Source organism: Ambystoma mexicanum, chromosome 2q, assembly GCF_040938575.1.
Source record: "Ambystoma mexicanum isolate Mex_15411 chromosome 2q, UKY_AmexF1_1, whole genome shotgun sequence".
Lineage (NCBI taxonomy): Eukaryota > Metazoa > Chordata > Amphibia > Caudata > Ambystomatidae > Ambystoma > Ambystoma mexicanum.
The window spans coordinates 508,551,726-508,623,814 of NC_090924.1; positions in this window are offsets into that span (position 1 = coordinate 508,551,726).

Below are 72,089 nucleotides of genomic sequence, written 5' to 3' on the forward strand. Positions count from 1 at the left end.
CATTTTGTGTGCAGACTTGAATTTCACGGGTTAAGCTTACTGAGCTGCAGATAAACATGTAGCTTTTGCTCTGAAATCAGAAAGGCCTCTCTGTGCAAATGGGGAGAGCGGATGTGTCTGCCCGCCGGCCTTATCGCCTGGTGCTGTCGTATTTTCGCTCGGTTTTTGAAGGCGCCGTGTTGGTTGGGGTTGCTTAAATGGCATCAGCTTCGGAAGAGGATTGTTTTCCTGTTGTGAAGGAAGGAGGTTGTCGCCCTGGAGGTAAGTACATGCACTCTTTGTGATTGTTCGTGCATGCGGGGTGGATGGCTGGCTGCCTTTAGTGGAGAGCCGGGCAGTTTCAGAAGTCCTGCAGCCCTGCGGACCGCACTTTATCCCTCGATTAACAACACAACGCCTACTTTCTATGAACTATTTTCTTGGCCCGGCAGAGCAAGAAGAACATTGGGGCCACAGGAGCTCGCGCGCAAACTCGTCTATGTAATCTCTATGAACACCCATGTGGTCTGATAAGACGTACGCAAAGACGATCTCCCAGTGCGAAGATATGAATAATGTATGTGACTCTCGGGTTAATAAGTGGAATCCACGGTGGGACAGCAAAACCGTGTTACCATTTGAACGGCCGATTTCTGTCTCTTTTGATTGCCAAAAAACAGAATAACTTTTAGAAGTGGTGATGTCAAAAAAGGGAAGGGACTCGGCTGCACACTTTTCCACCACCACTTTGTGGAACAATGAGGGAAAAATATACATAAAGCCAAAAATGAAGAGACAGTAGAGTTGGTGAGTGAATTGGGTGAAAAGAAGAAAGAATTGACGGCCATGTCAGCCGAGTGTTTGTGCGCCAGCCTGGCCAAACCTCCTCCACAAGTCAACACAAATATGTTTAATGATGCTAATGCGCCTGACTCAGGTCAACGTCTTCCATCACTTCCTAGCGCTGCTATTCCACATCCGGGGCAGGGTGGGTGAACCCTGTGAGTGAGCGATTGCGTGTCACTGGTGACACCTTCATCAAAGCGGGCACCACCACCACATGAGAAAATGCAAAAGCAGGAGGTAGGGGCGCCTGACAGCAGCTGGACCCCCAATGCTCCAGGATCCTTCGGGCTGGTGGATTTGCTGCTAGAAGAACAGACACAAAAAGGGCATTTTAATGTAAAACGCATTGCAGATTACGATTCAAGGGCAAAAAAGGAAGGAGAATCCATTTTAAACACAGCAACAGGAGCGAAGACTCACTTTCGCTTTGCTCGAGAATATCACCGTAGGCGCCCACAGGGATGGCACTTGATCAGGGCCGGACAGGGCACCAAAAGTGGCCCTGGAAAATGTTTCCAAAGTGGCCCATATTTCGTTGAACGAGCGAGCACAGCGCATGAGCCCAACCCTTCTATGAGGGAATTGGGAGTATTCCCGAAGAAAATGTTGAATACAATTAGTCTAAATGAGTGGTTTTAAATCATGTTTTAAACATGCACGGATTAAAAAGTGATGTTTTAAATAAGTTCATGATCTCTCACAGTAGATCTTCAATGATAGAGGGGCCTGGGATGTTACACATTTTGCAGATTACAAAAGTGAATTCATCCAGTTTAAAGGTGCCAGACAACATGCATCCCTAATCCATTTCATCCTATTCCTGTGCTGGGAAGGGCACACAGATAAAAGGCATTCTTAAACAAGCATTGGCAATGCTAATAGTTTTGGCTTTTGTGTAGGTATGGGAAAGGCATTTGCCAGGCACTGCCATAGTGGTATTAACTGGATTCTAGCAGCTGCAAAGTGGTGAGAGTAGCTGGGCATATAATAGCAATGCCTTTAAATGCTACACAAGTTTAAACAGTTGGCTTTGCCAATGCTTGATTTTAACATGACTTAATTGAAGGACAGGCGTAGGGCTTATAAATCGAGTGGCTGAAAGCAGACCTTGTTGACATTTCTATTACACCAGTAGCACTTTTATAGTTCCAATTAAGTCATTAACTCTCAGAAGATTGATCTGAGAAAACACTGGCAGGCACTTTGAACACAAAGTTTGATGGGAAGGCTTGAAAAAGCTAGCTCAAAGAGATCTCAGGAGGACGGGTTTTGGATGGAGATGGGCAGAAAGTGGATGCAAATGGCCATAGGGATTAGCATGGGCAGTCAATAGGTAAGTAAATAACCTGAGCTGAACACAAACAACCCTCACTCCTACTTACCTGCCCCTCTGAGCAGAATGCAAACAACCCTCACTCCTACTTACCTGCCCCTCTGAGCAGAACACAAACAACCCTCACTCCTAATGACCTACCCTTCTGAGCAGAACACAAACAACCATCACTCCTACTTACCTACCCTTCTGAGCAGAACACAAACTACCCTCACTCCTACTTACCTGCCCTTCTGAGCTGAACACAAACAACCCTCACTCCTACTTACCTACCCTTCTGAGCAGAACACAAACTACCCTCACTCCTACATACCTGCCCTTCTGAGCTGAACACAAACAACCCTCACTCCTACGTACCTGCCCTTCGGAGCTGAACACAAACAACCCTCCCTCCTACTTACCCACTCTTCTAGGTCCCTTGGCACAGTCAGCAGCAGGGGAGTATCCAGCCTTGCAAGAGTTGGGGGGAGGGGGCGAACCACGAAAAAAGTCCTGTTATGCCCCCAACCCCAAAATGCAGCGCACACGTTTCCATACGGTATCATTCAACTTTTTGGTAACAATAGTGGGAGGTGGCATTTTAACACATAACAAATAAAATAAAACTGCAAATCATTACAGATGCAGGAAACTCATCTATTAGTGGTCTGTCCAGGCGTGCTGGGGAAAAATACATGCAAACCTCCTAATTTGAATCATCCGTCTTTGATACTTGGAGTCACCATGGGAGTGACTTTAGAATAAGCTGCCGAAACTAATTCAAGTGGCAAATAACGTTGCGGTGCAAAATACCTAAATTGCAGTATTATATGTGCAGCAACTCTAGTGTCATTCAGCTTTTTTAGTAATACTATAATATATTAACATAAACTATGAAGTGAATCACTTATGGAGCTGCAGATAAGACGCAGTGCGATTAAATGATCTGCCCAGGATCACACACATTGGTTAAAAGGTGAAACCGGGATGTGGACAGTTTAAGCAACTGAGCACATCTTCCCAGCTTTAGATGATATAGATATTTATTGAGGTTTTGCTTTGTATTACATGTGCTTAAATACTACTTTATTTATAGCATAGCCTTGGAAGCGAAGCACATTACATAAGAAACTAGACTTTCATAGTAAACTAATTATGCACTATTTACATTGTCATAGAAATATGTTGAGCAATAAGAGTATGACTTTAATTGTATCCTCCCCATCCTGCATGCAAAGTCACAATAGCATCATGCAGATTAATAACCCCCCCCCCGCCCCTCACCCCTTGGGTTTTAAAGTCACAGTCATTAGTTCATGACGCCTGCAGCATTATTCACCCTCACACTTCTAATCCCTCCCTCCCATGCACATTTCTAAAGCGAGAAAAGTCCCTGCTAATGGCTCTGGTGGTGGTTAGCAGGTTCCCCTCTCCAACTCACCTCCACTTAGGACTATGTTCCCCCCACCCCCCCCAACCCACAGCCAGGTCGTCTCGAGGTCCTTATTAACATGTTTGTTGTTCATTTATGGGGAACAAACCCAGATCATGTTAGTTCTACGTGCACAAATACACACCTGTGTTGCAGTTGCTTTGCCGACCGTGCAATACTTCAAACATATATTGTATCACTTGCGCTGGTTTTGTGGTGGTATTTATAATTCAAGCAACACAAAAGCGCCTCCTCATAGAACACACAAACTCCCTGGTCATTAATGGCGAGCCCACGGAGGGATCAAATGTGCAGGCGTTCTAGGTCCGAACATGCGAAGTAGGCGCAGGTCACTCGGTTATAGCTCCCAGACGCCCGCCTCTGTGCGCCTTCTCGCAGATGAGTAGGGCTGTGCAGGTAGCAGAGCCCTGCACTTCCAGGGCCTCCTCATACTGGCCAGGGGTGCAGTAGGAAGGATGGCCCCCTGTGCGGGTCCCCCAGCCACACAATCTCGGCTGACACGGCTGTGGGAACGTTCTAAAAGCACCTTCCCTCAAAAGTAAGGCATGGCCCGAAACACCTGTAAAATGAGGCATACTCACTGGATCCGGGGACCCGCATCAGCGCTACAGGGCTTCAGGCAGCTGTGCTGGGGGTCGCCGTGACGTCAGAGAGGGACCCTGCACTTCCCCCCCTTCACCACCTTTCCCGTGGGCCCGAGCACTCACTCCAGCCTGTGCTCTCTCACTTTTTTGCCTCTCTCTCACCACCCCACCGACCCTTCACTCTGTGCCCACCCACACCCCACTCTGCATTCCCTCTCGCCCCTTTCTGTACCCACTCATGCAACCTCACTGCCTCTCCCCCTCACCTCTCGAGGGCTCCAGAATCCCTCCTTCCTCTTCCCTGTACCCGGGACAGGGGCTGGGGGAGGACTGCCAGCCATTTCGGGGCCTGAGCCCCCCCCCCCAATCCCGTCACCCTGGCTGGTGAGTGCAGTGACAGCATGGATGGATCATGTCATGAATTGATTATGTATCCTTCCCCCCAAGAAAATAGGCCCTATGTCTGCGAGGCCTACCGGGGAAAGTCCCGGTGTCCCGGTGGGCCAGTCCAGGCCTGCACTTGATCAATGAAACACACCACTCTGGGTATACGGGATGCCCAAAGAACAAAGACCACACGATATAGCCAACAGGGAGGATAATTTCTCTTCATATGAAGACTGCGTGTCAGAACGCTCACCGAATGTGACCAGCCTCCATCCTCTCTGGGAAATACAGCAAGCAACTGATGAGGTTAAAGCGAACCTTCGCAGCCCATGGGCAGCTTGGGATGCAATGATAAGAAAGGAAAAGAGCCCTCACCCAGGTAAAGATAGTGCAGGATTCGTAGACTATTTCCTGGCCACCTTACAAGGGCATAAGGCTAATTGGGCAAATACTAAAACATTATTTCAGAAGTTGTTACCAGCTCCAGAATATAGACATAATGGCAGAATGGGCATGGGGGGACAACTTAGCACAACACAGGGAAGGGGTAGATTTTACAGACCACATCTCAAACAGGGTTCCTAGATGCCGCCACAAGCCCAGGCTCAGCAGCCACCCTTCTGTTTGAACAGGGATGAGATGAGGAGGTCCCTGAGTCAGCACCCTTAATTCTGCAGATCGTGATGGACACCCGTGAACCGTGGGTTGAGGGGAAGTATATCATAGCGTTATTTGCCCCGGGGGCCAACAGTAAACTATGTTCAACCTTTTCCCCTTTCAATTCTCGCCTGATACAGTGTCTACTGTAGGGGTAGAACGTCATAAAATAGATCTGGCTGTTACAACACCTCATAGAATCATCGGGGCCATTAACGTGACAGCATCCATTTTTAATCAGTTCAACTGTTCCTGTTAATCTACTTGGCATGGATTCTAGGTGTTGTGTCACATTAAAGTGCACACAATCAAACTGTTTTCTATGTACACTGGCCACAATTCCATTAATGTTACAGGAGGTTCCTCCAGAATGTTTTTCTGTTGAGCTGGCAGAATTGCCCACTTCTCTTTGACCATTGGCGGATTCTGATGTGGGCAGAATTAAAGGGGCACAGCCTGTAAAGATAACATGTATACTTGATCGTGTGCCCCCAGTGCTTTACCTCTCCTTGGAACTCTCTGGTGTTAGCAGTGCCTATGGCGCACCCTACACAAGTGAGACTAGTTCATGACCGCCTTGCCATTAACAGCATTGTACAGCCATTGGCAGCAGTCACTTCAAATCCACACACAGTCATAACAGGACTTGTTACTTTTCTGTAATTGACTTTGAACTGGACTGTCCAGCCCCTTTGATGAGCAGCAATTACCCTTGAGATGGATGGGGATGCAGATCTTATTCATACATCAATAATGGAGCCGACTCAGGAAGCTGACAAACTGCAAACTGTTTTAATATCAATTATCTAATATAGGGAACATAACGAACATCAATGCAATCGTTCAATCTTCAAACTCAAAGTACTTTAAGAAAAAACTGTACTTTTATAAGCAAAATGTGTCAGCAATGACGTCTAAATCGCATGTGTACTAACGTCATCCTACGTGGCAAGCTACAAAAACTTATAAGCATGAGTGATTGGCTCTGAGTGAACATCTAAGTATGTGATCCATACTAGTCTAAAAAAGTGGAACTATGTGATTGGTTACTCAACATAAGGTGGGGCAACTAAGCCCTTCCTTCAAAATGACCACTGTGAACGTGACAAAATACACACCGTCCAAATGGTTTACACACAATAAGACCCCTAAATGCGCAGGTCCTCTTCAATTGGTTGGCACTCTATCCACCTTCAGTACTTTTACACCTATGTTAGCAGCCTGCGGGCTGGCCATCCAGATGCTGGTGAGGTTGCCTTAACTTTAGCTTACCACCAATTAGCATATCAATCCATCATCACCTCAGTGGTCTACTGTCAATTTGGCCTTTGAAATTCATCCTTGAAAGTGTTCTTAGCTCTATGAAAATTAGGGAGTGAGAAGCACAGTCTACCTCCTTGCGTAGGTGTGACCACCTTGTTCATCCAACTTCATGCTTCCATGTGACTAGAGACCATGGAATCTATCCTTTTTTCGTGTATTTAATATTATTTTCTACTAGATTTCCAACGTCTTCCTTGTTATGTTCATGCCTTTGAACAGGAGTTTTTCCTTTCACATGATTTTGCATCCAAAGTCAGTTCCCTCCAGTTTTGATAAAACCTTGGCTTCTTGGCTTGCTCAGCCTCGCCTTTTGCTGACATTCTGCTTGTAATTCAATTTCTGCTTTTTAACTGCGACACACTGAACTGAGGCCTTTTGCCAATGTCCAACCTGCAATAATACGTTTAGTGGAAACATTCATAATTCTCTGATTCCTATGTATGTATACATTGGCGCTTGCCACAGTCTGTTTACTATAAGCTTAGAGCTAGCTTCACGATTACTTTGCTTCTTGCGTTTCTTCTACATCTGTACACATTGTAAAATGACTTAATATCTTCATCTGTTTCTGTGGCATAGGTTTCTTCACCTTGAGCCCAAGATGTCACTTACCCTTGTTGCTTTCTTGATGCCTTATAGAACATCTGCATTCTCTGGTCACTGAATCTCGTTTATGTATTTCATCTTCAGCTCTTTGTAACATATACTGGCAATGGTTACTCTCACTACCATTCATCCTTGCCGTTTATTGGCTCTGCTTCTTCAGACATTTAATTCAAATGGCCATCCTATCTCTTTGTATGCAGATATGGTTTTCTCAATTGGTACCTTGGCTCCCAGATTCTCTTAGGTACTGGTACTCCTATGGGTCCTGCACAGAGTCCACGCTCTGCTCTTTGTTGATTCAACTGTTCCACATATGTCACATACTATGATTTCCAGCATACAGGTAAAAGGGGTGGGTTGATTGAGGTGGGGGTACTTGGCTCCTCCTCTATACTTGGCTCATGTGTATCACACAATTACAGTGCATGAGGATTCATATTACATTTGTCATTCTGGTTCAAAGAAATTCAATTGGTTTGGGCCATGTTAGCCCTGGGGTTCGTACATTTGCCAACCCTGTTTTCACAATTGTTACAGCAGTCACCTGATTCCCTTGCTTTGTCATCCCAGGCACTGTTGTTGATGATTTGCTTATTGGTTCACCCCCTAAAGAGATGTGTTGCATTGACACCCTAAAATTAATACATGCTTTGGCATCTAAAGTGCTCTAAGTAAAGAGATCTGAGGTTCACTTTGTGTTACCAGAGGTCACACACCTGGGGCAGGTAAGAAGGGCTGGCTACTGGTTTTAATGTATCCCCCTTGGTTCCAGCCACTCAGTCTATGCCTATCGATGATTTTCCTATGGCAATTGAAGAAAAGGCTGCCCCTCGTTTGCACCTGCATAAAATACCCCTTCCTACTGGGATGGTACTTTGTGTGGATGGTGGTGCTCTGGTTTTGACCTCTGGTCAACGTGTGTCTGCATTTTCTGTTGTCCAATGTGTTCCTCCAGACTCTGTTGTGGTACTTTTGTCCTCCGCCATCAAGCCTTGTGTGTCTGCACAATTCAGCCACTTGTGCCCTGACTGCTGCATTTAGAGCGATTCACTCTTTTCCGGCACTGGCAGCTGCAACATGGAATAAACTGCCTTTGGAACTGAGGATGATCCCAGACATGCACATTTTTAGGAAGCGTCTGAAAACAATGTTGTTTAACATGAATCATTTTTCTCCTTTATTGATCTGTTGCTTCCAGCAAATCTTTTTGCGCCCTGATGCCTGAGAGATCCGGCGCATTATAAAAACATACATAAATAAATAAATAAATATTTAAAGCCTCCAAAATGGTCACAGAATATACAGTTTTATCATATGCATGTTTTGCTTGTTTTGACTTCTATTCTCTGCGGGCAGATGAAGGTTTCATGACTACAGCAGGTACACCTACTGACAATGCCCCATAAACTATTGTCCTAGTGTTTACCCTCTGTTGCCCTTTAAGTTGGCCATGGTACTCTGCTGTGGACATCAGATTGATGCTTCAACTGTGACACACGAGAAGGTAATTGCAGACCAATCAGCAAAGGCTTTCACACATTAGGCAACATTGCAATCAGTTTTCTGAGGTGTTGTTCTTGTTGCCTTCCTTTGCTGGGGAGCTAGTAAAGGAGCCAGAGTGTGAAATGCAGAATAGGTGTTTGTCTGACACTGATGATTACATGCTCAACTCCTCTCCCTCTCGTTATAGTAAAAGTGCTAGTGGGTATTGGATACATGCCCTTTGCCCCTGACACACTGCAATGGTATCTGATCCAGTTAATTCACTCCCTGGGCCTTATAGAGCGGAGACCTATGAGTATACTCTTGAAGACCTTTTGATGGGCCCATGGAATAGGAGAGAAGTGTCATGTGTGTACTTTCTATAATCCTGGCAAACCCATAAAGATGGGTCTATGAGTGCCACTCGCCACTTTACTGGCCCTCTGACTGTGTATCAGATGGATTGTATCTGTATGCCCCCAGTGAACCAGATCAAGTGGGCATTGGTCATAACTAGCCTATGGTCAGGATGTCCAGATGTGTTGCCCGTTGCTAGAGATGATGCAATCACTGTAGTGTGCATCCTAGTGAAATACATTGTGCCAAGGCGGGTCCTTTGACAAGAAATAGTAGTGTCAGGGGTACCCACTTTGATAAGTACCTGCATAATTATGCAGGTGCTTACATATTGACCAGACATTGCACTGCCCCAGAGGGCCTTAGAGTTCAGGCAAATCAGAGAGACTGAATACGGACATCAGGGCAAAACTGGGCAAGGTGCGCGCAGAGGCTGGTCTAACTTGGATACAAGACCTCCCTCGTGTATTGCTACACATAAGAGCTACCCCTGGAAGATTGTCTTTTTAATAACATGAAAAAATCATACAGTCAGTACAATAACACAACAAATATCAATCGGGAGGATCAAAACAGAACTGACCGGAACAAAACAAAGGCCAGGAGGCTCATAGAGCAGTGAACGGAGGTGAAAGTGGCCAGATTCCACTCAACTATATCCCAAACAGTCTGCAAAATATAGCCGGCCCTGCTAGTCCCCCAAAGACATGCAACAGCGTTGAAATACAATGAGTAAGCAAGGAGCGTGCAGAGGATAAAGTGCACAAACATAAGGAGGGAGTACAGTCCAGACAGACATCCTGGTGTACATAAAAATAATCATTATGCTTTCGAGCTGATGCCTGGCACCCATGCCCATTCGCCCACCCATCTTACCTAACCCACCACCTGCTAGTGCCAAGCAGGGGGCCAGTACTACTGACCCTGAGAACTGGTCAAATATACTGTTCATATAGCTCCAAAGCTGCTGGGCTTTTTCCATTCCTCGCCGTTTGACATTGGCTTGCCTGTCATGTCCACACAAGCTTGAGACCAGTCCTTCCCACATGCTCACAAGTGACCCCTCTGGGGATTTCCAATTAACAAGATTGGCTTTTCTGGCAGCAAACAGCTTTGTATGTATCAGTCTTACCACATTATCATTTTTATTCTGATCCTACACCCGCAAAACATAGGCCTAGCCTCTTATAACAGTGTCACTCCCGGGATCCTACACATTTTCTTTAGAACCCTGCCCCAGGATCTCTGGACAATCGGGCAAGACCAGAACATATGTCCCAACCCTGCTCCAGCAATCAGTGGATGTCATTAGTTTCATTGCAGCCATCTTGATCAGCGTGTAATAATATCTTTTAAATATTTTATACTTTATTTCTCTATTTTCCAAACTGTAGGACGCCCCATTAATCAGTGAAAAGAATGTGTATATAGCTGAACATTCCAGCTGGATAGCCAGTTCTGACGCCCATTGTTCAGCCAATATCGCATTCCTTTCCACATTTTTTGGGATACGAAGCAGACAGAAGTTCTTTAATTTGGGAAATTCGAGCTTCTCACCATTTGAGATTGTTATGGGACGACCTTTACCATTACCTGCTGCTGGACCTCCTATGGCCTCATTTGTTTGCAAATGGTGAAACATTTACAGGACAAGTAAAGAATTTTTCTTAGACCATGTCAGTTTTGATCCTCAGGTGGAATAGGTGTTTCCTGACCCACCACCACAACCTCCGAATGACCTACAGCTGGGGTGTGATCTATGTGAAGAACTGGTCAAGCAAATATGACTGGGGACACAACAAGTGCTTTTGATGGTTCCATGTAATAATGTTGCCACAAAAATATCGCCATACAAAAATATCGCCAAAAAATGGTCGTTTTTTGTGGCGACATTATTGCATGGAACATTTTTTTTTGTTTTTCCCTATCGCCACAAATATGGTCACCCAAATAATATCGCCACGACATTTTCCCGGCGATATTATTTACGGCGACCATATATGTGGCGATTTTAATACCTGATACCCTTTTAATGACCAACACCACAGCAAAAGGGATTGGTGAAAAAATGTGGTTTCACTGCAGTAATCCAAAGAGGGTCACAGACCCAGAACCTTTGTGCATCACATGTGGCAACATCATAGGCCGCCCCAGACCTATCTCCTGAATCTGAACAGCCCAGGTACAATCTTCAAGACAAAAGAAAGGAGTAGGGAAGATGTACTATGAGCTCCCCACCTCTCATCGCTGCAAAGGTCGACATTCCCACCCTGACTGCAACTGACTTTGACTATACGAGGCTTGGGAACAGGACCCGTGGACTCCAGATGGGCACTTTCCCTCGCTATTGCCTGTTTGACGCTTTGCAACTCATAATAGAGGGTCTCTCTCATGATCATGTTGCGCACTTTCTCACCTGCCATACATGCACATCAGATTGTTTATAAGTATAAGGCTTATGGATTCCATGTTCTCTTGCCAGGTCTCGGAAGAAGACAGTTGGAATATGGTCCCAGGTAAGTGGCAGAGAAAGGGGATATTATTGAAATATAGGGTGAGTTGTGTTGGATTTTGACAGATAACCTCATTGGGTCAGGTGAATATCCTATTTTACGTGAGAATGCTGAGATAGTGAAACCACAGTGTGATTGCACCAACAGTATACCTATTGGGAGTAAAAGGGTGGGCGGAAAAGAGGCAATAATGCATGGCTCAAGCATGGGCATTGGCAACAGTTATCTGAGCATTACTGATGCACTGTGTGTCCTGGTAAGTGTATTTCTCTGGTCAATGTGGTAAATGGCTTTCAAAACATTACCCTTTAATCGGTCTGGTAAATGCATGATAGGAACTCTGCACCAAACTATTAGAATGTATACTCCTGTCCGTCGTCAGAAGAGGACAGCTCATCCTTTGGTGGAGAGGGGTACATGTTTTCATGGATTTTGTAAGGTTTGCTGGATAAGGCCAGAGAAATAGAAACTGATGTTTCCTGCATCAAGGCCCATGCAGCTCTGTTTCATGGGTGTCAATTGACAAAGCAGCTGACGTAGGTTATGTCTCAGAATGGTTTCACTCAATATTGGGGACGGTGTGGGAAAGATAGATAATGAAAATAGATTTGATCATAACAGCAGTGATTTTAATTGCAAAATCATGCTGCGTAAAAATGGCATCATACGTCTGAAGGGGTGATAGTCTTGTTTCTCATTCTATGCCCCTGGTGGATGCAGAGTTCATACAGTTACCTACAATTGATGTTATTATTTGTAGCAAAAACAAAAGGAGGCAGTGATGGGTCCTGGTTACCATTTACAGAACAAAAAGTACAGCCATTTTGTAAGCAGACTCGCATTTCACGGGTTAAACTTTCTGAGCTGCAGAGAAAACTGTGTGATGAACCCAGAAAGTCCCTGTTGTGCCTGGTGTTTGGATCTACTTGTCCTGCAAGCCCTTTGGAGTTGTGCTGAAAGAATGTATTATGTGCGAAGAATGCTTATGTTTACTTACTTCATTATCTATAACCTTGTTACCAGCTGGGACCGCTCTGCCTGTCGCTAGAATAGGAGCCGCGTTTTACAGGAAGGCCAGCAAACTGTTTAAATAAGCAAATGTGTGCAATGCGTGCAGCGGCCCAAGGATGGGGTATTGTAATGAGGTAAGCCACGTGGAGAGGGAAGATTTATGATGTACTGGCCAATTCCTTCGCAACTTTGTGTAACATATGGGCGTGCTCAGCGAATAACCATATAATGTAAATTTGACATACTTTGGGAATGTACACACATGCCAAACTCCATACTTATTCAACTGCAAGCTGCTTAAGAAAAGAGAAACTCCTGATCAAACGCATCCGGTGCAATGGGTCTACTGGCAGGTTTCTCCCTTCCCCTGCATGTATTGCTGGCATTGGGCCTATCAGGAACACCCAAGAATGGCGAAAGAAAGGTAGCACGAGGCAGATAGGCAAACCCTGATCCCGTAAAGATGGAGCCTGGGGTGGGTGGAGCTAAAAGCACATGGCAATTCGTCAAGAAGGTGCAGGTGAAGGCAGTGTACACGGAGGAGAAGGAGAAGAAGGTAGTGGATGAAAGCCCCATAGATACAGGCAATTGGAGGGATATCTAAAAGAAGTCCGAGGTTAGTGGTGTGGGTCATACAATTAGAGCTCTGGGAAAGGGAGGTGATGATAAATCTAGGAGACAGATCAGGGGAATATAGAAGGTGGCCTCCTGCCTGGCCAAAGCTCTGGGAGTTGGATTGCGATCCAAGATGTGGCATACGTCCAAAAAATGTGTACCATTTCAGACCTGGGACACTGGAAAGAGGACTCCTATCTGTACTCAATCTACCTAAGGAAGTCCACAAAGCAGCAACATGGGGAGAGAACGAGTGAGAGAGTGAGAGAGAACGAGCAAGCGAGAGATAGTGAGAGAGAACGAGCAAGCGAGAGAGATAGAGAGTGAGAGAGAACAAGCGAGAGTGAGAGAGCGAGAGAGAGCAAGAAAGAGTGATGAGGCATGCCCCAACAAATCCAAACGGAATTGTAAGAGACATTATAGTTGAGTTTTTAAGGTTGATTTCAGCCAACCAGCCCATCCACTTCCCTACTTATGGTCCAAAGTTTCAAGCCACTCGGAGGGGGGTAGTACCAGGATAGATAAGGAACTGAAAACATGTATTTTGTTGTTTGATAGTTGAGCAGATTCCAAGAGACGTGGGCACTTGATGCCACCCTAAATTAAAAGGAGTACATCAGAGCGGGGCCATGGTGCTCCTTAGAGAGCCAGTGTACTTTCTGTTTCATCCAATGCCCTGAGAAAAGAAATAAAGATCTGATGAAAATGTGCCAAGCATTTCCTGGATCCTTGAGTACTCTGTGACATTATTAAAAATATGCTTAGATGAGGTCATATTTTGGTTTAGGAGTCGAAGGGGGAGAAAGCCACACCCTTTTACTCAACTGTGTTAAACAGGGTGATTACTTATTTTGTCATTGAACGCTATGGTGGCAGGCCATGTTATACTAACTGCAACATATTTCGTGTCTAAAATATTAATGCCGCTTTCACCATCATTTGCCATTGGATTTGGAGCCCACCTAATGGAATGTGGTGGAACCCACCCTTATGTACTTATCAGTTGTGAAAAGAGGCTTACCCTATACTTCAAACTGAGGAAGACGTGGTTGAAGACATTTTGTTCAATATCCAGTAAGAATTGTCCTAGTCTAAACAGCTAGGTTTGTCATTTAATTGAAGAATCTGTAAATAGTTAGCTGGGCCTGTAGTGTGCATAATATGCATGCGCACACACACATACATGTGCAGTCAACAACTAGCTTTCATCAGACATGCTCATGGGTATGTCTAAAGCATCTGAACACACTCATGTAAGACCAGTAGCCAAATCTCTTCACAAATCTCCCTACATACAAATAACACATGCACAAACACCTACCACGTGTCACCATCAAACTGTTTACATCAGACTTTCACACACAACATGGAACACACACAAACATGTAGGCATGCCGAGTCAATATTTATATATTTTTGAGATGATCATACATCTCACTTTGTAGAGAGCAGCACGGTCCTCTAAATTATTCGCGTTTACCGGCAAGCGTTAGATGGTTACAGGAAGAACGTTCCTTATAACATAGCAAGTATTACAACATAGCATTCAGGTTAGCAAAGAATAGTTAACATTTAAAGCTAATGGGAACATGTAACAGTCCTGAGGGGCTATGAGGGGTTGCAACAGGGAAGTGGGCTGTAACGAGTGGTCATCAGGTGGGAAACTTGGCTGGGGGATTTCCGGGTGTATCTTACAGCTGTGAAAATGGTGCTCCTTGATTTCTTTTCTGAATTGCATGGGATCGGGGCGAGTATGATGTTGGTAGGCATGAGGGCATATGATTCCACAGGGTTGGGCCATAGAGTGAGAATGCTTGTTTCCTGGTTACTTCCGTTCTATGCACTTCTGGCCAGATACTCACTTCTTGCGATGGGCTGACAGAGTGAAATGGTGAGCTCTTCTGCCACATAAGAAGGAGTGTTCATGGTGTGCCTAGTGACAGCTTTGCATTTTACTTTCGGATATGTATAACTAACCACAGACACAGATAGTGGGGGCTGGGGTGTAATGGGTGTTGGGGAGTTGAATGTCCCATTATGCACCAATTGCCACTCATTTTGTCATTAAAGCATCAATGTCAGAAATACTGCGCATGACACAGTGCTTCCCTCCTGTCTACATCCCCAGCCTTGGCTCCTTAGTTACTTCCCAGAACCAGGAGGTCATTGTGAACAGAACAGGAGAATGAAGTACTGGAATATAACGTGCCTAAAAATTAAAAGTGAGGGCAAATGGTGGCCAAGCTAGCTACAGAGCATGGATAAAGTCCTACAACCATGGCACTACTTCCAAACTCTTTTGTAACTCCCTCCCTACCCAGAGAAGAGTGAGTGCAGAGCGCAAATCGCTGGCCTGGTAAAAGAACCCTTAGCAACTCAGAGAAGGTCCCTGCCTGTGAGGTTGACACCCCTTGTTTTTGGGGTCTATGTGATATATCCGCTTTTGTTGGTCGCCTACAAAAAGGCAATTTTTTTCTGGCCGATTTTCAGTGGCCTGCAAAAAGCAAAACTATCACATTGCTTTACTCCCAACCTCCACACTTGCTGGCAGGATGTCTTAATCATTGGGGTGGTTTCACCCCCGCAGCACCCTTCCTCAGCTGCCACCATCTCCCTCCCCACCCAAGCATAGCCCACCCCATAAACACGCAACACACACACACACACACACACACACACTCACACAGAAACACACACTCACACAGAAACACACACTCACACACACATGAACACTAACCTGTTCTCCCACAATGGCTCTTCCTGGTCCTGATGTGTCTGCCAGCTCCTGTGCGCATTTGTGTGCGGCAGGGGCATGACAGTTTCATTTAGACAGAGCGCTCAGTGCATCCACAGAGTGGTCTCCACTGCATACGTATTTTTGTCCTGAACGGATTGTTTACCCTACACAAAAAGCATCAATCCTGACATAACTAAATATTTACTGTTAATGCTTTGGAAAGTTGACCTGGAAGAAAAGCCAAGATTGTGACTCGTATTCAGATAATGGCTGAACTCAAAGTCATCCGCGGCCTGCCCACCACTTCAGTGCATCTGGGGAACATGTAGTTCCTTGTAGAGGGAGCCAATTAGCCACTTACTCTATGCACCTTCTCAGCTGAAACCATTCAAACAATCAGCAACCATGCAGGCACGCCCTTGAGAGTATACAAATAGGAATAGGTCTGAAGAAGAGGGAAATGAGGGAGTTAGGAGTGGGAGGCTCTAGGTAGACAACAGCATGTTGGAGAGTTTCAAGGAGGAGAGGAGCAGTAGGGAGGAGGGGAATATGGGGTTGGGGAGAAGAGGAGGAAATTAGATGAAGGGGGAAGACTGGAGAAGAGTAGAGGTGGAGTACATGAGGTTGAAGAGAGTAAGGGGAGCAGGGATGAAGAGAGGAACAGAAGGAAGACAAAAAGATTGGCTATTAGAACGAGTAAGGTGAGGAGGTAGCGGACAGAAGTTAGAAGGATAGGAAGATGGGAGAACCTCTGATAGAGGAGGAGTGAAGATGACAGAGACAAATAGGAGCAGTCAGAAGTTTGAAGGAGAGAACCAGAGTGGAGGTGGAGCTGAGGTAACTAATAATTAACCTTTTATAACACGCTCAATACAGGACCAGGATTCAAACCTGTTTTGCTCTGCACTGTTCTTGCTTCCAAGACAAACACGTTGTTCTTGAGCTATCATCCCGTGACTAAGAAGGAAGAAATACAAAGGAGGAGTGGAATAGGTTAAATAATTTTTTATATTTTAATTGAAATGCAAAGTCAGGAAAGGACCTCAATGGCACAATTGGTTTCAGCTTTCTATTTGCATGAAATGCAGGGCCTTGGGAAAAACGTTTTGGGAAGTAAACAAATAGGAAATTTCGTTTTGCATACTTTTCATTCACTTGAAAGGCAGCATTTTAGGGTTCCTTATTTTCGGATTATGGACACTGCCCTTCTGTACAGAAGACAGGGGTTTTAGAAAGGTTGAGTTACACAAGTACTTTATTGTCTACACCAGAACTAACACACTGGACATGAACTTTGTTAGTTTTGAACACTAACAACACTCATCCAGTGATTTTCTATATGGGAATTAATTGATTTAACTTCAATTCAACGTGCTAAGGATGTACATAGCTTCCACCCTCCCCACAATTTAATGGAAAGGATTAAGGCAGGCAGTTCCCAAAACAATTCAATTTAAATGAATAGGGTGATTTTCTATAATGGAATTAATTTGAGTTGTATTTAATAAAATGTGCCAAGGGTCTCCCCCCATTAAACCCCACTACCCGCTAAGTGAGAATAAGGTTAAGGCTGGCAGATCCCCCCACACTTTTGTTGGCATTTGGATTCAATTCATGCACTTGCATGGGAGACCTTGGATATGGGGCATCCAGGGAAACAACAGGGTGCCTCTGAGGATAGCTCAGATCTGGTCAAAGGCTTCGGTCAAGGGTAGTCCCAAGCATCCAGACTTCCTCTGGCTCCTCAAATGGCAGGCCCAGCTAGCTTCTAGATTTCCCAGTTTCTGTCTCCCATGCAATGTTTAAGGACTTGGTAGCTCTCCTGTCTTCATGCTAGCTCTTTGCAAAAGTCCAGCAACAGACAACCTCCCGCAATCGAGTAGGAAAGTCAGGGAAAAATCAAAAGTCCAAGGAAAGGTCCCAAGAGTCGAAAAGTCTAAGAAAGATCCCTCTCAGATTGAAAACTGATCTCTTATAGGGCTGGTGAGACGCCATTATTATCAAAATTCCCACGCTCCAGATTGGCCAGCACTCTCCCTCTCTCTCCTCCTAATATGCCCACTGCATGCTAACAGAACAAGGGTTTAGGGGGTGTGAACGATGCAGGCTGAGGGAGGAGAAAGATCCATCATCCCAAAATGACAAGTGGGTTTACCTTTTTTCAGTAACTTTAAAATCTAACAACATGGCAGATACCCTAATTTTTCAAATAACTGCAGGCACATATATATTTTTCAGTTCTATATTTTATGGTGAGTCTGAAAATACTAATCATATGTTAGCACACCCTTCATGAGAGGAGCCTCCATTTTAATATAATTACTCCTGAACCAAAATAGACACCAATCTGCCCCTTCCTGAGTGAGTCAAACCTTACTTCTATAACCTATCATCCCAACAACTTTCTATTTGCTCGGAATTATGGGAAGGCCGGAATCATAACTGGTTTCATAACTTAAATTGTATACATCACAATGAGATACCTATACCTTGTCCTTGATCATATTAACACCTTTTTTACCAACTATGCCAACGCTGGTGTTTGTGCGGAGTGGAGACTATCAGAAAGATAGTGACCCGTTTACCATGATCTAAAACAATGTGGAACAATGGATGACTTCCAACTGGATGTGTCTCAACGGAAAAAAAACAGAGCTCTTGGAATTTGGCTCTTCTTCAGCCAATGCGAAATTATCCACCTCCTATAGGTTATTCCAAATCAAAGATACTCACGTGCTGGTCCTGAATAAGGTCAAAACCCTTGGTATGATGCTCGAAGCATCAATGGGAGCCGATGCTCAAGCACAATACATTAAAAAAAACTGTGTCTACCATCTCAGACTACTAAAAATCATCCGGCCAAACATATCAGAGGACAATTGTGCCACTATTGCAAGAGCCATCATAATGTCCCGCCTCGACTATGGTAACACATTGGCCTTGGGTTCCACTAAACAGTGTTTGCACAGTCACCAAGTTGTCCAGAACAATGCAGTAAGGATTGTTAAGTACAAAACCAGATCTCAGCATACCAGTGACTCCAGAAGGGAGCTACACTGTCTGAAAATCGAAGACAAGGTACACTTTATGGCGCTAACAATTGTACACAGATGTATCTTTGGAAAAGCTCCGGCCTACCTAAAATCCAGGATTCAATCATATGTTCCCAGCAGAACGCTAAAATCCTCCTACCGTGGTGAAATCATAGTGGCCCCATACAAACTCAAATGCGGCCTAGGCAGATCCTTTCCCTTACTTGCAGCCGGCCTTTGGAACAAACTTCGAAACCACATAAGATTGGAAACCAACTACATGCGATTCCGCAAACTGGTGAAAACCTATATCTTCAAATAATAACCATCTGGAGGTCCCTTACCTAGCTCTTGTGTAAATCTCCCTGTTTGTCCCATCTTCATGTAGTCTCTGTCTCAGTATCTTGTTCTGGTATCTGCGCCCTGAGGCTTGCGAGGTACCGGTGCAATATAAATAATAAATAAAAAATAAAATAAATCAGACAAAATGTGTTTCTACCTGGTTCCAACAGGGTTCTGATCCCCTATAATATGAACCTAGGAGGAGCTCAGTGGAACACACGATGCGCTTTTTATTCAATAAAGTGTATTCAATGATAGTCAATGGCAAGGCACCACAAGAGTCCCTGAGTTTCACACCAGCCCCCGCCATAGCCCTCACCATTTCTTGGGTTTCATTTCTGTTCTGTAACCTGATTAGCACATCTGGCTGACCTATGTGATCATGCCCTCCCCTCCTGGGCTTCAAAGATTTTTGATTCATAGCTAATGCAGAGTTAATGAGGAGATCTCACCTTAAGGTCATGTCTGCTGTCTGGCTTATCTGCCACCTCCACAATTCCGATCTACTCCTCTGTGAGTTTTCTTAGCATTTAAACTGAAAACCAGAACTTCTTCTCCTAGAGGTCAGCCAAAGGTCTTGGAGTCAAAGTTTCAGAGGTTCAGACCTTCAAGTTCAATGGGGAAAAACAAGCTACATACAAAATTCTAAAAGAATAGCATTTTACATTGACACAATGTGCTTCATTACAAGTATGGCGGTAAGGCAACAACAGTGCTGGTAGCGTTACCGGCACCATTGCTACCGTACCGCCATACTACGAGTTCTGCTCGCGGGGCCTTTGCAGCCACCAGGTCTGACCTGGGCACACCCATGAGGACTGTAGGACCAGTACTGTTATTAACGGTACCAGTGCTACCACCTTCCCCATTCCCATTGAGCCCTACAGGGCTCAATGGGAATGGTGATGTACCAGCCCAGCACCTGCGAAAGGGCAATTACCGGGTCTGGCTGGGCTGGAATAGCCCAGTAATTGCCCATTTGCGGGTGCCGGACCGGGATGCGAGTTTGGAGGTAGCTTTGCTGGTTTTACCGGCAAGGCTACCTCCAACCTCATAATGAGTCCCAAAGTGTTTAACATGAACCATTTTGTATTACACCTAGGCCTGTTGTTCATAAATACAACCATTATTTTCTACTATATTAGAACAGATGTAGATTCATTATTAATCTTATGCACACAGGTAGGCCACAGTTAACATAGGAAACCAGTGTTCACTTTTACAAAAATGAAATAGGTCGTTCTCTTTACATGCTGTGATTTTATATGATGAAAATGAAGTCTCTCCATTCCTGATAACACAATCTGTCAATTGACTTTATTTCTTAAATTTCAGGCATCATTCCTCCTTTTTATATTCTAAATGCACAGTATTTCATATATATCTTTTCGTACAATGTGCACTACTGCAGTTTAAAATTTGTCAAAGGTGCCTTTTCCCAATTTACACAAAGTCCGCATCTGCAGCACCACCTGTTTCTTTTTGTTTGACTCCATTGGACACAGTTAGCAATATCACAGTTCTCAGGCACACTCTCATTCAACTCAGTGTCTTTGTATTTTACTAAAGTTGAAATCGGTCCATTTTTGTTTATTCACCAGGCCTTATATCAGAAAACAATATTTTGAACTGGCCTGCATTTTCTAATGGGTCTCAATATCAGCCAGCTTCACTCTCACATTAGTGGCCAAGCATGGCCTCTCTATCTCTGACATTTTGGGGCCGTATTACACCCCACAAACCCCCGTGGGTCTTTGACTCGGTTGACCCATAGAAAAGAGCAAGGGAGAGTGTGGTTTTTGTTTTCTTTTTGCTTTGGCTCATTCCATGAATTTAGTCCTTGGAGCATGTCTGCTCTTTTCCTGTCCTGGGGAGTGACGCTCTTGTCAGCACTCCACTCTTTTTGGATTTTGGGGGTTGGTGCTGAAACCCCTCCCTTTCTGGAACCTCCTACCCCCAGGCTGCGAGGAGAAGGAGTTATTGTATATACAAAGAGTAAAAGAGAGGTTAAGTATTTTATACCTCTTTCCCCAGTAAATAGGCACACAACTTGAACAACAAAACAACATCACATAACACATTGACCTTTATTTCCCTTACATGAACATTTCTACACATATTCCATTTCTTTTTTTCTTATTTGTATACATTCTTTATGAGTAGAAATTCCTTCACTCCCTGTAAATGCGTGATATTCTTGATCTGGATTTCCTTCCTTTCCTTTCATTCTTCAGATGGTTCCTGGACTCTACCCTCACCGGGCTCTTCAATTAGGCGTAAAATCTGTCTGGGGTGACAGCTCTTTAACTGATTGATATGGACCCATTTCTCTTCTCCTTTAGGGATGCAGATTTTACAGGTGACAGGTGAGATTGTATTGACAATTTCAAAGGCACAGCGCCAAGAGGGGAGGAACCTCCGCTCCTTGGTCTGGTTCTTTTAGAAATTGTACAGGTAGACCCTGTTTCCTACTTCATGCTCCTTTTTGGTAGTTTTTAAGTCATAGTAGGCTCATCCCTTCTTCTGACTTTTCTAAATTGCGCTGAGCATAAACAAAAGCCTGCTGAAGGTGGTTCCTTAAATGTTCAATGTACTCATGGGTAGAGGACGGGTAGATCAGGATCTGCTCTTGAGTTCTGTAGAATAGATGATGAGATAGCACAATTTTTTGTCTAGTCGTGAGCTCAAATGTAGATTTTTTTGTTGCTAAAGATGGTGTACACCTTATGGCCATCAGGACAAGCAGTAATCGGATGTGCCAAATAGGTCCAGAGTCCGCCACAAAATTCTTCAAGATGCCCACAATTGTTTTATTGTACCTCTCAACTGCCCCACTCGATGCTTGGTGCTAAGTAATGTGGAGTTTCCTTTTGAGCCCTGGAATCTCCCACATCTTTATCATCACTTCAAGGCCAAAACAAGAGAAGATATGGTTGATAATTAGTGCAGCAGCCATCTCCGCCTTATAATTTGGGGCCGAAAGACATTCTACCCACTTGGTAAACAAGCATATCACGGTCAATATGTACTTGTTTCCTCTAGAGGCAAGCATCACTGGGACGATGAAATTGACTTGCAAATAGGACCAATGCAGTGTCATTTTCCGTTTCTGGTGGGTAGCATTGTGTGTGAGAGAACGCGGCTGAAACTGAGCACCCACAAGACACCCCTTTTAAGTAGATGTCGGGATCCTGGCTCATGTGTGGCCAATATGCAGCGTCGCACAAGATTTCTAATGTTGTTTGAAACCCCCTATGATCGACAGCGGCATCATCACAGGCGTGACTTAACATCAGGCTTCAGAATGAGGTAGGTACCACCCACTGGTCACTTCCAGATAGGGATCACCGTGCCAACAAACCATCTTGGATTTTGGAAAACATCATCAACACCCGGAGATCCCCTCTTCCGATATAATCAGTTTCTGTCAGAGGAAACCTCACAGGGTCTTCAATATGTTGAATTAATTTCCCAATAATCGGGTCCTCTTTTGGTGTAGTAATCAAATCTGTATCTGGTGTTTCTTTACTCCACTGGGCAATTGAGAGGTCATTGTTGGCATGGGCTTTGGACCTGGTGACAGCAGTGACTTGGATTTCTGCCAACAGGGATTCAGTTCTATGAGATCCCTCTGTATGATATTTTTCCAACAAACAGTCATCTCATTAGAGGTTACCAGATCATCAATTGATTGAATTAATTTTCCATGCTTTTTGCGGTTTATAGTTTGCACACTCAATTTTTCCAGTTAATCAGGTGTTCCACAAACCCATTCCTGACATAATCAGAGTCAGTAATTATGACCAGTTCTTTGAGTTGACGGTGTGCTGCAGTGAGGATGGCTTGATGTACCGCCATCAACTCTGCCACCTGACTACTTTGGGGACCTATTTTGTACCCAGCAGAGGGGAGGGTTATGAGGCATAATTCACCAAGGAATTCCCAATGCCAGCCACCAGGTCTTCTTCCCCGTGATTGTCAAAACGGTAGGATCACCCATCCGCATAAACTGTGGGTATCTCTTGACATGTGTCTTCCACATAGACTTTGTTTGGGGAAGTAAAGTATGCTTCCATGTTGTCATTGGTCCTTAGACGTTCATCCTCGAGACAGTTTTCTTGAGCACAGCCATGCAAATCAGACAATCCTTGTGCTAGAGGACTATTCTTGTTTTGGCCATATCTGACCTCCACAGGAAAGCCTTGCATGGACAGAATCCAGGAAGTAATTTTGGAATAACTCATGTTCCCTATTCGGATTCAGTCACTTTGTAAGTAGGGTTGGTGAGGAGTCTCCACTATGATGTGCTCCCCCTGGATAAATGGGCGGTAATTCTTCAATACCCACACCATTGCCAGTAGTGCCTTTTCGCAATCATTGAATTTTTCCTTGACATAGGACAAAGTCTTGCTCGATTATGAGATTACTTTGTTGACATTGTTGTGCTTTTGGTATAATACTGTTGTTAAGCAAGTATCTGAGAACCCCGTCTCCAAGACGAACTCCTTGTTCTTTATGGGTTGAGCCAAACAATGGGCTTGGTAAAGGCTTCTCTTTAGTTGTTGTACTGCCTCTGATTGTTCTGGACCAAACTCCCACTTGACCCCGGCCTTTAATAAATGGACCTAGGGTCGAGTGACCTCTGTGTAGTCCTCAATGAACTTTCTACTTTAATTAGTGAGTCCATGAAGGCTTCTTAGTTCTTGCAGAGTAGTAGGGTCTTTCAGTTTCAATCATGTTTCCACCTTTTTCGCCTGGGGAATGAGAACCTCAGGGGTGATTTTGTGCCCTAAGAAGTTCACACGGGTCTTACCCCACAGTGCCTTCTGAAAGGACAGTTTTGCTCCAGCTTTTTGCAACTGTGTCAGAACATACCGTGTATCCGCTATATGTTCCTCCACAGTTGCGCTCTTGATTAAGACATCATCTACATGTTTCCCCTTTTGCCTGAATCAGGCATGGGCTTATGTAGGAAGATGTTAAATTAATTGCCAGTGTTTATGTATCCAAAGGTGATTCATGTCCACATGTATTGCTGCCCCCTGAAGTTAAAGGCAAGCTTCTACTGGTCTTCCCTATTCACGGGTACTGTCCGTTGGTCAGGTCAATGACGGTATACACCTTTGACCCTTGGATCTGGCCAAGTCTCTGATCAATATAGGAAAGGAGCCATCATGACATGTGGACTCATTTATTTAACTCCCTTGGGTCTGCTGAAAGTCTCCATTGGCCACTGGGATTGAGAATCCCCAATACCGGGTTGTTAAAGAAATTTTGGATTAGACAAATTATCCCATAGGATTCTAAGTGTTTAATAATCTCTCTAAGTGAATCCATAGGCACGAGAGGTAACCGGCATTGCTTCATAAATACTGGAGCAATCTCATGGTTTGCGGGTATGGTGGTTGTATGTATCTCTGTGCATCCACAATCATATCAATCCACAGCAAAGATATCCTGACAATCCAGAAACACCTGTTTCAGCTTCTAGGTCAATTAAGGGTGTCAGATGTAAATACAAACCTTGCTGTTGGAGCTGATAGTTCAAATTTATATAGGCGTGCTTGTTTTTGAGGTTCTGTCTTCTCTTAATATTTAGGGGAATTATCGCACCTATCCTGGGATGGTAACCTTCTCTCTCACTTGAACTTCAACCACATACAGCAGAAATTGAGCTGAGTGGAATGCTTTTGCAGTCTTGTTGAAACAAGGGGTTACCCCCCGTTGGGACCAGGCTTTGTTATTAATTAGGTCCAAATTAATTAAAAATCCATTGAGAATGTCACTGTCTAAGTAAAAGACGGAGGGGACATCTCTTCCAACACAACAAATATGTTTTATGCTTTTGTCGCCAATGGAAATGGAGATGTTTCAAATTTGGAGTTCCCAGTCCCATTTCCCACTCATCAATCACTTTAAAATTGGGAATGGTCTTATCTGTTGGGAATTACCTGAATAATGCTTCGCTGATATAGCTTCTTCTGTTATTCAAGCATTCTCTGGCGAGAACAGGCTCCTCCCCTTCATTTATTTGAAATGGGAAAAACAGCTGTTCACCCTGGATTATCTGGATGTCGGTCAAAAGTTGAGCTGGTTTTACATCATCTTTTGTCATGGGATTTGGGTTTTACTCTGATTGTGGATTGGTATAAAACTTCACATTATTTCCCTCCAGTGTGGAATGCCACATAAAACTGGGAGGTGTTTGATTTTCATGAATGGAGAAGGGTTCCCATCACCAGTCTGTTCTCCTACAGAGATTATGGTGATGTCTGGGACTTGATTGTTCCATAAAATGGAATTCTATTTCGTCGGACCGTTGTTCAATCATGTGGCATGTGCCATTCAAACTGTCCTAATTGGTGCTTTGCTTTAATTTGATTGTCCGGTTAGTCTTAGTCCAGAGGCCCTTCTTCATGCAGTCAATCAGCGATGACAACCTCCCAAGGAGGTCATTCCCCAAGAGCCAAGGTGTGACCTCTGGAGTCACGACTATCACTGGTTGTTTCAGCCTATGTCACCCAATTTCTATCTCAAGATCTGCAATCACTTCGATAGAAATATCATTCCCATTGACGATTTGGAGTTGTCTGGGAAGAGGTGTGAGGGGAATATGGTGACTCTCCCCCATTCCTGAATTTAGTTGGTCAAAGGCCAGGAGGATGACATGTGATCCAGTATCCACCAGTGTTGATAATGCACACTGACCCTGTACCTTGACAGTTGTGTACAATCTTCCTTCTCTCTCCTCAAGAGGGCAAAGAAAAAATGTGTATTCTGTGCCAGCTTGGCGGTTAACTTTTTTATATTGAACTCTGACAGTGTGATCTTGGACAGTTTTCTGTTCTGGAGTCTGGGAATCTGTAAACAATATTTTGCACCCAGAAACAGGTGGGATTGCGAAGTGCCACCCCCCTAGATGCTTTGATGTCTCCCTTTTCATGGCGACAGTTACCTGAACCAGTGTGGAGGGGATACCTCTGTGACTTCTGGGTCCTCTGGCTGACATGGTTCGGGTTTAAGAGCTTCTTGCTATGGGTTGGCTTCCATACTTAAGTCATCAAAATCAGGATCTTTTAGGACCCATTTTTCCTTGGGGGGGATCCCTCCATCTTTGAAAGAATATTTTCTTCCCTGAATCCTCCAGGGATTCTTCTCTGTCAACAGGGATGATGCCAACTTATTCCACAAAGTGGGTTGCTGTTGGTTTTCGATTTCTCCTACTTACCCACTGTTTTCTAGGGTCCATCTTTTTGGGGGTAGAAGATTCATGTTCAGGCTCAGAGGTTTCCAGGGGTTTTGTTCTGGTGAGAAAGGAACTTCCTCTAGGGCTTAAAATTTCCCTTGATCCAGGTTCTCTCTTCTGGAACCTGTTGGTTGTCAGAGGTTTCTTGCCATTGTTGCCTCCTCAGGGCATCTGACCCTGGTGTTAAGTTTTTCAGGCAGCATCTTCCAGTTGAGGGTTCTGCTGAGCCCTCAACTTGCAACCCAGGTCATGGGTTAAGTGGTGGACTTGTTGCTCCAGTTGTTACATTTTTCTGGTTGGTAGGGAGGTCTGGATTCATACCTTTGCTGCTCCCAGAAAGGGTAGCTGTTCCTTTTCCCACACTAGCTCGGGTATTGGGAGTTTCCCTGATTACCTTCTATCCTAGATCACCCTTCTCCCGGATTCGGGAATCTATTGTCTGTGAAAGCGGAGAGATAGAGGAGTATTCTGGAAATCAGGGTTTGAAGGGTATCCGGGAAAGAAGCTTAGGTTGGGGGTGGAGTATTTCTTCCCTCCTGATGGAGGTATTGAGGGAAGTTTCACAGGGGGGTACCCACCTGGTCGGGCAGCCCTTCCTGGTCCGGGGGAATGTAGACATACCCCAGGATGGATCTGTTACCCTTGTATTTCAGATTTATGTAGGTGGCAGCGTCAGATGGAGTGTTGGTCTGGTATCCTGCCTGGCTACCACCTGATTGGGTTGGATTCGTGGGACTCCTCTGAGTCCCTTTCTGCTTTTTGGTGGGAGGAGTATTTCCAGGTCAATGGGGGAGTATATTTTCACTTCTGCTACCTTTGCAGTTGCAGTTGTGTTTGATGGTTTGGGGTCGTTAGGGTTGTTTTTGTTTTCTGAGGGCCTTTGGACCTCATAAATCCGGGTGGCTTGATCTATCACCCAATCCGTGATCCTACACTCATGGAAATCCCTTACTAACTGGGTCATTATATATTATGGGTGCGTGTGAAAATATGTGTTGATGAACTCATGGCTATTGGTGTTCACCTGCCTGGAGGTCGGTGCAAATGTTAATTTCAGCTCCTGCACAAACTCTAGTTGCTTGGTATTCCCCATACTGCAGGTTATATGCCACCTTGCGGGCCTCCTGTTGGTTCCTATGGATTGAGAAGTGTTTCAGAATGGCTGCCTTTTAGAGGGACCGTTTTTGGTGATCTTGGTTCTCCAGCCCTGTAAAGAAGCTGGACTATTCAGGGGAGAATGTCCACTTACCGAATTCGATACAATTTTCATCATTTTGAATACCAAATGATGTCAATGAGTATTTTGCATTCTTATGGTAGGGAGTCATGAATCTTTTTATGGCCTTTATCTGCCGAATTGGGTCTTCCACCAGACCTTCCTTCTGTTTGGCAGCCTTCCTTTTTCGCTGCACCTGAGTCCACTCATTCTCTGACTCAGAGCTGCTACTGTTGGTGGTCCATTCCTGTCCTCTAGGTGCTCCCTACCTCTATGAGACCAGGAATACCTCCCAGAATTGTGGGGTCTGGACTCTTCTCTCCTGTGGTGCTGTGGGATCTCAGGGTCATTTCCCTTATATTCCCCTTTGTGCACCGGAGAGAACTCATCCTCCTCATCCCTCCTTTCAGGGATGGTGGGGAATTCCCTCCACCTCCCTGAATGTGTGGAAGTTTTTAAGATGCTCTTTTGAGGCCTAAACACTTGTTCTTCTCTTTCTGTAAAGTGGACCAGGTGGTCCCTTTGTAACTTAATTTTCTGCCAGTCCAATTCCCTGATCTTTTCATCAAAGGAGCTCTCCTAGTCATAAGTACATGCCAGTGTATTTTTAAATTGCCAGTGACCACTGCTCCGGCCACCTTCTCTTTTACTTGGTAACCCTGAACCCTCATTGATGTCAGATAAACTGGCCTTCTAGATCAGTTGCACTAAGCCTGGTTGAGTTCAGCTGCCTCATGTTTCCCTATTCTTGACAATTGGTATGCATGAAGTCAGCTGCAGTCTGTACATATGAGGTGGTGAGATTTCTTGATAGAGAGGTAAGCTCTCCACAATTGCAAGGCCTTTTTGTTTATCCTGACTGGTCGGTGTGCCTCAAAGCCTGTTTATATTTAGCTATTTCATTTTCCAATCCCTGACATTTGTTTTTCTCAGTCCCTATCTCCTGGTGATATGCAGAGGCCTGAGTTTTCGATTCTGACACCATTGCTTGAGTGGTTCTAGCACTTTAATTTGTACCATTAATCGGTCACTCAGTCCCTTGTTCTCATCACCAAGGGACTCAATTTCCTTCTGTGAGGCTAGCATTGTCTGAGCATATTCAGACTGTTTCTTTTTGAAGAGACTAATCTCCTCCCCTTGCATAATTCTGGCCTGTGTTGCCTTCTCTATGTCATTGTCTATTTGCCTCGCATGTTCCATTAATTGTGCATTTTGTAACGTACTGTCAGTCAGATCCTGAGAACATGACTCACTTTTCTCCCTGATGTACTTCCTGAAACAGGGCACTATTCTTTTGACTTAATTTGTTGTTTTCTTCTCTCAACTGCTCCCTCTGCTGTTTCAAGGTATTCAGATCTTGGTGCATCTGATTGAACTCACGCTGAGAATCCACCCCCATAATAATGAACTGGCTGTTTTCAGCTTTCATTTGTTTTACCTGTGATTGAATTGTAAAAATGTCCTCTAAGCAGGCTCTATTATGAACAACCTGTTAATTTAATTTGGGTTGGCTTGCGCTCAGATTGTCAACACCATCTTTATACTCCAATACAATTGAGTTTCTCGCCCTCCATTTTCTTTCTGCTGTGTTTTCAACTCATCGTTTGGCTTTTCAATAATATTTTCTAAGTTTTGACTCTGTTGCACTTTCGCTTTTAATTGTTTGCTTTGTGGCCATATTGATTTCTATGGTGCTCATTCTGAAATGTGTTCTGCACTTTATATAATCTATATACAAGGACAAAAATCTCAACCCTGTTCCTGCTTAGTTTCCACTCACTATGACAACTGAAAATCAACACTGCTTTATCTATAGAATGCCCTGAAACCAAGGGTACATGTCTGAATGGCACCTTCACAATGCAACACAACTTTCGATCCACTGCAAATGTAATTACATCCAAATGAATAGTCTGCTGCTACTGCACTGTCAAGAGTGAAGACTCTCAATCAAATTCCGGTCATGAGCCCCCAGGTTTGTTGCGATTTATTTGGCATAACTCTCACTCCAGGAATTCCTTTACCCCAAGCAAGGTGGCGAGCACCCAAAGCGCTTATACAGATTCAATGTTAGTGAGGCCTCCAACCTATTTCACACCACCACAGCAAATACCCTGTGTACCACCAATGAGCTAGGAACCAGGCTGGTGTAAAGTAAGAATATATATTTATTTAAGGTTTGACAAATAATATTAGCAACCAAAACATCAACCACCAATGCCATGGAGCAACACAATGTCACAATTTCAAATTGCTTTCACCAATTACTGACTTGTATTTCTAATGAACTTAAAGATACTACAACACACAGGTAGCATTTAGAGACTGTACATCAAACACAAAGAGAGGATTGCATAGACATTGAGAATTTTGAAATTTGAACAACCCGCAGGGATTGCTAGGGTTATCACAATGCTCTTCTCTCCCAGCGACCCCCACCCCCGGCATCAGTTATATATGACCCCTTCATTTGAAGGCAAGGTACAGGGAGTGGCAATACAGTAGCAAAATCATTTTGGATTTTTATTAAAAGGCAGGGTTTGACAAATAGACACAAAGGTAAAAAATTATTTTGAGTTTTTTTAATTGTATGGAAATGTCAGGAAAGGAACTCAATGGGACAATCGTTTGTGCTTTTTATTTGCAGGAAATGCAGGGCCTTGGGAACATTGTTTTGGGATTCAAGTAAATAAATGGGAAATTTTGTTTTGCACACTTTACATTCACTTGAATGGCAGCGTTTAAGGATTCCTTATTTTGGGATTATGGACACCCCCCTTCTGTACAGAAGACAGGGGTTTCAGAAAGGGCGAGTCACCCAAGTACTTTATTATCTATACCGGATCTAATACACTAGGCATGAACTTTGTTAGTTTTGAACTCTAGCAACACTCATCCCATCATTTTCTACCTGGGAATTAATTGATTTAACTTCAATTCAATGCATTAAGGATCTACACATCTTCCCCCCTCCTCACAATTTACTGCACATGATTAAGGCAGGCAGTGACCAACACAATTCAAATAAAATCGATAGAGTGATTTTCTATAGTGGAATTAATTTGAGTTGGATTAAATAAAATGTGCCAAGGGTCTCCTTCAGTTCCATCCACATACCCACTATGTGAGGTGGAGATTAAGTCTGCCCTCCCACACTTTTGTTGGCTTTTCTATTAATCTACTTACATGGGAGCCCTTGGTCATGGGGAATCCAGGGAAACAGCATGGCTCCTCTGAGGACAGCACAGATCTAGTCAAAGGCTTTTGTCAATGGTAGTCCTCAGCACCCAGACTTCCTCTGGCTCCTCACATGGCAGGCCCAGCTAACTTCTAGATTTTCCAGTCTCTGTCTCCTCTGCAATGCTTAAGGATGTGGTAGCTCTCATGTCTCCCTGATAGGTCTTTTCAAGAGTCCAGAAGCAGACTACATCCAGCAATGGAGTGGTAAAATCAGGGGACTAATCAAAAGTCCAAAGAAAGGTCCCAAGAGTCAACATTTCAAAGAAAGATCCCTCTCAGATTGAAAACTGATCTCTTATAGGGCTGGTGACACACCATTATTATCAAAATTCCCAAGGTACAGATTGGCCAGCTCTCTTCTAATAGGACAAGGAGTTAGGGTGTGTTAATGAGGGAGGAGAAAGATTCATCATCCCAAAATGTACTTTTTCAGTGACATTAAAATCTAACAAGATGCCCTCTACCCTAATTATTCAGGTAATTGCAGACACATATATATTTTTGAGTTCTATATTTTATGGCGAGTCAGAAAATACTAATCATATCTCGGCACACCCTGGGAGGAGCTACTGTTTTTAATGATTTACTGCTGAGCCAAAATAGTCACAAATCTGCCCCTTCCCGATTCAAAGTTTACTTCCATAACCTATCATCCCACCAACATTTGCTTCCCTCTGAATGATGGGAAGGTCAGAATCATAATTGTCTTCATAACTTATATTATATACATCAATGGGCTTCTGATCTCCTTTAATATGAACCCAGGATGAGCTTAAAGGAACACACAATGCGCTTGTGATTCAAGGATATTGATTCAATGTTTGTCAATGGCAAGGCACCCCAAGTGTCCCTGAGTTTCACACCAGCCCCCTCCCCTCCCATTTCTTAGGTTTTGTTTCCCTTCTGTGACCTGTTTAGGGCATGTGGAAGGCCTATCCGATCATGCCCTCCCCTCCTGGGCTTCAAAGCTTTTTTGTTTGAAGCTAATGCACAGATAATAGGGAGACCAGACATTAAGGTCACTTCTGGCTGGCTTATCTCCCACCTCCACAATTTCTATCTACTCCTCTGTGGGTTTGTTTTAGCATTTAAACTGAAAACCAGAACCTCTTCTCTTAGAGGTCCTCAGCCAAAGGTCTTGAGGTCAAAGTTTCAGAGGCCCAGACTTTTCAGTTCAATGCAGAAAAACAAGCTACATACATAATTCTAAAAAGACAGAATTTTACAATTGACACAATTTGTTTAACATGTAACATCTTGTATTACACCTAAGCTTGTTGTTCATAAATTCATAAATACAATAATTCTTTTATACTATACTAGAACAGAGGTAGAGTCATTATTAATTTTATGCACACAGGCCACAGTTAACATAGGAAACCAGAGTTCACTTTTACAAAAACGAAATAGGCCTTTCTCTTTACATGCTGTGATTTTATATGATGAAAATTAAGTCTCTTCATTCCTGATAACGCAATCTGTCACTTAACTTTATTTCTCAAATGTCAGCCACCATTCCTCCTGTTTACCTTCCAATGGCGCCATATTTCAAATGCATATTTTCTTTCCATGTGCACCTCTGCGGTTTTAAATCTGTCAAAGGTCCTTTTCCCAATTTACATAAAGGCAACATCTGCAACAGCACCTGTTTCTTTTTGTTTGACTCCATTGGACACATTTAGCAATATTACAGTTCTAAGACAAACTCTCCTTCAACTCATTGTTGCCCATTTTTGTTCTTTTACTAGGTCTTATATCGGAATTTTTTTTTGAACTGGCCTGCATTTTCCAATGGGTCTCAACATCAGCCAGCTTCTCTCTCATCATAGGGGCTGGCATGTACTCTGTATTTCTGACATGCTGGGGCCATATTTTACCCCACACAGGTGCGATGGTGTTGGTATTTCCTACAAGGGAAGTGTGACCTCATAACATCCTATGAAATACAAGCATCTTCCATAGACAACATCAAACTTAAAACCCCATTGTCTGTGGGAGACTTTTTTATTTCCTGCCAGGACATCAAGGCATAAGGGACAGAGTGGAGGACTGCGTACCGGAGTCACACAGCGCAGGCACATTTGTTTTGATTTGTTCTATTCCTGACCAGTAACCTCATGTATCCCAAAAGAGTTGTTTATTAAACCACTGTTTATTAAACAACTTTAAACCTTGCAACTTAACTTTGGGTTGTCTGTTCATCCCTTAGCCTGAACATATGGTTGCATGAGTGGTATCACAGACTTTGACCAATTGAAGTTCCACCCAAAACTCCCCTCCTGTGGTGGGGAGCAGATTGGAATTGGCTCTGTCATCTAAGGCGTCCACCAAGTATTGATTTACTTACTGGAAGGAAAGCAATGGGAGTGTGATTGGCAGGACTAGCCGAATGCAGTTTAAAAAGAAGAATGCATGTTCTACGTGTCAAGCAGTCACTATGGCCATGCAAGAGAGAGCTCAGTGTATGTTATATAGTTTTCGATTTCTTGGAAGCAGCTTAATATTGTGCAGTAATTTACAGCAAATGTGAGGCTTTGACTTTAAGATGCAGATAACAATTTCTGCTCAAAAGAAAGAGTTTAATTGCAACCCAGCATGAGATGCTGCTGGAGAGCTCAGTGTCACAGACTCACACTTAAATGGGACACCTTCTCCTCCTCCAAGGGCTGGCTTAAGAGAGGCTTCTTCTTACCCACACAGTCCTTGAGCTGGAGGCAGCCTGTCTCAATTGCTAAAGTCCTTTCCCCTGCTCCGTTTGTGGTGGCTTATTAAAAGGTAGAGGTGTATAAGTTAAGCTCCATGTCCTTGTGAGTCACAGTCTACGGCCCATTGAGGTATGATCACTATTTCATGCATTACTCTTCGGAGGGGGGGTGGTAGATGGGGCCCGACTCTCACGGCTGCTGAACTTTACTTAGTTGCTTGATCCGATTCGGGGTGAGTATCTATGCCACACTTGTTTCAAAATTCATCAACCACCACAAATGTGTAGGTCCAAAGAGTAAGAATGCATTGGAGATATTTACTCTCATATGTCCAGCTCCATTGCAGCCCTGTATTAGGAAAATGGTATTCTTGTTAATTATTGTATTTATTTATTTTTAATGCATCAGTGTCCCCCACTGACAGTGATATCACTATGGACAGCATACCGTGGCATAGTTATGGCAAGTGGCACTTTGCATCTTTCAGCACAGCGGACAGAGATCTGAAGGATCGGGAGATGATGGGTTCACCATGGATGATTAGGTTTATGAGAAGAGTGAAAGGACCGAGAAGTGTAGTGATGAGGATGGGGTGGAAAGCAGATCAGAGTTGATAGCATAGGGTCAGCTGGTCGACTGGAAAATTCTGAAAGAGAAGGGAGCCTATTCAAAAGTGTGTGAACAAAGCGAGGAACATTAACAAGATGAAGATTTGGGAGAGTCAGCAAATATATTGGATACAATGATAGGATTGGAGCAATAGAAGGAACAGAAAAGGTGCTTGAGTTCCCTAGAGATGAAGGTTAAAGTCACCAAGAAGAAAGAAGATAGGCGAGAGTGCAGCCCACCACAGAAAGATGTGAGTGGACCTGGGATGATATATGACCAAGCCAGAGGAAAGGGTTTGGTGATGCAAGATACATGACACTCGAATGAGAAGGAAAACAGAACAGGGGAAGAGGCAGATAACAGCGGGGGCAAGTTTAACCGTAGGCGAGTTGAGCGTGGAGTATGAATACATCTGCGATTAGAGGAATCAAGAGAGAAAGACTAGTTACATCACTAGACAAGAGCCAATTTCTGTTAGACATAGGAATTGTAGGTTTAGTCAAAAGAAAGCGTCATAAATGAGATGAGACGTAATGTACATGGACCAGCATCGAGTAAGCCGGTGGAAATAGTTAGTAAGCAGTAAGAGCAGGGGACAGAGAGGAGATATAATTCATTAGTACCTGGCAAGGGTCAGCCAGAATGCAACAAGCATTCTGATTGGCCCTCGCCGTGGAATTACCTGGCCGGGAATCCCTTGCACGCATGTACGTGCCTTTTGTTCCCTGCGGGGGGGCATGGTGGCCCCTTAACCAATGAGGAGGCTCGAAACTGGGCAATCCCTGCTCCGAGCCTCCCAAAGGCTGGAGGCTGCCTTTGTCCCCCACCGGGGACTCAGGTACGATTTTTTTCCCTCCACCCCCCTCCCCTGCCTCCCCTGCAAACTATTCCATCCCCACTCTCCCAACCCCACTTACCTTCTTTTTTCTTCTTTTCTCAGGAACGAACGTGCAGGGAACACTTCTGTTATGGTAATGCCCCTGGGTCTTCGTTAAGGCCTTCGCTACGCTCTGGCCTGTAACTATGGGCCCCGGGGGCATTACCTGGGGCGGTATTGGCCCGCTGTCTCAGGGCTTATTGCCACATTATGAGATTGGAAATATGAAGAATGCACTGACGTGTCAAGAGTGTAATAAGCGGGCATAAAAGCACACACTTGGCTTTATGGATTCCGCCTGCTTTAAGTAGGTGCTTATAGCAAGCGGACACCCCTGGAATCCATTGGAATCCATAGGATTGGAATCCATAGGAATCCATTGGTTTTACAGAAGCATGATCATGTCATGTTAACGTAAAACCCATGTGGCTTTTGCTGGAGCAGCGAGTATGGAAGGTGGACAATTTTACATGTACAAGGGCCTGCAAACAGAAAACTGCATATGGGGCACAAAGTGTTCTGTGAGAGAAGGCATGACCATGTTATTCCTGCTTCGTGTACACTCGTTGCAATCTAGAGACCTGGAAAAGTAGGTTTCATGTGAGATGAATTGTTAAATAAAATGTGCCATTGCGGGGACCAGTCTAATCGTAAAATGACATTTCAAGCAAACGTTTCACCTAGGCGCGATTTAGCTCATTTCTAACATGAAGTGTTAAAAAAAGGTGTTTACCAGTAACCCAGGCAACATTTCTTTAACACTTTTCTTTTCCACTATGTGTTGGGAAAGTGTAAATGGCTCCTACAAACAATGGTTGAGGGCGGCTTTTGCCAGGGCGTCCCAAGGAACCTACCTGCTGGTTTTCCCAGGTGTAAAAATCAGGTGGATTCCATTCAAATTCATTAGTTTAACACCAGCTAAATCAGGAAAAAAGGTGTAAAGACAGGCGTTACTAGGCAACGCCTCTCTTTATACCTATAGTTCTGATCTGGGGGACTTGCACAATGATCGACTCTAGGTTTAATGTAGATGATGCAATGCTTCGCACAGGACAGGCCCAGCTCTGGGATCCTGGGGGCTCAATTCTGAAAAACATTTTTGGTGCAAGTGACAAGAGGCCCTAGCATTTGCCCTTCATTTGTGCGAGACCGGTTATGCAAAATTCACGCAGTGCGTTTGACTGTGAGCATTTACTGGTCCTTTTTCATCCCTTTTCTACAATTGTGCAAATCAGGCGGGTGCTTCTACAGATTTCAAAAGCACCCCCATTCACAAATGGGATGCGCTCCAAAATGCCTAGTAAACAGGAGCCTGAAGGGTGCGGACCACTGCTGCCCAACATGCATTTCTACCCCAAATGGGGGTAGACATATGTTTCCTGTTTTCAATATTTCAGGCCCTTATTCGCCATGTCTAGACGTGCGCAGGGTGTTTTTTGTGAACAAGGTGCCAAAAATCGGGCCTCTAAAGAAAGAGCATTGTCGGTCCTGTCCTTGGATGCCTGATGCTTGCGAAAGCCTTATATCTGGAAGGCCGAGAAAGGAATAACGAGTAAGGAAACATCAAAGATTGCTTGCACGTCCTGGAAAAGCAATTATTCCCAAGGTCGGATTGGCGATGGGTAGGGAGCACCAACAATGTTCAAAAAAGGTGATTCCTGATGCCGTGGGAGCTCAATTTAACTCTCAATTATTGGCGCTGGCAAATACGATGGCACTTTAGCACCACATTGGGACAAACATTGGTACAGCAAGGAGACTGAAGAAACGTGGTGTGGTGAAACAGAATATTTGGTTGACATGGCAACTCACAATACAATTTGCATATATTGACTGAAATAGAGATCGTTATTCTTTCTGTCATTCCACCACCATTCATTTTACTTGTTCTTCACCCTAGTCTTTGGTCATAATCTTTGCCCTTAATCATTGTCCTTTTCCTTCATCCTTTTGCTTTGTCACAGCCCTTTTCTTTCATCATAGTCTGTATTGTTCATTCTGGTCCTTCTCCTTTTCTATAGTTCTTCATTATAGTGTTTTGCTTTACTCCTTCTACTTCATCATAGCCTTTCTTTTTAGTCCTTCTCCTTCATCATATTCCTTCATAGGAGTCCTTCACCTTCATCACTGTTCTTCATCCTACTCCTTTTACTTTGTAACCTCCCTTATCCTTTGCCAAAGTTTATCAAAGTTATTCTGCTTTATCATAATCCTTCGTCACAGCACTGTTCCTTTTAGTCTGGTCCTTCATAGTAGTCCCTTTTCTTAGTCCTTTACCAGAAGTCATCCCTTTTATCCTAGTCTTGGTCCTTCTCTTTCATCAAAGTCCTTAATTATAGTCATTTTCCTTCATCCTAGTCCTATGCACTAATCCTTCCCCTTCATAATAGTTTCTTTCCTTCATCACCGTGCTTGTCTTAATCATAGTCCTTCATAATAGTCCTTCTTCATCAAAGCCCTTCATTCTATTCCTTCTCCTTTATCATTTTCCTTCATTATAATCCTTCTCCTTTTTCAAAATCCATTATCAGAGCCCATCTCCTTTATCCTGGTTGTTCTCCTTCATCATAATTATGTTGCTTGATTACAGCCCACATCATATTTTTTCTCCTTTATCAAATCCTTAGTAATAGTCTTGGTCCTCTCTCCTAGTCATTTGCCCTATCTCTTCTATTTCATCATAGTCCTTCCCGTTCTTCATAGTTCCTTATCTAAGCCCTTCTCTTTCACCATAGTCCTTTGTCATAGTCATTCTCCTTCTCCTTCACTATAGTCCTTTTTCACAGCGCTGCTCCTCCTTCGTCACAGTCTTCATCATGGTCCTCTGTCATGGTCCTTCATCACAGTCTTTCCCCTTCATCGAAGGCCTGCTTCTTAACCATGTTACTTCATCCTAGTCCAACTGCATCATCATAGTGCTTCATCAACGTCTTCTGTCATAGTTTTTTTTTTTTAAATTCATGTTCCTCATCCTTCATCATAGTCCTCCATCCTAGTTCTTCTCCATTGTCATAGTCCTTCATCATAGGCATCTCCTTCATCATAGTCCTTTGTCACTGACTTTCTCCTTCATTCTATTCCTTCCCCTTCATCACAGCCCTTCATTGTATTTCTTCACAATAGTCCTTCAAGGTGGTCCTTCTGATTTCTTCTTGTCCTTCTCTATCATCATAGTTTCTTGTCACAGTCCTCCTTCTACATCAAAGTCCTCCATCCTAGTCCTTTCCTTGTATCATAGTTTCACATCATGGTCCTCTGTCAAAGTCTGTTGTCATAGCCCTTAGGCGGAGTAGTGGCAGAGTAGCAGTCTCAGGCAGTGACTGCAGCTACTCTTTCTTCCAGCAAACTCACTCTAGTCTGTCTTCAGTATTTTTTCTCAGTATGAGCAGTGTGAGCAGTCAAAAGCTCCATTCCACCGCGGAGCGGCCACAGAGTAGCGGCAGAGTAGCAGTCTCAGGCAGTCTATGGCAGCCATGGACGCTGAGGATGCTACCCCGCTAATTTCCGCGGCCCATGAAGAGGCCCACCAGAGGAGCTCGCGCTCACGTTCACGAGCGGAAAGCAACAAGAAACAGCTCGCAGAGACTCTAAACCTCAATGGTGCCGGCAACGCAGTGGACGACGCCTCAGACCGCGACATTGGAGAAGTGGGGGCTTTGCTCCACAGAGACCCTCCAGCAGTGACCCCTCCCAACAGCGGGGGTGCCCGCAAAAACTCTAACAAATCTCAGAGACAGGTATTAACCAAGGCCCGAAACACCTGCACTCCATCTCTCCCCCACCTGCTCACGCCGTTGACTGGTGAGATAACAGGTGAGGACTTGGCTGTTAGATCGTCTTCTCAGCGAGTCTGCACAAATAAAACGGCAACGCATTTTGGCTTACCTCGACTCGAGCAGGATCCTCCCGACTCGTCGACCTCATCTAGCGGTGAATCTCTCCAGCCAGGCTGCCCTCTCCGCGCCACGTCCTCCTCGTTGCCTGTCGGAGGACAGACGCCGTTGACTGACTCGGTGAGGGGTGGGTCCGGCCTGAGGGAGCAGGAGTTGGAGTCGATGGAGGAACACCCGGCAGCTGGCGTCGCAATCCTCCCCTCGGTGGGTCACAGCCTGAAAATAGGGCTTAAGGAGAAAGGGCCAAACAATCCCACAATGGGCACCCTGGAGGGTGATCCCCCGGACAACCAGCTCAACAAACAGCATGAAAGCGCCCACAGCGTGGGTCACTTGGCAGCCGTGCAGTCTGGCGGTTCCGCAACAGGAAAACTAGTTAGGGTGGATGTGGAAATGCACCCACAACCTACTCAAGAAAGTCAGCTGCTCCCACATATGGATCCACAAAAAAATAAAAAGTCATATACAAATATGGAGTGGGATCAATCTGGAAGAGAGGAGGGATCTGATATACAAAAACTCTCTTCACCCTCCCCCACAGCAAGAGACTTGGTCCCCAACAATGAAGAAGGGCCACGGCCAAAAAAATTGAAAACAATCCCTAAAAATAAAAAACTATGCCTATTAGCATCCAACGAACAAACTGATGAACAACCAGCCCAGCGAAACGAATTACCAAGAAAGAAAGACACTGTAGTATTGGTGAAACCAACACAATAAAGCAGCTGGGAAAACGGACGATTAGGCGCATAATAAAATTAAAAGAAAACACAAGACAAGGGGAAATAACACTCCGCCCACCCAAATTATGAAAGATTTTTTCGGGAAACGTCGCAAAAGAAAACACTAAACCATCTGTGAAATCAGCGACAGCGAGATGCTAGAAGTTTTGCACTGCTCAGAGGCTTCAATGGGGGCCACAAAAAAGGAACATATGGGCCAAATTGTCGCTGACCTTCTCTGTCAAAAGGACACACCTCAGCTAGAGGTTGTGCCCCCACTGGAAGAGACGGTTAGTTCCACATCTGGGCAACGAGACAACAACGAAGACCCTACAGTTGAAGGCTTGACTATACCCTCAGCGGATGCAAACAGCCAGATCAGTCTGGAAAATACGCCCCTCGACATGGCGAACAACCACGAGGAGCAACATGAAGAATCTGGCTCCTGTAAGGATCAAAAAGACCTAGGGAAAGATGAAACCATCCATAACACGCTAGCACGGCTGAAAGGCTCTAAAAAAGACCCTCAACCCACGATGGCATCTACTCCTTTTAAGGACAGAAGACACAGTGAGCTGCTAGAAGCCACTTCTGCTGAATCACTTAAGAAAAAGCTGGACATTATGACAATCATGTCAGCAATGACTGTGGCTCTAGCGCCCTTTGGGAAACTGTATGAGGCCATTAACGACACATTGAAAGACCACACTACTCTGTCGGCAATGATGCACTCTAAACTACTATACTTAGAGAGCTACATCGCTGCCTTAGAAAAAGACAAAGTCAGAGACCAAACCACTCCAGATCGCCAGGTGTGTACGAAGGAATCTGAATCCAACACTTCGGCCGCCGCTATAGCTGTAGCTTGTCAAACCTTGCCGATAGAGTCTACACTCGGCCAGCCATCCTCCAGAACAACAAACGGCTAAGATAAGCAGGAAAAAAAATCAAGCTCCTCCTCGCAATCTGCTGCTCTATCTTCAAAACAAAATAGTGGCGCAAAGGACCATAACAAGTCAAGTTCACAAACTGTTCATCCATCTTCCAAGCGAAGTAGTGCTACCATAAATCACAATTAGTCCTGTTCCACTCCACAAGACGTGGCCGAAACGCCAACACAAAACAACAAGTCCACGGGAAAAAATCATGCAAGAGGCAGCGGCAGCTGCGTGCTAGGGGGTAAAAAACTTCAAACTGCAAACCACTGCAAACCAACGAGTGCTAAAACAGCTAACAGCACAAAGCAATTAGTCTTCTGCCATCGAGTCGTAGATACAAATCCGACGCCTTGTGTAGGCAGAAAGGAGGAGAGGAACGGTACATCAAAGACTACTGCAAACTCAAATAGGACAATCTCTAAAGAAACGGAGGAAGGCCCGTCACCAATTTGCATCGACCTAGAGACATCAAATTCCTCAAATATATCGAAAACCACTGAGGACCTCCTGATGGAGGAAGCTCTTGAAAATCTGAGCCAACATGATGAAAAAAGAGTTGAAACAAACGTCGACGACAACCAACCAAGAGAAATCCAGAATGGACAAATGGCTGAATCCAAAACTGAGAGTGAGACAATAGAACCAGATGACCATTCAGCATTTCTCTCATTGGAAGACTGCCGCAAGAAGGTCTCACGAATTGCCAAATGGAGTACAGAACAGACGCGCCTGAAGGAAAACATCAAACCCTGAGTAGAAGATCACAGGCACCATTTAGATGAAACAACTCACTCCCCAAACAGCAGAGGTGGGAGGAAAACAAGCAGCCAAAAATAAACAAGGAAATATACAGGCCGAGGGCCGTCCAACGATATCTGGAGAGAAGAGGAAAGAGAATATAGTAGATCAAAAAAACTCAGTAAGGACACACGAGAAAACCGCAACTTAAAACCAAGAGATCAACCAGAGAAGCCCAAGATTCCTGCATTCAAACTCGAACAAATACACACTAGTCGAGAACAGTTCATCTTAAACAGAAGAACGGTGATGGAACTGTTATATAGTATTCCGAAACTTAGATCAATAGAACCAGCCAACCTCCAAATAGTAGAACCATTCCATAAAGGTCGCCAGGCAAATACTTATTTATACATCACCTCCCAGTCTGTTAAACATAAGATACGGGAGGCTCTGACACACTTGTTAAAGCTGGGATACGATCTAAAAGATATCGAAGCTGACGAGCACTAGCACTTGGAGGAACCTCTGAAAACAAGCAGAATGTATGCAAGTCCATGGAAATCGAGAGACAATCTCAAACATCTCAGATTCTCAGAGACCGACACCCAGACCAATCAAATTGGATGGTGCCAAAATGGGCCTGTTAACAAAAAGCCGATAGAGAGGCAAAGCAGACACGACACATCGAGATCTGAGGCGCCTTCTACTAGAAATGCAGAAAGAGCCCCCCCCTATCGGGAACGGCTATAAAGACGACCAAGAAGAGGGTGCAACGAAACACGAAAGGTTCCCCATCGGTCCTACATTTTCACTTAAAAGAACCTGCACGCAGAGCATAGCGAAAGATACAATAAAACCTACAGATAGGGAAAAATCTAACCCCTTACAAAACCTGTGGGCTTGGCTCCCGAAAGCACTGGCTCCCCAGAGAAAGTTGCAATCCGAGCATGTCCAGATTTCAACCAAAGATCTGGCAGGACCTATACTCGACGCCACTGTGAAGCTAGGTTCATGGAATACCCGAGGATTCGCTCACTTGACTGTGCCAAGCGACGTCGACTTGGCTCTCTATGATATCTTGTGTCTCCAGGAGACATGGCTAACCACCAAACCTGTCCTGGATGGGTACGAAATCGCTTTTGCGTCAGCTAAAAAAGGCCCAAAAGGTAGACCAGCTTCGGGATTACTAACAGCAATCCGAATTGGAAAGGGGTTCAAACTGACAAAAATCTTAACTACATCCCTACTTATGTTAACAGTCCAGGTGGTATGGACTTACTGGAACGAAGTACAGGGGAAAACAGTGACGACCTCAGCTATTATAATCAACGTCTATTGGAATCCAGGCGCTATCACATATCTAGATTTCTTGGACATGATGGAGAAGGAAATTGACAGAGCATATATTACACACTCTGAAACCTGTCTATACATTTGTGGTGACCTAAATGCAGTCTGCGCTATGAAGACCGGAAATCAAGCAAAAACCAAGGCGGAATTGCGGGGTGAAAAATGGCTGGCGCTGATGAACACGAAAGAACTTGTCAACCTAGATACTATTCTGCCGAGCACAAACTGTATTCCAACTTGTGAAGGCCAAACTTCATCTGCAACAATAGACTACATCTTTGCTTCACCAGCCGTGCTGACGACGATTACATCTTTCACTGTCATAAAAACCACGGCAAGTGATCATAATCTGGTGTGCATAGTATGGCCAGTCATTCCCATTGAAAAGGAGTCATTCAAAACAAACGTGGAAGTCAACTTGAAAGGCAATCGCCTGTTCCTGACTTTAAAAACGTGAATACTCTCACAAGCAAATACGTCCAGCTTGAAAATCAAGGAGTGACTGAGAACCTACCTGATTATGGTGCCCTCCTTAACATCTTCAAAAAACATAGCCAGATCCGTGCAACATCTATTGAAAAGTCGGCCCATAATTACGATCTTGTTCTAGTCGCTAGAAGACACATTCTCAGGAAACTCCAGAGAACATTCAAAAGGGACAGTTCCGAGACAAACAAACTAGCCTGGCTTCTTGAGAAGAAGAAATACAAGTCATGGCTAAAAGACTATTGTCTTTCAATGTATCAAAGAGACTTGGAGGAAATGCTGAGATTTGTGTGTGGTAAAAACTCCCGAAAATTTTGGACATTGATTAATTCAACAGAAAGAACTACAACAGACCAACTAATAAATGGTATTGGAGAAGACACTTGGATATCCCACTTCACAAAGCACTTCAACGATCCAACTGTTTCTTCGAGTGCCATACAGGACCACAGTGACCAGCCCTGGATTGAGCTTCACGATCAGGAAGATATAGTGGACATCGTGAAAAAATTGAAAAATTCGAGGGCCCCGGGACCGGACGGCCTGACAAACATGCACTTAAAACAGCACCCAGAAGCTTGGGCGAGGTTCATTAGTGAAGTCTTTCGAAGATCAACAGCTGCAAAGGCACTAGCGACATCTTGGACCACTGCGGTTATAGTGCCAATATACAAGAGAGGAAGGCGAGACGATCCTATGAACTTTCGACCAATCGCTCTTCTAAACGTGACAGGCAAAGTCTACGGATCCCTACTTCTTCGTCATTTCCAAAGCTGGGCGAGTGGGGCACCCTGTAACGACCCGTTCCAATCTGGCTTCAAAAGAAACGTAGGGACAAACACTAACATTCTAACACTAAGTGTCCTAAAAAGCAAGTCGCAAGCAGGTGGGCCCAGAACATACATGGCCTTCATTGATCTATGTCAAGCATTTTGACCAAATAGATAGGCAAAGCCTTTGGAACAAGTTGAGAAAGTGGAACTGTCCAGCGTCTTTACTACATCCACTCATTGCTCTCCACACGAATACTAAAGTGCAAGTGAGGCTTGACCATCGAGGAACCCTATCTGAAGAGATTATAACAAATCGTGGGTTGAAGCAAGGATGCCCTCTGGCCCCGGCGCTTTTTTTGAGCTTTATTGGAGACTATAAGGACACGGAGCACTTGGTTAGAGCTTTTCCGCCCCATCTGGGAAAAACAAAAATCTCTAGAATCCTGTATGCTGATGATGTAATCCTTGTGGATCAAACAGCAATAGGGCTACAGCTCCAGCTTAACAACTTTGCCAATTACATCTCTGAAAACCGTTTGGAAATCAACAAATCCAAAACAAAAGTTCTATTCTTTGGAAAGGGGAGAGGACAAAGTGACGATTACGCCTGGAACCTTGGAGGGGAGCAAATTGAGAAAGTGGCAGAGTTTAAATACTTAGGCATAATGATCGACAACACCAAACATGAAGACGCTGTCCAAAACCAGCTGTGGTCCAAAGTAAAGAGCTTAACTACACTTTTTTAAGAGCTCGACTAAACTTGTTGCACACAAACGAAATTATGAAGATACGTGGCTTGGCACTCTCTAACAACTGTAGATTCTGCAAAGATCCATCTGCAGCTGGAACAGTGAGGCACCTCCTCTTATCGTGCCCAGGAGTCGAATCGATTAGAAAACCTTACCTGAAGCAAATTCTGGCCACAGCTCACATCTTCGATGAAGAGGTCTGGTGGCAAAGACTAATTGGAGGCGGTCGAACCAGCTGGGTAACTGCCACAGTGAAAATTCTGGACCTGATTCTGGCAACCGTTGATAAAGAAAACACAACTTAAGGTTCTAGTGACAGGACAGACAAGAGAACACAAACACAAAACTCTTTTTAAAAACCTTCGGGGTAAATAAAAAAAAAAGTCCTTCAATGTACTCCATCTGCTTCATCAGCATCCATCTCCTCTTTCAAAGCCCTTTGCCATAGTTGCTCTTGCTAGTCTTTCACCTTTGTTTTTTCTCGGCTTCATCAGAGCGCTCTTCCTTTAACATTATCCGTATTCATCATGGTCCTTCCTAGTAGTTTTTCTCCTTCAGCACTGTCCTTCATCCTAGTCATTCGCCCTTCATTGTATTCCTTTGTCTTTGACCATCCACTTTGGCATAGTCCCTTATCATAGTCTGTCCTCCTAGTACTTCATCTGTATCAGGGTCCTTCATTCTAACACTTATCCTACATCAAAGTCCATTCAAGTCTTTCACTTTTTACACAATCCTTCAATATAGATCTTCTACTTTGTCATAGTCATTTTCCTCCATGATAGTCCTTCTTCATAATCCTTTCATTTTGTCATAGCCCTTTGTCATTGTCCTTCTCCTTCACATAGTCCTTCCTCATAATTGGTCACATTGGCCGCAATCCTTCTTCATAGTCTTTTCCCTTTGCCATTGTGCTTCTCCTTTGTCCAAATCCTATTCCTTAATCCAAGTCTCCCTTCTTCATAGAAGTCTACTTCATACCAGGCCATGGGCCTTCTCCTTCATCCTAGATCATCTACTTCACCCGAGTCCTTCTCCCTAATACTTGTCCTTCACCTTTTCCTTCATCCTAGTTCTCGTCCTTTATTAGTGCTAGTCCTTTGTCCTAGTGATTCTCATCCATCCTAGTCATTACCCTTAATTATAGGCCTTTTTATCTAAGACTACATATCTTTCTGCCTCCTTCATCAAAGTCCTTCATTACAATCCTTCTCCTTCACCATGATCCTTTTTTATATTCCTTTGTTCTTTGTCCTAATCCTTCTCGTCCATCCTAGTCCTTCATATTCAACCTATTCCTGTGTACTTCTCCTTCATTCTAGTTCGTCTAAATTGTGTTTGTCCTTCTGCTTAATCCTAGTAACCCTTGTTCACCCTTGTACATCACTTGTGTACTTATATTGTATCCTAGTCTGTACCCTTTATCCTACAAATGTTCTTTTGTCCTTCTCCTTCATTCTAATCCCTCTCTTTCATCCTAGTCCCTATCCTTTTTCCTAGATCTCCTTCATCCTAATCCTTCTCCTTCACCCCAGTCCCTTTAATTCATTGTAGACCTTCTCTCTTATCTTTCTTCTTCATCATTTTCCTCCTCACTCATTGTAGTCCTTCCCCTTCATCCTAGTCTTTTCCCTTCTCTTTTTCCTAGATGTAGTGCATTTTACTAGTCCTAGTCCTTTGTCCTTGTCGTTCTCATTTGTCCCAGCCCCCCTTCAGCCTAGTCGTTTGTTATGCTAAACAGCATACCCTTTCTCTTTGCATCCTAGTCCTTCTCCTTTGTCTGAATCCTTCTTTTATCCTAACACTTCACCTCAATCATAGTCCTTTTTCTTCATCCTTTATTCTAGTCATTCTTCCATCATCTTCGTCCTACAACCTAGTACTTGACCTTCTTTTGAGTCTTCGATCCTAGTATTTCTCTATGTTAGGCCTCCCATATACTAGTCTTCAGTCTTAGTTTTCCATCCCAGTAGCCCCCTGCATCCCACTCCTCTTTTAATCCTAGTAAGTCCTTCTCCCTTTTAATAATCCTGATTCATCCTAATATTTAGTCTTAGTTAATTTCTTTCATCCTAGTCCTTCATCGTAGCTATTCTCCCTAGTTCTTCTCCCATGTTTTCCATTGCCTAGTCCTTTATCATAGTCCTGCATTAGTGTCCTTCATCTCTACCATCTCCTTCATCCCAATCCTTCTCCTTCGTTATAGTCCTTCCTGTGCACCTAGTTCTAGTCCTTCATACTAGTCTCCCTCTCTCTCGTGTCCTTCCTCTAAATTGTCCCATCCTGTTGGTACTCGTTTAAGCTCTATGTTCCATTCTCTGGCTTTGCTGTTTGCTATTTCTTTCTCTCTCTCTTGTCCTGCCGCTCACTACAGAGGCTGGTGCTGTGGGTTGGGTGGTGGAAAAGCAGCAAGAGAAGGCAAATAAAGAATGTAAGTCTGCATGGTGAGTTTGCAAGGGGGCTGAAGGATGAAAGAATACAATGTGATGTCATCAATAAGACTTTTACTCTGCTGTGCTGAAACAATCAACCCCGAAGCGTGCACAGGGATCAGCTTGTGATATTTCTGCCTTTTGCAACTGAGGGTCTTGCTTAGTCGGAGGGTTTATGGCGTTAATGGAATTTAGGCTCTTATTAAGGCTGATGGTGACAAGCAAGGACTGAGTAGAGCACCTTCAATAGTCGCGCTTCTCAAGTGGGTCTAGAGGTGTGCGCATGTACCCCTTTGGGCTATGTCAGTTTTAGGCATGCGCATCTTCATGCTCAGCCCTTTTCAGCTCCTGCCCCCACCTCCTGGGTTTGAATGCTCTGCCCCCTTCTATGCAGTTGCTTCCATTGTTATGCGCGTTGAGGCAGGCTTTGACGACACACATGTTTCAATTGGCTCATTCGTAACTTTGCTATCATTAATCTGTACTCTATTGACTTTTTTATGGTTATCTATTGTGCATTGTAATAGATTGCTTTCATTTTGCCTGTACAGTGGCCCACTGCCTTCGTGCAAGTGTTTTATTGTGCTTCAGAAACTTTAAAATTAAAAACAATAAAAGTTGTCCGGAACGTAAATAGCTACTCCAAAGTTTCTCATCGATAAATGGGCATTTGGCCTTCGCACTACCGGATCTACTTTACATCAGTAATAGCTGGCGTGTCTACAGGAAAGGGAATGCTCTCAGCCCATGGGCATGGCCTGTGAATTGTTGGTGGCTTCAGACATAGCATGATATTCTCAGCTTGCTGCAGACATTAGTCACCAATCAGTACATGCCATCATGCACATGGTCTCCTATATCATGAATGGCTGTATTGCATTTCTGAGTGGTACCAACCGACCTTTTCTCCCTGTTATGGATGCATAGCTGGAGTGGGCGCCATTATGCTAGACACCATTTAAGGCCTTTGGTAATTGAGGCATGTAGGTGCTTTTAGTATCATTTAGGATGCCATGCTGGGTGTTACAGAGATCAAAAGCATGCATCAGCCTGGATAGCCCATTGTGTAAGCTGCAGCCTCTGACATTAGCTGCAGGTTGAAAATGTTAGAAATAATAAATCAGCCGGAAGTATGGTGAATGGCCAACCCTTCCGCTTGCTTGTTCTTTGAGCTTGGTGCGTTCTGTGGGGCCAACAAAAATTCCTAACCATAAACGTAAAATGCAATGAACAACCCCAAAAGTCAAAACGATTGCCATTGGTAATGCTTGCTATAGTAGGCAGGATATTCCGGGTCCAAATGGCTGACCTCTTGAAACCTCTGAAACACTTTGCACATTTTCTAATCAGCTATCCTTGATTTCTTCTTCAGACTTTGACAGCTGATGAATTAGTCTAATTTGGGGTTAGGGCACTATGGGGTAAGTCGTGAGATTTTGTGAAAGTGGAGTGAAGCTGAAGCTCTGGATATTTGCGACTTGGAGATGTATTCTTTCTTTATTTATCTATTTCTTCATTTTATTATTTGAATGTATAACGTGCTCACGTCTAAACAAAGTAATAAGTTAAACATACAGAGAAAAATATCAGGAATAGATAAAATTAAAAAATATGAAGTAACAATGCTAATGATTAGGGGAGAGAAGAGGAGTTTTGAAACAAGAGGAAACAATGCAAGTGTGGGGGCAACAAAAAGGCAATGGAAGAGCCCTTCCAAAGTTTAGGAGCAAGCAAGGAAAAGAAACAGAAATTGAACTGGGGGATGCGAGGGTGGGGTGGCTAAATAAAATAGCGAAGAAGGGCATGGACAGTGAGAAGAAAGCAAACCAGAACAATAAAGGGAAGATAAGGGAACGAAGATATCAACACAATTAAAAGCAATACAAAAAAGTGAACTGAAGATAGGCAGAAAAGGAGAGCCATTGAGAGAGGCTAAGGAAGGAGTGATAGAAAAGGGGTCTAAAGCTGTAAGTGAATAACAGAATAGAAAATTGAATGGGGGGAACTCCAGAAGGTCAAGAAGAGGTGAGGAACACTAGTCAAGCTAAGAGAAGATTAGCATTATAATAAGAGTTTAGTAGCCAAGAAAGAGAGAAAAGAAGACATCTTGCGGAAACTATAAAGTTGATAACAATAGGAACAAGCAGTAGAGCGAATTTGTAGAGAAAACACAAGAAGGGAATAACAAAATGATACATAGGTTATGAGAAAAGGACAGGATGGAAAGAAAGCCAGGAGGAAAATAAATAGGAAAAGGAGGACAGTAGTGAGTCGGTGACGCAGGGAAGAAAAGGAGCTCAGTCTTGGATAATCTGAGATGGAGAGAGTAAGCAAGCATCCAAGATTTGATATAAAATAGACAGTCACAATTAGAAGAATGAAGATGGTGAGAAAAATAGGAAAAATCAACAAATATCTCGGAATCATCCGAATAAAAAGTCCCATCTAGGCCAAAAGAATTAATAATAGAAGAAAGAGGAATAGTAAAAAAGAGGGGCCCAAAGACTTGGGGAAGGCATAGCTCAAGGGATGAGTGTATGAGCATACTAAAGCCTGGGATACAATGTAAGAACAGTGAAAAGAATAAGAAAACCCAGAGAGAGCAGGACCAGAAATTCCAAGAGATGAAAGAGCGGGACAGAAAATACAGTGATCCACCATATCAAATGCTGTAGACAAGTCCAATTAAACGTAGAACTCCACAACACATCACCAAATAATCTAGTAGGAACCCAGGCAGCAGAGGTAGAGACAAGGCTTATTTCCATACAGCTGCACATGGACAGAAAAACTGCGAAAGCATCCCCACCACAAAACTGTGGCCCTTGAGCACAGAAACCTTTGGGATTTGTACAGCGTTTTGCACAATGAGCCTTGTACAGAAAAGTCAGTATAATACATCAGGTACATTACCAATGAACCTCCTAATGGTACAAGCTTCGGCTTTTGAGGACATCTATAAAAGTCTGTTCAACCAACCCACATAATATATAACCACTGCCTCGGATGGTCCTTTTCTAATAGATGCAAGCATGCCTGATCCGGCACACTCCTGTTCTCAGGCTGTGTGTACTGCCTTCAATGATGACACTGACCTGGAATGTGGGTGTCGCCGCACCAAGGATAGAGCCTGATGCCATCATTCTCATGGCCTTGTGTGCTCCCAAGTGCAAGCAAAAAATGTGTTTCCTCACTGAGCTACTTCCCTAAACCTGGGGGTCTATGGGAGAGCTGGTACTGTAGGCAAAAGACTTAGAGCAAACACGTGGTCATGGGACCCTTTGCCGTTTATAGAAGGATGGTTACATGACATAAAACTAAACTTTTTTTGGAGGTGGTAAAGTGAAAGTATTAGATGAACAGCACAAGTTGTGATCCTTTAAAACATGAATTATGCACAGATATCTGATTGCATGCTGTAATGTGAAAAATGCAAGTTAATGATGGATGGCACCTCTCCATACTGTACTCCATACCATACTGTATTATATGCCACTGTCTGCATTTCGGGAATTGTCTGCTTTATTCAAAGCAACTTCATGCAGGTGTTTTATTTGTGTATGAAATGCAAATAATATAGTTTTTTAAAATGCTCCTGCTTAGGCACATTTTCCATATGCATAGTAGACTAAAACAATTTGCGGCACTGGTGATAAGTTTCCTATAATGTTGGCAGTGAGGTATTTTAACAGTGAGTTAATTGAGCGTCACGTGTTAACAGCTGCACAATAAACTGATCTGATAACCATGACCCAATAAAAAGTAGAGCTGTTCTGGAAATATACAATTGTGAGGGTACATTACTTTGCAGACCTCAGACTTCTGACTATTCTGAGAAACTCAACAGATGTACAGCAGAATTCCTCTTCATACAAAACTATTTACCCGGAGAAAAAGCTACTTTCCTGTGTGTAACTCATGCACCATCTGTTTTTTTTATAAAAGATAGATACAAAGATAGATCTTGCAAGCTGAATTAAATCCTAAGGATGATATGATATTTCTGTATCGCGCTCAAACACAATTGTTTTAGCGCACAACGAGGAAAGGGAGGGGAACAAGGGAGGATAAAACAACGATCATACTAGGCCCAGTGGCATGGAGAACGTGCAAGTGCATGGGAGAGGGAAGGGGGAAAGTGCAAGAGAGAGGGGAGAGGTGGAAGTGCTGAGCAAGGGATAAAAAACAACTGATAGTGCAGCCAACAAGGTGGCAAGTGTAAGTTTTAAAGTGCAGACAATGGGTGTCTGATAAGTGCAGGAAGGGGACTGTAGGGTTACAGATACAGACCCAAGTGCAAGGGTTGCCTGGAGGCAATACGGGTGTGTGGCTGGGTGGGCAGGGACCTGGGCCCGAAATCAGAGGGTAGCCAGGTGCACAGAGCCGAAGCAGACAGATCAGCAGGGGACAGGAAGAGCGAAGGCAGAAGCAAAGAGGAAGGTCTTGAGGTGCTTTTGGAACCAGAGATGATTCTCCTCAAGTTTCAGAGTGGCAAGGAAGCTTTTCCAGAGAGAAGCCCCAGCCAAGGAAAGAGATCTACCCCCAACACTTTGCTTGGAGTAGCGATTCATCCCTGAGGGAGTTGGAGGTGGAGGAGCGAAGGGCTCAAGGGAGAAGGTATTTACGGAGGCAGAGATGAAGGTATTTTAGACCCAGGCACCAGGAAGCCTTTTGCACAATGCAGAGGGTCTTGAATGTAATCCTTGCAGCCACTGAAGCCACTGGAGCCAATGAAGAGATTTCAGGGCTGGAGAGATACGATCCAAGGGCTTGAGGCCAAGGACAAGTCTTGCAGTCCTGTTCCTCATGAGTTGCAGAGGGCGGATAGTAGAAGCAGGCAGATTTAGAAAGAGGATGTTGCAGTAGTCTAGCCTAGAGAGAACCAGAGCTCTACAGATAGTAAGCTTCTGGGGGAAGGAGAGGAAAGGAAGAATACCACTGAAGAGGTGCAGTTGGTAGTTTGACTTCTTAGAGATGTCAGAGATGTGAGGAGAGAAGGAGATTGTGGAGTCGAAGATTACCCTGAGGTTCTTAGCCTCAAAGGTAGGAGCAGGAAGAGAGCCAAGGGAGCCTGGCCAGAGAGTGACAAGAAAGGAGGGTGCAGGTGTGCCGATGAGTAGAATCTCTGTTTTACTGGCGTTAAGGCAGAGATTTATGACGGCATACCACTCCTGGGTGGCAGACAGACAGTCAGCGATGAGAGAGGGAGAAGAGGTGGTGGAGGGAAGCCTGCAAATGAGCTGAGTGTCATGCATAGCACTGAAATCTGGAGCAGAGAGCGGCAATGTGGTGGGCAAGGGATGCCATGTATTGGATGAACAGCCTTGGGGAGGGGATGGACCCCTGGGTAACACCACAAGTAGCGAGTGAGATAGAGGAAAGGAAGGACCCAAGTTGGACCTGGGAGGGTCCATCCGAAAGGAAAGAGGTCAGCCAGGCCAGGGCCTGATCAGTGATTCCGAGGTTATCAAGGAGATGGTTGAGCAGGATGGCATGGTTGACCATGTCAAAGGCAGAAGAGAGATCAAGAAGGAAGAGGACAGAAGAGTTGTTAGATTCAAGGTTGGTGCGCAGGTCTTCACGGATGTTCACGAGAGCATTTTCTGTGCTTCTGGCAGCTCTGAAGGCAGACTGATGGTCATGGAGACAACCAACAGAGTCGGTGTGAAGATTAAGCTAGGAGATGGCCAGCTTTTTCAAGAGTTTGTCCAGAAATTGAGTGATAGAAATCGTGCTAATAGTTAACCGGGCAAGAGGAGTCGGCTGTGGGTTTTTTGAGACGAGGGTGCACAAGAGAGTGCTTCAGAGTGGAGGGGAAGGCTCCAGAGGTGAATGGGTGGTTACAGAAGTCAGCCAGAGCCAGAACAAGGGTGTCAATGTGGTCCCTGATGGCTTTGGACGAACAGGGAAGAAGCTGTTTTGATGAGACTTTCATAGATCAGACTTGTCTGGAAATGTCATCTGGGGAAAACAAAGGAAATGATGAGGAGTGAGGAGAGGCGGCTACAGGGGGTCCAATGATATTTGAGAGAGAAGGGGAGGATGAAGAGAGGACAAGAGGATGGACAGGATGTCTTTGGTTTTTTATATGAAATGAGAGGCCAGGGGTGTGCAGAGGGCCTGGGAGGCGACAGGAGAGTTAGAGACTGCAGCAAGGTTGGCCAGCTCTTTGCAGATTTTAATTAGTTTGGCCGAGTTGTTAGATGCTGCAGAGATGCAGGCTTGGATATGGGTTCTCTTCTTAGTGCCTAAAAGGACCCGGCATTGCCTTTGAAGCTGGCGGCAGGCCTGTTTGTCCGAGGATACACAAGAAGTCCGCCATTTCCTCAAAGTCACCCTACACTTGCATTTAAGGGTAACTAGGTTAGAGTCGTACCAAGATTTGCACTTGGCTTTGGGCTTCAAACGGATCTTCATAACAGGGGAAAGAACATCAAGAGCATCAGAGATAGAGGAGTAGAGCATGGAAAGGGCTATGTCAGGATGCAAGTCAGCCAGAGGTGGAGGCGGGGGAGAGAAAGTGGTAGCAAAAGCCTCAACTGACACACACTTCATTGGTCGGATGACCGAGAAGGTAGGTGGAAGTATTGGAGTTGGCTTGGGATGAGGTGTAGTGAGGGAGAGATGGGATGAAAGGAGATAGTGATCACTCCAGGAGAGATGAGTGGTCAGAGGGATGGAGAGGGGGAGGTCTGAAGAGATCAGAGCGTCCACAGTGTGTCCTGCAGAGTGAGTAGGGCCAGAGGGGAGAATTGAAAGAGAGAGAGAGTCGCATAGGTCACGAAAGAGTCCAGAGGAGGGACAGGAAGCATCCAGATGGATGTTAACGTCTCCAAGAAGAGAAGGAGGAGTTGAGTGGTTGAGGCCAGGAGGGAGGAGGAGAGATCTGCCTACTCAGAGAGGAAGGAGGAGATCTGACCAGGTGTCCGATAGATAGTAGCTATGGTAAGAGAGTGGTCAGGGGAGAGAGAAAGCCTGCATAGAATGCATTCAATGACAGAGGCAGAAATCCACTCTGGGAAGATCAAGGCTACACCACCTCCAGGATGGGGTTCAGAAAACCTGTGCAATCTCACAGAATTTGCTAGCAGCACCAAAACTGTGCTCAAACTTGCATGTGAGCTTGGGCAGGTGGGGGGGGGCTATCAGAACCACCAAATCTCCTGGGGTGATTTGGCAAGCCAGTCATAGATCCACAGCCTCTGCAAGATGTCCGATTTTTCATTGACAAACTGCACTACTTCTTACTGTCTCCCGCATAAGCTATACATACGTTATAACCCTCCCTATTTAGCGCGGAACTCAATTTTCCATTAGAAAATGTCACAATTGTTTACTGTGTAGCGCCTACATTAATGCTACTTCCAATGCAATCGTATGAGAAAAATAAATGCTCCCGATTGCTGTGGTGACATGTCCCTCTGAGGGTCTCCTGATTTTTCGGATTCGTACTTATAATATGAAAGTAGTGAAATTTTTCCCATCTACTATAATAACCTATCACTTACAAACCTCTCTCCTATGGATAACACAGCTTAAAAAAAAGACATTTTCATAACCAAAAAATTGTACTCATTTCTGATTCATGTGCAACTAACATACTGCAAATAACATACAAAGGCAGTACATAGTGAAGTGAAATGCACACATGCACTGTGTTGAAATATCAAAGGAGAATACTCCGCTAAAAGATGCAACATTAACGTGTACAGTAACATCACTGCTTTCAACACACAAAGTTACTAACGTCTTCTTTTTACAATTGCAGCGAAGACTACTCTCCTGAAAATCAACAGCATCTACACTGCAAACGACATATTCGAAGAAACCTGGTCATTCTGAAAAAAAAGTAAGTACAGTACTACCTATATATTCTACCTATTCCTCAAAGAGACTGTGTGGGTTATTTATTTAATTTGCGCACCAAAACAAACATTGATTTCTGAACCATTCTACCCACAAATCCCCATTTATTAAACAAAGAATAATATGCAGAATGGCTCACAAATCCCTGTGTTTTTGGAACTCAAATACCATACAGAAGCCTTAGAATGTTAGTACTAGAAAACAAATAGCTGTTTCAATTTTATACCATTACGTTCACTATTAATGCTTCTCCTCGCCACTAGCACACTTTGTACTCTCATCTGAAGAACATTGTAGTAGTATACAAACAGAAAAATAGCCTTCCCAAATCATTGTAAGAGACCAATGCACATTCACACACCACCACAAAGAGCTTCCCCATCAAACTCATGCATGCATGCACACAACACACATACATTGTACAACCGACCAAACCATGCCTTCTTTTTTTTCAACAGACCCCAAAGAATGCCTACCAAAAAGCAAGTCCATAGAAAGGAACACAGAAATAGAGCAAATAAAAATAAAAGTGTCCAAACTAAGCATCCATCTGTATCAGAGTTTGTACAGAACGTTGGAACAAAACAGCTATTACAGTCATTTAGCGAAACAAAGGAAGCTTCAACTACCGAAACTTTACCTCCTCCATCAAAATGTGGCACGAAACACAAAACTCTTTACAAAAAATCGGCTACCAGTACTGCTAAAAATGTTCCTATTAATCCTGATATAGTAACAAGAACCCATAGTAAAAAAAGTATTTTAGCAAAAATGTTTCACCACAGAGTCCTTCAGAATCTAATAAGAAAAGGACCGAAATTATCCTCAACCCTTAAAACCTACCGTAGAAAATTAACCCTGCAAGCTCTCGTGGACAGTGCAATCCTTCTCAAAAGGAAGTTGTTTATATTAGTGTTAAATAGAATGAAACCACTAACAACACTAAGTAGCAAACATCAAAAGAAACGTATCACTAAATGGAATGTCAACAAAAATAACTTCTTACATATTTGTGGAGGTGAATGGAGTCACACAACAACCACAGAACCATATTTTAAGGAAGAAGCATACAAACAAAATCAAACAAACACAATTGCCATCAATAGCAGTGGACGAGGGTATGAAATAATCAATAATACCATCATGGAACAAGAAACACTGCTTAGAAAAGTATCCCCTGAAAACTCAGAATTACCTCTCGATTCGACTGAACCAGACCGCCCAGTACAGAAATGGCCAAGCACGTCAATGTGTGCCATTCCTAACAAATCTTTCAAATTTTTACGTCAGTTCCTCAATCAGTATGTGAAAGGTAAATACAAAATTGAAATGAAAGTGCTGCAAAATATGGATATCTGTCCAGTGCGCAAATACACAGGACTACAAGGACATTCATTAGCCTGCATTTCAGGACCTATTTGCAAAAGCACCTTCCGTGATATCAATAGGATATCAATACATCATTCAAATGTAATAAATCTAGTGTATAAATTATACTATGCTAAAAGTCCAGCTTCAGATTTAGCCAATTTAAATAACACTCTTCTGCATGGTACACCCAAATACCTACAAGAAGAAATTGACCGTATTGAGATGAAAATATTTTGGAAGTGAAAGCCACTTACAAAATGCAATAGTTTTTGAGCAGACTAGCAACAATTCTGCACATAGCAACCTTCTATTACACAAATACAAAAATGAAATACTAAAATTTAAAAATGCATCGGCTGAAGTACCAAACCATGTGTGTGTGTGTGTTGCCGCAGAACATTTTACAAAAGATACACAAAAAATATAGACATAACATACAAAATAGAAGACAATGAAGATTCCAAATGGTTTGAATTAGCTCTCTACATTTTAGCAGAAAACAAATACCAAATAAGTGAACCCCTAATATGTTGCAGTTACTGCAGTACAAAACTGGACAACAACCAAACTCTTTCACGTGCTATAACAAATAATTTGGAATTGTTCCCACTACCAAAAACCAAAAACCCTGCAACAGCTCAATTTGTATGAGAGCATCATAATTCAAACAGTTCACCCATTTCAAGCGATTATACGCCTTCAACCAAAAACAGCAAAATTACATCCCTCGGAATGGTGAAAGGCATTTGTGACAAAGTAGTTTATTTGCCATTAGATCTAACAGAAAATGTACACACTCTAGGAGTGCAACGTTCAAAAGAGCAATCTTTAATTGTCTTGGTAAATGGTGTACCAACAAAAGACAAATAAATTTGGCAACAACTGGTGGACTTACATTAAGTTAGACAAGCCTTGTAATATCTAAAAGACAATAACGAATACTACAAGGAAATAAATATTGAAGAAAGCTTAAGGGAAACAACTGAAATAATTCTACAGTCATCAGAAACTGGACAATTTGAACTACTGGATCCTGCTGCAGTATCCACTCTTTTGGACCATTACACAATTCATCCATTGCATTCCAATGAAAGCATAGATGATGCACTAGAAACTTACACAAATGCGACAAACCAAAGGGTCATCAATGAACATATGGGAAAAAAGTATAGAAGCACATGCTTTTCCACTGCTATTTCCTACTGGCAAAGGTGGAAGATACGATGATAGACCCACTCAGATTACAGCATCAGAATACCGCTCATTACAAATGTATTCGCAAGATCCCAGATTTACACAAAATGTGGAATACATATTCCGCCTACTGTTTGAAAGTGAACTAGCAACCCTATGTTATGGAGTTGCACACATTTTGAAATCTGGAACCCACTTTAAAAATATTTCAGCTACGCAATTAATACAAAATGTACAAGAAAAAGATGAGGTTTTACAATCAAGTATAACAAATCTGTTTGCAAACATGCGTGGTACAAAAGAATACTGGTTCCAACAGTATGGAGACAAATGTTGTATGACCAGAAACCTTGGACCACCGAATTGGTTTGTTACACTAAGTTGTGCAGAATATGCATGGGAAGATTTACATGAGTTCCTATGCATATCAAACAACAAAACCAACATAGATATATTAACACCTGGAGAACTTTGCTCTCTAGATCCAGTTAATGTGTCAAGATATTTCCATCATCGTTTCATTGCTATGTTACACTTTATTTGCAATAAAACTGTTCCTCCCCTCAGAAAAGTGCAACACTTCTTTTGGAGAAAAGAATACCAAGTGAGAGGAGCACCACATATTCACATGCTTTTATGGATCAAAGGTGCACCTAAATTTGGTCACGACAGTGATGCCACTGTTTTGCAGTTCATCCAAAAATATGTCACTTGTGAAATCCCTTCACAACGACAAATAGTGACCTGCATGGGCAGATTTTACAATTTCAAAGACACAAATGTGACAAATATTGTCGTTGCAAATACAAAAACAAAGGAAATTACTACACCAAATGCCGCTTTGGTTTCCCTAGACCAGTTACAGAAACAGGTGAAGTGAACAACTTCATGTCTTCAGTTCGACATAGTGTTAAAGGTAAATCACCTAAGAACACATATTACATAAAAAGAACAGAAGAATCAAAATGCAATCATTGCCCTCTTATGGAATGCAAACATAGGTGTGCAGTAAATTGCAGACAATTCCACTGCTGGTACACAATATGTTACAGCCTACTTAACAAAAGCAGAACAAACAGAGCTTCAAGACCTCTGGGATGACCTATCATCAGACAAAACACTATCTCAGAAATTGTACAGTCTAGGCATAAAAATGCTCTCTCATAGAGAATGTGGCGCCTATGAAGCAGCAGATCGTTTAACCGGTACTGCTTTGTATGGAAAATCAGACGACATAGTATGGCTAAGTCTTGGTCCTGCTAAATCTAGAAAAAGAGTTCTGAAATCATATGAGGACATAGAAACAATTGGCAGAAATTATCCCAACAGCCAAGACATTTTAAAAAACAATTTACATGACACATACTATCTGAACAGGAGTAGCCCTTTGGAAAGCATCTATCTATACCACATAGCTCAAAACTTTGCATACAAAAATAATACAAAACCCAATGAAAGCAAATGTAGATATAGAGTGACAGATTGTGAAGGCAGCTTAGTGAAGCTTACCAAACAAAGCTTAATTAATCATGTCAAATTGTCATTAAAAACTCCTCAACAGAAAGAACTATATTACATGTCTCTGCTACAACTTTTTAAACCATGGAGAAAAGAGGAAGAGATACTAGATAACTATGACTGCTATGAAGATGCTTTCAAAGCAAAAGAAAGCGCTATCACCGATGTGAACTTTACGCAGTACAAAACAATGTTGCACAATGAACAGCAACACAAAAAAGAACTTCAGGCCCAACTAGATAAGAACTCTTCCGACAGCAGTCAACCTTCTGTAACAGGAAGCCTTCACTGTTCAACAAGGAAAACTTAACAAAGATCAGCGCACCATTTTTGAAGACGTAACAAAACAAATTGCACATGGTGTACAACACGAAAAAATAAATAATGTACCTGCCAAAATTACAAACCTATATTGTTATACTTCAGTGGTGAAGCTGGGTCAGGTAAAACATTCTTAATCAAAATCATCAGCAAGGTCCTTCAACAATTGACAAACAACAAACTGTCAGCTGTCGTAAATGCGCCCACAGGTTTAACTGCCTACAACATAGGTGGTGTCACTTTACACCGATTTCTACTCCTTCCAGTACAACACCAAAACAAATTAGACTATTACAAACTTTCTGCAGAAGCTGCAATGGAACTATGCAGAGTATTAAAACAAATGAAAATGCTACTAATAGATGAAGGGAGCTGGTCTCCAACCTAATGTTGGCTATGATTCACCTCAGATTGTAAGAAGTACTTAAAACAAACTACGAAGAACTCTTTGCAGGGAAACACATTATCGTCTTTGGAGATCTACTACAATTGACACCAGTGAAAGGTGAACCTATTTTAAAAACCTTAGCACACAAACTCTGCCGTAAAACTGTTGACAGCATAAGAAATGTCAACCTTTGGCAACATTTCCAATACAGAGAATTAACAGAAAACATGCAGCAATCTGCAGATCTCACTTATGCCAACATCTTAAAAAGTATTAGAGTTGGTGTACTATCTCAAGAAGCACAAGCAATATTGAAAAACCGGCAAATTCATACACTTTATGGTGATAATGCATTTGCTACTGATGTTATGGAACAATTAGCGCACAAAAATGTCAATTGTATGGCCTTAATGCCAACTCTTGTGAGCCGTTTCAAATTCAAAATGTTAAATAAAGAAATGCAACCAATAATGGAAATTTGCGCCATGGACAAACTAGACGCACATGGTATGACACTACCCATGTGTGAGCAAGCCACAACAAGACTAAATAGCTTAGAAAATTCAATCTCCAACCCAGCTGGGTTGGAAAAAATATTAAAATTATCCTTAAATTGTAGAGTAATGCTTACATGTAACCTTGGCGTGGAGCAAGGGCTAGTTAATGGGGCACTGGGTACAGTTGTTGGCTTTCAAACATACCCACATGACAACAACATTCAGTTTGTCAATATTCGCTTTGACAAACTTTCAGAAGTGAAAAGGATAGGGCACTCAACTGCTCGATTCCTTCTCTTCAAAGACATGTATGTTTGTAGAGAACAATTTTCAATAACTCTTGCATATGCAGTCACCATTTATAAATCCCAAGGTGTTACCCTAGACAAAGCAATGATAGATATAGGAAACATGAAGCCGATTCATGGAATAATTAGCGCGGCGTAAGTGGGCAAAAACGTGCGAATCGCAGTGGAATAGCGAAAATCGCAGTGCAAGTGCGAAAATCGCACGAAAAGCAGCGCACATCGATTCATGGAAGGCCGTGCACGAGAAAACCATCGGATGTGCGATAAAAAAGTGCGCGGCGCACGTTGGCGCACAGGCCATCTAACTGCGTGCGCCAGGTCACAGCGAAAATCGCACAGGCCACAGCGAAAATCGCACATAGCGCGGCGCACGCAACTAAAGTAGGCGGAACACGGGGCGTAACACTCGAATGGGGAACAACTTGCCAAAATGTGGGCGTCATGGGGTAAGTACAGGGTACAAGTGCGCGGAACGCCCACACGCTCGCCTATAACACGTATTCATGGAATAGAATAGGGCAAAAAAGCGCACGCTCAAACCAGCGCACAGGCACAAACACGACCGCCACAAGAAAGCAGGCGGTAGCGTCTCTGCGCCTGGAAGAAATGTGCGCCAAAAGGTGCGCCAACAAATAGCACCTATATACAGCCATGATGAATGTCCCATACTGTGACCCTCCAGGACAAATGACGTGCAAAGGGGTACCCACAAACACGGACACCAGCTGACAAAAAATACGTGTGCGTGTATACCGGGGTGCGCGGGAAGTCTCACATGCGATTTCGGCAGGGTACGTGTATTTCAGGGGTGCGCGGGAAGTTCCACACGCGATTGGCCCAGTGCGAGCAGGGTACGTGTATTCCATGGGTGCGCGGGAAGTTCCACACGCGATTTCAGCAGGGTACGTGTATTTCAGGGGTGCGCGGGAAGTTCCACACGCGATTTCAGCAGGGTACATGTATTTCAGGGGTGCGCGGGAAGTTCCACACGCGATTCCAGCAGGGTACGTGTATTGCAGGGGTGCGCGGGAAGTTCCACACGCGATTTCAGCAGGGTACGTGTATTTCAGGGGTGCGCGGGAAGTTTCACACGCGATTGGCCCAGTGCGAGCAGGGTACGTGTATTACATGGGTGCGCGGGAAGTTCCACACGCGATTTCAGCAGGGTACGTGTATTCCAGGGGTGCGCGGGAAGTTCCACACGTGATTTCAGCAGGGTACGTGCATTTCAGGGGTGCGCGGGAAGTTCCACACGCAATTTCAGCAGGGTATGTGTATTCCAGGGGTGCGCGGGAAGTTCCACACGCGATTTCAGCAGGGTACGTGTATTTCAGGGGTGCGCGGGAAGTTCCACACGCGATTTCAGCAAGGTACGTGTATTTCAGGGGTGCGCGGGAAGTTCCACACGCGATTTCAGCAGGGTATGTGTATTTCAGGGGTTCTGGGGAGTACTACACGTGAATTGGCCGTGTGGGTCCTCCCAGGTGTACGCTCCACAACCTCCACGGCCCCTGCAGGCAGCCCACACCACGGGGGACTACCCTGCACCCCTGCTCATGTCCCGCAGGCAGCCCATCCACCATGGACATGCCCCCCAGCCAACCCACATGTCACCTTGCACTACTGATCAACAATGCATGTCTCCCACCACCCCCAACCCCCAGCCACCAGGGGCACCCTCCACCAGGCCCCCACTCATGTCTCCCACCACCCCCACCCCCAGCAGTGCAGGGGCAGCCTCCACCAGGCCCCCACTCATGTCTCCCACCACCCCCACCCCCCAGCTACCAGGGGCAGCCTCCACCAGGCCCCCACTCATGTCCCCCTGCACCCCCACCCCCCAGCATCCAGGGGCACCCTCCACCAGGCCCCCACTCATGTCCCCCTGCACCCCAAGCCCCCAGCATCCAGGGGCACCCTCCACCAGGCCCCCACTCATGTCTCCCACCACCCCCATCCCCCAGCAGTGCAGGGGCAGCCTCCACCAGGCCCCCACTCATGTCCCCCTGCACCCCCACCCCCCAGCATCCAGGGGCACCCTCCACCAGGCCCCCACTCATGTCCCCCTGCACCCCCAGCCCCGAGCATCCAGGGGCACCCTCCACCAGGCCCCCACTCATGTCTCCCACCACCCCCACCCCCCAGCAGTGCAGGGGGAGCCTCCATCAGGCCCCCACTCATGTCTCCCACCACCCCCACCCCCCAGCCACCATGGCCAGCCCCCACCAGGCCCGGACTCATGTCTCCCACCACCCCCACCCCCCAGCAGTGCAGGGGCACCCTCCACCACGCCCCCACTCATGTCTACCACCACCCTCACCCCCCAGCCACCAGGGGCACCCTCCACCAGGCCCCCACTCATGTCTCCCACCACCCCCACCCCCCAGCCACCAGGGGCAGCCTCCACCAGGCCCCCACTCATGTCTACCACCACCCCCACCCCCCAGCAGTGCAGGGGCACCCTCCACCAGGCCCCCACTCATGTGTACCACCCACCCCACGCCCCAGCAGTGCAGGGGCAGCCTCCACCAGGCCCCCACTCATGTCTCCCACCACCCCCACCCCCCAGCCACCAGGGGCAACCACCACCAGGCCTCCACTCATGTCCCCCTGCACCCCCACCCCCCAGCATCCAGGGGCACCCTCCACCAGGCCCCCACTCATGTCTCCCACCACCCCCACCCCCCAGCCACCAGGGGCACCCTCCACCAGGCCCCCACTCATGTCTCCCACCACCCCCACCCCCCAGCAGTGCAGGGGCAGCCTCCACCAGGCCCCCACTCATGTCTACCACCACCCCCACCCCCCAGCATCCAGGGGCACCCTCCACCAGGCCCCCATTCATGGCCCCTATCACCCCCACCCCCCCGCCACCAGGGGCAGCCTCCACCAGGCCCCCACTCATGTCTACCACCCACCCCCACCCCCCAGCCACCATGGCCAGCCCCCACCAGGCCCCCACTCATGTCTCCCACCACCCCCACCCCCAGCAGTGCAGGGGCACCCTCCACCACGCTCCCACTCATGTCTCCCACCACCCCCACCCCCCAGCAGTGCAGGGGCACCCTCCACCAGGCCCCCACTCATGTCTACCACCCACCCCCACCCCCCAGCATCCAGGGGCACCCTCCACCAGGCCCCCACTCATGTCTACCACCCACCCCCACACCCCAGCCACCATGGCCAGCCCCCACCAGGCCCCCACTCATGTCTCCCACCACCCCCACCCCCAGCAGTGCAGGGGCACCCTCCACCACGCCCCCACTCATGTCTACCACCCACCCCCACCCCCCAGCCACCATGGCCAGCCCCCACCAGGCCCCCACTCATGTCTCCCACCACCCCCACCCCCCAGCAGTGCAGGGGCACCCTCCACCACGCCCCCACTCATGTCTCCCACCACCCCCACCCCCAGCCACCAGGGGCACCCTCCACCAGGCCCCCACTCATGTCTACCACCACCCCCACCCCCCAGCAGTGCAGGGGCACCCTCCACCACGCCCCCACTCATGTCTCCCACCACCCCCACCCCCCAGCCACCATGTCCAGCCCCCACCAGGCCCCCACTCATGTCTCCCACCACCCCGACCCCCCAGCAGTGCAGGGGCACCCTCCACCACGCCCCCACTCATGTCTCCCACCACCCCCACCCCCCAGCCACCATGGCCAGCCCCCACCAGGCCCCCACTCATGTCTCCCACCACCCCCACCCCCCAGCAGTGCAGGGGCACCCTCCACCACGCCCCCACTCATGTCTCCCACCACCCCCACCCCCCAGCCACCAGGGGCACCCTCCACCAGGCCCCCACTCATGTCTCCCACCATCCCCACCCCCCAGCAGTGCAGGGGCAGCCTCCACCAGGCCCCCACTCATGTCTACCACCACCCCCACCCCCCAGCCACCAGGGGCACCCTCCACCAGGCCCCCACTCATGTCTCCCACCACCCCCACCCCCAGCCACCAGGGGCACCCTCCACCAGGCCCCCACTCATGTCTACCACCACCCCCACCCCCCAGCATCCAGGGGCACCCTCCACCAGGCCCCCACTCATGGCCCCTATCACCCCCACCCCCCCCGCCACCAGGGGCAGCCTCCACCAGGCCCCCACTCATGTCTACCACCCACCCCCACCCCCCAGCCACCATGGCCAGCCCCCACCAGGCCCCCACTCATGTCTCCCACCACCCCCACCCCCCAGCAGTGCAGGGGCACCCTCCACCACGCCCCCACTCATGTCTCCCACCACCCCCACCCCCCAGAAGTGCAGGGGCACCCTCCACCAGGCCCCCACTCATGTCTACCACCCACCCCCACCCCCCAGCATCCAGGGGCACCCTCCACCAGGCCCCCACTCATGTCTACCACCCACCTCCACCCCCCAGCCACCATGGCCAGCCCCCACCAGGCCCCCACTCATGTCTCCCACCACCCCCACCCCCCAGCAGTGCAGGGGCACCCTCCACAATGCCCCCACTCATGTCTACCACCACCCCCACCCCCAGCCACCAGGGGCACCCTCCACCAGGCCCCCACTCATGTCTCCCACCACCCCCACCCCCCAGCCACCAGAGGCAGCCTCCACCAGGCCCCCACCCATGTCTCCCACCACCCCCACCCCCCAGAAGTGCAGGGGCACCCTCCACCAGGCCCCCACTCATGTCTCCCACCCCCCCACCCCCCAGCAGTGCAGGGGCAGCCTCCACCAGGCCCCCACTCATGTCTCCCACCACCCCCACCCCCCAGCAGTGCAGGGGCACCCTCCACCACACCCCCTCTCATGTCTCCCACCACCCCCAACCCCCAGCAGTGCAGGGGCACCCTCCACCAGGCCCCCACTCATGTCTACCACCACCCCCACCCCCCAGCCACCATGGCCAGCCCCCACCAGGTCCTCACAATCCCCAATAATGTGCGTTATGGTCAGCCTCCACAGCCAAAAAGCCCTACCAAGTAACCCATTCACCCACATGGAAATGGAAATTACATGTTACACCCCCAATGTTCATAAAGCTAATGAACCCATGTCCGTCACACACAATGGTTGCAATTGAATGGGAAAACACCCAACATGACATGCATGAAACCAATGAGATGATACCACACAGTGAAGTATGAAAACAAAATTGTATTAAAAAAAAATAAGAATGCAAAAGAAATGAAAGAAACTACAATGGGAATGACACTTACCGCTCAACTCCAGACGGGTCTCCCTCTCAAGGATCTGGGCGTGGAGCGCTGGGCGTACGCGTTCCAGGACCCTCATCTGGATGGAACTCATGCGGCCCCGGCCCCCCTCCACGAGGCGCCGGGCCTTCACGAGGGTCCTGGACCTCAAGTCCTCCGAGCGCTTCTTGATCTTCTGGACGTCGCGGGTTGCCACCCCCTCCGCGTTGATGGCAACCACACAGTCGGCCCAGATCCTCTCCCGTCCTTCCTTGCTGGCACGGGACGATCCAAAGAGGGCATCATACTGCCCCAGGACATGCTCCACCAGGACACCAACTTCGGTGGCAGTGAAGCTGGTGCCCCTCTGCCCCTCTGGCCTGGGGTTGCCACTGGTGCCAGATGTGGAAGTGCCCGACATGGCAACCCCAGAGGCAGGTGTGGGTGGGCAACTGGGTCCTGGGGCTGGGCTGTGGAGCGATGTTATCCCAGTCGGGAGTCTTCAGTTCCAGCAGGGGTGGACACAGCAACTGGACCCCTGCAGATGGCTGATATGCAGGCACCAAATGGCAGGGCACGGTGGCAGCAGGCAGGCAGGCAGCAGCAGATAGCACTTGGGAGGCTGCTCGGGGCACTGGGGGGCAGTAATTCGGCCTTCTGGGCAGGAGCGTGGTCTTCCGTGTGTTTTCGCGTGGCCAGCTTGATACGGAGTGATTTGGCACGTGAAAATCCTGCACGTCAGCGTGAAATTCGAGGAAAGGCCCTTAGCGCGTAAGCGCGTCTGCACGCATACGCGATTCTATTGGACCAAAGGCCCTCAGCGCGTAAGCGCGTCTGTGACGTGACCCGCACGGGTGTTTCCCACACAGCACGTGATGACAGAGCACACGTGGAAAGACTGCACGTCAGAGTGTCATCGTGTGTAATTGGACAAAAGTGCGCGTACATGCGATTGGCCTATGTACGTGTATATCAGGGGTGCGCGGTCACTTACACACGCAAGTACGTCAGCGCACCTGTATCCTGGGGTGCACGGGAATTTCCACACGCCATTGGACTGGGTACTGGATTTCAGGGGTGCGCGGGTCACACGCTCGCCTACAACACGCGCAACGCATAAATTTGCGCGCTAACAAAATAACAAGCTCAGACCCAGGATGAACATACCGTTCCTAGCAGCAGTGGGCGTGGGCTACCAAAGGAGGAGGAGGAGGATAGTCAGGGCCAGAATATTCACACCCAGAACCAGCCTTTTTGGGATGCCTGATGACCAGGTGTATGGGAGGTACAGGTTTCCACCACACATAATACTGGACCTGGTGAGTGAGTGGGAGGATGACCTCACATCACCCACCCTGTGCTCCCAAGCACTCAGCCCCCTGGAGAAGGTCCTCAATGTACTGCACTTCTTAGCCACTGGATCATTTCAGCGGACAAGTGCCATAGTGGGTGGGGTATCACAGGCCACCCAGTCATGCTGCCTACACCAGGTCTTGAACATCATCACTGCACGGCCATCAGTCCGCAGGCACATATACCTGCCCAGAACACCTGCAGAAAGGCATGCTGCCGCCCTGGATTTTTACGGTGTGGCACGATTCCCCAAAGTGCTAGGTGCCATCGACTGCACCCATGTGGCTCTACGTCCCCCCAGGGCATCAGAGCACATCTATAGGAACCGCAAGCACTGGCATTCCATCAACGTGCAGGTAGTATGTAATGCCAAGGAAATCATCACCTCAGTATATGCCAACTATCCCGGGTCAACCCACGACAGCTTCATTTACCGAATGTCCCCCCTAAGCCGGGACCTAGAAGCTGGGCGGCATGGCGATACATGGCTGCTTGGTCAGTATGAATGCCACTGCACATGCATGCATGTCAGATACTGAGCAAGGTCACAACCCCACCAATGATACCAATCACCACCTCCACAGGGGACAGTGCCTACCCTCTCAGCCCCCACATGATGACGCCAATTCGGAACCCCACCACGCCACCCCAGGTAAGATATAACACAGCCCACATTACAACCCGGGGCATAGTGAAGCGCACATTCGGAGTGCTAAAGTCACGCTTTCGCTCCCTTGACCGTTCTGGCGGGCAGCTGTTGTACGCTCCCCCAGTAGTGTGCAGGATCATAGTGGCAGCATGTGTCCTGCACAACGTTGCAACACGCCGGGGCCTGGCCGTGGACATGGTGGTGGCCCCACATCTCCAACCACATGCACAGCCACTGCGCATGGGACGGGAAAGGGCACGGGGGGAGGCAGCCCGTACACAGCTAGTGGCTAATTACTTCACATAGAAATCACAACCCTGTGGAGTGCACACTGCCCTGGCACATTCCATCTGACAATCAATGATGACTCAACCTGACACTGATCCTGAATGTCTGGAGAATCAACCGTGAAAACCATATCAGCCTGAGATTGTTCACCTGGAAGTGTTACAATGTGTGCATCCCTACCCACACAGACACCACCAATGCAGTTTTGTGAAGTAACACATTCAAGCAGCTAAAATGAATACCCACTTGCAAAATGCAACAAGAGGACAGTGCCATGTCAGCCAACCCATCCCCAGCACCGCCACACGACACACCGTGCCATGTCATGCTATTTGCAGGTAAACAAAGTTATCCCCACAACATGACACTAGTGTCACAATGTACAGTGTCCCTAATTGAAACTTGCAACACCTGAAATGCTCACAGTAATGCAGGACCAACAACAAACTTGAGCAGGTACTACCATTAACATGACATCACACATGTTATAAATTATTAGTCTCACCACCTGGAAATGCCTGCACTCCCACCACTACCAACTGTGCAGTGTTGGCGCCATGTAGAGTTGTAGGTGCACTGCTGCCAACATGAACCCCATCTCCAAACTAGAGGGCCTTGTGTAGACATGAGGAAGGGACCTGCAAATTGGGAGGTAGACACAGATGATGAGTTACACATCAATGCAACATGCAGTGTACAACACAACAGCAATATGCACTAGGAATGTATACACAGTATTGACTAGACTACCCACACATGTAGTGGGAGTCCAATGTCACCATGTACGTCAATGTCACTTGGGCACACCCTTTGCAAGCCCATGGAAACGGGAAGCAGGAGGGGTGTGTGTGACTCAAACCCAAGCATCTGAACCAAATACATGACAAGCCTGCATGTGCCCAGCCACAATGCAGCGTATGCCCACAGGAACCACGGAAGGCAACAAATTGTCCCAAAAAAATTGGAAAAAAAATAATTAAAAAAATAAATAAAAATAAAAATAAAAATTAAATCAAAAATGGCCATTGATGGGCCCGGGGAGGTTGGGGAGGCCACCCAGGAGGTCGGAGGACAGGGTGCACACCAGAACCCACCTATGTGGATCCTGGGAAAAAAAAACACCTCCATGGGCTCATGGCCCACACGGCTACCCTATTGTGGGAGTATCACTGCTGTCGCTATTATCACCCTGTGCAGCTGCATCCGGAGGTGGTTGCACTATGGGAGGCAGCCCACGCAAGGCCCTAGTCTGCTCCTCCATGGCTGCAAGCATGCGGGTGTGGTATGTCTGGTTCTGGAGGATGAGTGTATGGAGGTCCCCATGCAACAACTCACGGGATGCCCGGACCTCCGCCCTCGTTGCCTGCATCTCAGCTGAGAGCGTACGGGTGAGACGCTCCAGCTGCTGTTCTGTCCTTTGGTGTGTTGAAGCCTCAAGCTCAACAAGAGTCGTCCTGAGGTGAAGGAGCTCCTGCCTCAGGGCTTCCCTTTGGCCCTGGGACTCTATGGAGATGGCCTCCTGCAGAGTCGCCAGTGCCACCCGCCTGTCCCTGTTGGACGCCAACATGTCCTCCCTGTGTGACTGGCAGATGGAGTCGGTTGCCTGCTGTATTCGCTCCATCAGCCTTTCAGGGGGGACAATGGAAGTGGCCACCCTATCCATGGCCTGAGCCATCATCTCGGATGATGCTGCCTGTTGGGTTGCCATACCGTAAATGGATTGCTCCCATGCGGTATTGCCAGGTAGCGTACGGCCACCACGTCGGCGGGCACCACACCTGTCTGGGGCAAGGCGAACTGCGCCTTGCTGTGCTGGCACTGCCTGAGGCTGCAGGACTGCATTCCCCCTCTGATCTGCTGGCCCAGGAACAGGATCAGATGTCGCGGAGTGTGACCCTGCATCCGTAACCACCAAAGGCGTAGCTGCCAACACTGACATCCCCATTGAGGGTTCTGACCCTGGTGCAGGTGGGTGGGACAGAACAGAATCCCTCCCTGGAACACTCACCTGCGACGGCACGTAGGTCTCATCCGAATCAATACCTGAGTACAGCTCGGGGGAGGTGCAGCCAGAGACACCCCTTGAGAGCACGACCTGCAGCAGTTGTGGGTTCTCACCCACCACCACACCACGTCCCTCACTGGTGGTTGGTCGGCCCTCGGACCCCTCCTGGGTCTGCACCATCTCCACAACCCCAGCAGTATCAGGTGCGTCTTCCCCTGCAAAGACATAATAACAAAGAAATTGAAACAGGCATTAGCACCATGGCACACAATGAGGGCTGAGAAGCAAGAGAACCAGTACTTGATTGACACATGTCCCACATGACTAAAACCCTCCCATGCATGCACCCTCACTGCATATGAAGGGCAGGCAAATGGCACACACTGATGACACCAAGATGGAAGATGAACACATTTTCTGCATGCTGCCTGGCAGTGGCATCACACATTGGCCTGTGATTGCCAGGTGAAACACACATGCCATCACACAGATGGCATGTGCCATTGCTATTGAGTGAAGATGGAGAGGAGGGCAGCACCTATTCATTCAGTCCAGTTCCCGCATGTAATAGCTTTTCTAATTCAAACAGGTCAGATTTTTCACCTGGAGCTGCCAGTCCGAAATGGTCCAATTGCACAGGGACATGTGTGAACAAATGATATCCAGGTAACAAATTCACTCCACTTTACCATAGCCATGTCAGACATGTGACTAGAGGACTGCGAAATGCCTAGTAAAAGTGGTGGAATGCAAACAATCTGACTGAATGAACAGTGAAAAATAAGCAACAATGTTGTGGCAAGGTGACACTTCAAGGGCAACTGGCGTGCAGTTGGGCTAGATGTCTACTGTTGGCAGAATGGATACTGCTATAGCCAAATGCAGCTGCGCAGGATGTATTGCATGAAGCACATGGCTGACCCATACGACTCAGGCGCACACACTCTCACCTGGCACACAAACAGAAGCCCTCACACACACCATGCACATGGATGACACACACATGCATGTGCACTCACCGGACAATGCCTCGTAATCAGGCAGATCTCCCACGCCTTGGATCTGTTCCTCCGTGACGTAGGTCCCAGCGACTGACTCATGTGGAGTGAGTTCCATGTCTACTACTGGAGACCCACCTCCAGTCACTAGAGTTGCGGCATGACTTGAGGCCAGCTTACTCTTTGCCCTGCGCTTTAGGTCATTCCAGCGCTTATAGCAATCATTGGCTGTGCGCCTCACGATTCCAAGGGCACTTACGATGTCCGCAACGGTCTGCCAGTGTGCCTGGCGTTGTGCAGGTGTGGTCTTGGATCCTGCAACAATGACCATCTCGTTGTCATGTGCGGACACATACTCGACAAGTGCATTCAGTTCGTCATCCGTGAAGCTGGGCTTCCTGGACGGGCCGGACTGTGTATCCGTGTCTGGGGCATCAGCCTGTGCCGGACGAGCACTCTTCCTCTTCCGCTTGAAAGGTGGTGGTGATCCTGAGTGTCCTGCACCGCTCTGGACACTAGGGGCAGGAGCCCTGGTGGACTCTGTATCAGGAGTGTGGGATTGCACACTCAGCATGGGAGTTGGTGCAGGCATTGGCTCAAGTGTAATGGCGTCAGGGGGAATGTCAGCAGGATGGACTAGGACCGACACTGTCCTGGCTGGGTGTGTGAGGGCTGGGGTGGATGGAGCCGCAGCTGCCCCTGCAGCCTCTCCACCCTGCCTACTTGGGGCAGCAGATGACCTTGCTACCCCAGATGCACGTGGCATGATGACATCAACGTGCACCAGCGCACGTGTCATAGGCCTGCTGACCTGGAAGTCAGCCATGGAGTCAGCCAGGTCTGGTGCCACAATGGGCTGGTCCAACAAGGGCTGAGCATGGATGGTGTCAGCCACATCAGCCTCAACGGGAGGGGGGGGGGATTATGGGTGCCCTTGACTGGTCCTCCACACATG